The sequence below is a fragment of the Pseudophryne corroboree genome, chromosome 4 (genome assembly GCF_028390025.1).
Source record: "Pseudophryne corroboree isolate aPseCor3 chromosome 4, aPseCor3.hap2, whole genome shotgun sequence".
NCBI classification, from domain to species: domain Eukaryota; kingdom Metazoa; phylum Chordata; class Amphibia; order Anura; family Myobatrachidae; genus Pseudophryne; species Pseudophryne corroboree.
This window is the reverse complement of record NC_086447.1, coordinates 175,148,348-175,220,436: the sequence shown is the minus strand read 5'-3', so window position 1 is coordinate 175,220,436 and position 72,089 is coordinate 175,148,348. Positions and strand designations below refer to the sequence as shown.

The following is a 72,089-nucleotide window of genomic DNA, read 5'->3' as shown; positions in this document are numbered from 1 at the left end:
TTAGTGGTCGTTATGTGCAGTATCCTGGGTCCCCAGTATACCATTATTGCCTTTAACATCATTGTACGGGCCATCATGGGTCAGTACACTGTGTGCCCTAATTTGCATATGCACCGCCCTCTGATGTAAGTTGACTCTGATAACCAAGACAACTATACAGAAATGAGAGCCGCACGACTTCCGCTCCTGACCGGAAGTGATATAGCGGCTTTAAGATGTTGCCATAGCAACCATATCGTCGCCACCTCCGTTGCCGCTACGTAATGAATTGCGGGACTCTGGGGCACATCTGAGCACTGGTGACTCAGATGAGGCACTAGTTAGCGGTCTGTATGCGCCTCTGTTGGATCTGGACATCGCGGCTCTGGGCGCAAAGTGACTTCCGGTCTAGACCGGAAGTGACGCGTCTGGCCGCAGCTGTACAGGATCCACTGATTGATTTGTATTCAGGTATATTAAGGGGACCTGGGAGGCTGTGTACAGGTTCCTGGTTCCTACTATGTGCTGCTGAAGATGTCATTGCTGTTTTTGACTGTATACTGACTGGCAAATACCTTGAGAAAGGTCCTAACATGGGACCGAAAAGATGGTAAGCCCTTTCTATGTTTTTTTGTGACATGAAGTTACGTGGAACCGATTCCTTGAATAAATGACTTTGGTGTTATACTAATTCCGCAAGTCTGGAGAGTGCTATCTTTTTCCACTTTATGTGGAGAAACACTGTATTATATATATATATATATATATATATATATAAACACTTCTTGTTTGTTCACCTTGACAAAGGGGTGTTAGCTCCCCGAAACGTTGGATGGTCTTTCTTTGCACCAAAATGGAATAAACACCGTTTGTTTTGAAGTTTCATGAGTTTGTCCCTGAGTGCCGCTGCATGCTAGGATTTGTTGCATATATATATATATATATATATATATATATATATACATATATAAGACGTGTTCGGCACTCCACTAGACTGTAAATGACAGCTTGCTCCGCTGCCCGACCTAGACACACTGTATATGCAGGGAAGCCAGCGGGACGGCACTCACGGAGACTTGGTACACTGAAGAAACTGACAGCTCACAAGCTGGTATGTAGTCAATGTTTCAGATTTTACTCTTTTTTCAAGATGACCAGAAACAAGTATAAAACAAACATATATACCTTACCTAACCTCGTGCTGGCTGTGCACTTCCACACCCGTCGTGGACCGATGACGTCATTGGCTCCCCTCGGCGCCTACGGACCGGCATCACTTGGGGGCGGGTCCGCAGAGTGCAAACCATCACCATGGTGATAAACTAAACAAAAACAGTGAAGTGCATGAAAAACTTGAAAAACCTATGTAGAGACAATCAGAACTACTGGCCCTGAGGTGAATAGCAAATAATCACGCTGTAAAACATGTAAAAAAAACAGGCATAATAATGTAATCCTGCATAATACAATGTATCTAGTACTACAATATAATCTACAGTACCTCATATATATAAATTATATCCATGCTTAGTGCTGGCAGAAAATACTTAATTATTTGCATACCACTATCTACCATGGTCTAAAGAACACCATATAAGTAGATTATATACATACTCAAGGCTAGCAAGGATTATATGCCTACTGCTACGGTAGGTCTAAGCCAATGCAAATAAACTAAATTCATCCTAAAAAGCTGGAGAATGACAAGATTTCATTAAGACCATATGGTTGGACAGTCTGCAGGCAATGTATCCATCTAGACTTTCGCTGAAGCAAGTGGCGTCCTCGGTTACCACCCCTAATGTTGGGTGGTAACCAGTCAATCATTTTATATTTAATGGTGGCTAGCCCATGTTGGCATTCCCTAAAATGTCTGGCCACCGGTTGCTCAGACCCTCTGCCGTCCAATGCTGCTCATATAGCTGAGCGATGGAGGGCTATTCTCTCCTTAAATTGCCTGGTAGTTTTGCCCACGTAGAATTTACCACATGGGCATCGGATGTAATAAACGACATAACGACTTGTGCAGGTTAAAGGGAACTTGATCTTAAACATTTTCCTTGATCGTGGATGTCTAAAGGTATCGCCAAACTCTAGCGCACTGCAGGTAGTACATACAAGGCACCTGAAGTTACCAGGTTTGCGGGAGAGAAAATGCGTTGGTTTATCTGGGGTGAAATTGGTGGTATCGTTATGCACCACTATGTCCTTTACATTCCTACCACTTCTGTAGGAGGGAAGAATAGATTGATTTCTCATCATGGGTAGGGCCTTATCTTCAGATATAATCGGCCAGATCGCTCTGGCTTTCTTCATAAGTTCGGAACTGCTGGTGGAAAAATCTTGAGTCCAAATGACTTTATTGTGCACAGAGTCTTTAGCATGTTTCAATAACATCTGTTGTCTGTCAAGAGCTAACACTTTGTTTTTTGCTTCTTTGAGTAATCTAAGTTGATAACCCCGTTGTAGAAATTTAATCAGCATCAAATCAATCTGAACTTCAGCATCCATTCTGCTGCTGCAGATGCGGAATATTCTGAGGAATTGCCCATAGGGCAAACCCCATTTCATCGACGGCGGGTGATGGCTATCAGCATGTAATGCTGTGTTACGATCGGTGTCCTTGAAATACACAGAAGTGTGGAGCCGATGATGATCGTCTTGATGGACTGCCACATCCAAAAAGTGTATGTCAGTGAAGCTCATCATGTAGGTAAATTTGATATCGGGATCCAACTGGTTGATGTAAGTTATGGCCTTTACAAACGACTCTTCTGACCCCGACCATAACATGAAATGTCATTGATGTAACGACAGAAAACGAGGATATCACTTGAGATCTCCTTATTACTGAAAAATAAAAAAATTTCAATATCATACATGAAAATGTTGGCAAAACTAAGGGCCACGCATGACCCCATGGCACAACCGGATGTCTGTGCCTAGAACTTTCCATCGAAAATAAAATAATTTCTAGACAGGGTAAGTTCCAATAGTGTTATGAAGAAATTGATATCTGGTCCTGTATAGTTAACATTATGCAACAAAAACCTTTGTACCGCCTCTATACCACGTCTTTGTGGGATGCTGGTATAGAGACTGGTGACATCAATGGTACACATCAATTGTTTGTCCGGCAGAGGAGAGATGGATTGTAACAATAAAAGAAATGCCGTGGTGTTTTTAAGGAATGTTTTCTCTTTTTGCACTAAAGGCTGTAAATAAAAATCCAAGTACTGGGAGACCCCATAGTACAGTGAATCGCGGGCCGCAATGATGGGGTGACCTGGTGGTGTGGATTAATTTTTGTGAAGTTTCGGAATTGTGTATAGTACTGGAGTTTTAGGCCAATCTTGAGTTAAACTGTCCTGAATGTATTTAGTGATGAAATTATTGGAAACCGCTTCATCCAGATGTCATCCAGTTCCTTTTTGAATTCAATAGTGGGATCGTGAGGCACTTTCTTATAAACTAGGGGTTCAGATAATTGCCTGTAAATTTCAGATTTGTATACTTCCAAGTCCTGTACTACTATCCCCCCGCCTTTATCAGCACAGCGGATAACAATATCGTGGTATCCTCCCAAATTCTGAAGTGCTTTTCTTTCTGCTGCAGAAAGATTGTGTGAAACTTCTTTTGCATTTTGGGGGATAGATTCCACAAAATTACTCATATGAGATGTAAAGGTTTTAATGGCAGGATTCGCAGATTGTGGATCAAAGGCCGATGGCTTGTGTACGGGTGTTGGTTCATAGATCTTTGTGGAGTCAGGACCAAATAATTCTTTAAGGCGCAGTCTCCAACTAAATTGATAAAGGTCCACTTGGCTATTGAATGTATCATTTAGATTAGTTGGCACATATGAGAGTCCTTTATTTAACACACGGGTTTCATCTGGGGTCAAGATCCACGTAGACAAATTGAAGACTATGACTTCTTGCTGTACGCCTTTTTTTGCCTGCCTCGCCCACTGGCCGCCGTGGCGGGTTGCTCTCTTTTTGGAGGGGCATTTTTTGCCCGGGTGGTTACCCCTAAAGGGGGTTTTCGTGATGAATGCGATGCTGTCTCGTTTGCACATTCCACCTCACTTGAAGAGTTTCCCTCACTGGAAATTTCGGAACTGGCGTCTGGGCGTTTGCGGCTTCTAAATTTAGGTCTGCGGTCTTGGGCTGTACCCCTGTGATAAGCCCAACTGTAGACTTTAAATTCCGCATAGTCACGATCAACAGTGGCTCTCTTTGCTTTTTTAAACTGAATTAAATCTGATCTATATTTCTCAACTTGTGAGGATAGATCAGCCAGATTCTAAATGCTGCTGTTAAAACTGCAGAATTTTCTCTTTGGTGAGATTAAGTTCTTTTCTAGACTCCTCTATAACCAACAAAATTAAATCATAAGAACACTTGTTGAGCACTGCCGCCCAGTGTCGGCAAAAGTCGTTATTATAACGTCCGATAGTCGGAATATTACGGACTCTGAACCCCCTAGGGATTTTTTTGTCTCTGAAATAATCAGATAAAGTCACTCCATGGAGGTGGAAATCCACCTCACGTTTTTTAAATTTGAGCAACTGGGCTGAAATCTGTTCAGTGGAATCAGTACTATTGATGGTATCAAGCAGTTTCTCAGCAAATAAAATGTTCTCAGCCTCAGAGTCAGTTAAGCATAATGATTCTCCCAAAGGTAAGACAATGTTGTTAAAACCAGAGGGATCCTCCATCAAGGGCATGCTGTAGCCAATAAGCAAGCTACCAACTTCTAAACTGCACAGCAGCAGTCACAGTCAGTCTGGAAAGAGGTGAACAATAGTGCAGGGTGCCTGAACTAAATGCAGACCAGGGGTGCTGGAAATCCCATGTGCATCCAATATATAGAGAAGACGTGTTCGGCACTCCACTAGACTGTAAATGACAGCTTGCTCCGGTGCCCGACCTAGACACACTGTATATGCAGGGAAGCCAGCGGGACGGCACTCACGGAGACTTGGTACACTGAAGAAACAGACAGCTCACAAGCTGGTATGTAGTCAACGTTTCAGATTGTTTTTTTTTTTCAAGACAACCAGAAACAAGTAAAAAACAAACATATATACCTTACCTAACCTCGTGCTGGCTGTGCACTCCCACACCCGTCGTGGACCGATGACGTCATTGGCTCCCCTCGGCGCCTACGGACCGGCATCACTTGGGGGCGGGGCCGCAGAGTGCAAACCATCACCATGGTGATAAACTAAACAAAAACAGTGAAGTGCATGAAAAACTTGAAAAACCTATGTAGAGACAATCAGAACTACTGGCCCCTGAGGTGAATAGCAAATAATCACGCTGTAAAACGTCAAAAAAACAGGCATAATAATAATAATAATAATAATAATAATAATACGTATGTGTTGGAACCTTACCAGGTCTTGTGTGTTTCACCAGTTATTGTAAAGGGTTTCTGAGCATCTCAATCGCTCAAACAGCTTTCATATAATCAAGGTCAATAAGCGTTACATTGTGGTAATATTACAGTATTAAGGTTTACAGTATAAGCATACCCTTACAGTGTGTTGTTAAACAAGGTTTTACAGTGTGTCATTCAGTGAGCGTCAGCGCCGCTCGTGTCTCACTCTCACGGCACAGCGTCCGCTACGCCAACAGCGTAGCAGTACGGTACTCGGACCGCCTATAGCGTGCTCGATACCAAGTGTCGCGCGTCGCGCCCACGGTTAAGCGTCTGCTACGCTAAGTGCGTACCCTTACGGTACTCCGTGCGCCGATTGCGTACTAGTCCATAATAAGTATATTGCTTATGTTCAAAGGTAAATATATGACTCTATCAATTGGGGGCATCGTCCGGGCCTCCTCATATCCGCAGTCAAGCGGAACCAGGCAGACTTTTATCCATCAGCAAAGGGCGGGAAGGTAGTATCCCCTGTATCCGTGTTTATGGTTGGGGATACGGTAGTGCTGATTAGATAAGCGTCTGCTCCGCTTGGTTTGTAGGGATGCTGGTGGGATCCGGAACCGAAAGGTAAGAACGTTAAGCTATTGTTTTGTTTTAAAACTGTTTTAATTTCTGTTTGGTGCAAATTGCATACGCAACACACACACACACACCTGTATTTTCATTTGTGTATTTTCACCTATCTAACTTTCCTGTTTGCCATTTGCATTGATAAACGTGCTGAGAAAATTTGTTGCTATTTTAGTTAAAAGTAAAGAGTAATACTTAAGGGAGTAATTGTAAAAACACGCACGCAGCATAGAAGACACTGTGTGGTGTTTGGTAAGCGTTTATAGTGAAAGATCGCTTACATTTATAGAAGCGTGTTATTTGTGTTACTGCGGACGTATCCGGCCTGTGTACACGTGTCTCTCACCGAGTGCGAGTCAAGCGTACGCGACGCAAAGGCCTACACACGTGGCGTAAATTACGCAACGTGCGTACGGATACGCCCACTAAATACAAATCACACGATAGCATTGTTTAGTAGTAGATACGGAAGACACAAGATAATAGCACAAATTTGTTCAGTTTCCAAAATTTAGTTTAAAGGAAAAAGGTCCTTCTCTCGTTGCATTACCTCTGGGATTAGCCTGTGTTACCTGAATGAAAGACATTTTCTGTACAGAAAAATCAAAGTATATTTGAAGTGAAAGAAGCGTGTGTATGCAAGTGAATTTTTCTTTGGGTGAACCTTGAGAAAAATCGAGATCTCGTAGAAGGATACCCGTGAAGTGAACACGTGGTGGCGTGGGAGAAGGCCATCTCATGTTAAAAGTCCATAAGGTAAGAGGAGCAATTAGTGTTACAGCAGACCAGGAGGTCCGCGAAAGTCAGAAATCCGTTAAAAGTACATATATGAAGTTCTGAAGACCCTGACTTAAGAAAGGTCAGAGGTAGTGAGCACAACCCAGAGGGGGGTTGGCGCAAAACCCATATAGGCCCGTGTTGAGAATACGCTCCGGCTGAAGGATTCGCAGCCTAAACAACCGATTCCGCTGGTCGTTGTGCAGATAAGTAATAGTTACTTATACGCATTGCGACTGTACCGCACATAATTGTGTGCATTAGTTTGTTACCTTGATACCCATTCTTGCGGGATCATAAACGCTATTTGTACATTCTAACGTGATTTGTGTAGGTTTTTTTTTATTTTAAGGGAGGTTCGCTGATCACTCAGGAATTCTCCAGCAACTGATATTTACTGGGGAGGGTAGCATACTCCCACACGCCCCAGTAAATAGAGGTTCAGGTTGCAGGGGCCCTGGGTTGAGTACGCCAGCGCTAAGGCAGTGTGTGGGCGTATTGGTCGACGTGGGCGAGAGTGAAGTGAAGGCACTCGTTGAACTTTCACCGTCGCCTTACCTCTGGGAACTTGTTTTTTTGTAGGAATTCGCAAAGAAGGCAATACCTGCAAATAATGGGGGCCAGTTGTTCAAGTAAGGGGCGATCAACCAGGGTTCAGGTTGATTCAGTACCGCAACCAGTTGGGTCGGCCAGGTATATAATGTGTGAGAAATATGGATCACACGCCGAGGTTTTATGCAATGAGTGGGAACGTATGACTGTGAACGATGGGGAGAAGTTTCCCAGGGTAGGCAGTTTTAGTCCTGAGGTTTTGCAAAATTTAAGGAGAAGGATATGTCTAATAAAGTCCGGCAAGCAACGGATTAGACATTATGATTATTTACAGTTATGGCAACAGGAAGGTGAGATACAAAGAGGATTAGCTCAAGCAGCTGGTTCCAATCCTATCAGGAAACTGATAGCTACCGCACCACCACCACCATACATAACAGGAGAGAAAATGGCTGCAGAGAATGGCACACTGGTATATGATAAAAATGCACTTAATAAATGTATTAGTGATTAGAGTAAAGTAGATAAGTGTATTGATGTTAATACTAACCCGTGCAAGTCGTATCCCGTCTTAAACTTCCCCCAGGATTGCGAGCAGGAAGATGAGCCTACCACAATATCGGCACTCTCTCTAGCAGCCACCATAGCAGAGACTACAGTGGGCACGGCCCAACCAGTAAGTGGAGTAGCAAAGGCCCCTAGTGGAGGGACAGGTGAGGTCGTGTCGGCAGGTAAGTACGGCACTGTATACTACGCAGAAACAATTACACCACATATTGTAGAATCAACCCAGAGTGATGTCATTGAACTTAATCCTGTCAGGGTAATTGCGGTCCCAAATGGGAAAACTGACACTTCGGGAGTCACTCCCGTCAGGAACATTGCAATGCATTGTCCCTTTTCCCAGATAGAATTAAGAGCAATTATGTCTGAATTCCCTGATCCTAGGAAAGATCTAGTTGCAAGTCAAAGGTTCGTTAGAGAACTAGGTAACTCCGCAGAACCCAATAACAAAGATTGGCGGACAGTGCTGAGGGCATGTTTGCCCCCCAATATCGACTCTGCGAAATTTATCACTGATTGTAGGTTAGATGAAGAGATGCCTCTCACAGATGCATACAATCAGGAAAATGTTAAGCAGATCAACATGCAATTAGGAGTATATTTCCCAGCTGTTGCCAAGTGGAACAAAATCTTTTCCATAAGACAAAAAGAGGGTGAAATAGCTTCTGATTATTTCCATCGGGCACTGCAGGAAATGGCTAAGTATACTGGAATACAAGACATTAAGACAAATGTGCATCATAGGGAAGTAGCAGTTTCTGTGTTAATGGATGGTTTAAAGGAAGTGTTAAGGACAAGGGGACAGACCACTCAACCAAGTTGGCGAGGTCTGTCGGTGGCTGCTTTGAGAGAGGCCGCTATTGAACATGATCGGAACATCATGAAACACAGGGAGTCACAGGGCGATAAGCTGATGGCAGTAAGTATACAAGCCCTTACAACAAAGCCACCTCAGCCAAAGCCCCAGACCCCTGTGGGTAAGTCAACTGTGATAAAATGTTATAACTGTAGCAGAGAAGGACATATTGCACGGAATTGTATGTTTAACGACCCATATAAGGTATACCAACCCCCTAGACAACGACATGACACACGTAATTGGGATCAGGGACCGCAGAGACGGAGTTATGAGCCACATGCAGGGGAAACAAAAAGGTACCCACCAAAAAGAGACTGGCAAGTCTCTGATAATTCCCAGTTACCCCCCTCACATGTAGTAGCTGCAAGCGCGCTGCGGGGAGGTCACCACACACAATAGGGGTGGGGCCACACCTGTAGTCTGCAGCCAGTGAAATTAATTGCGAGCCTTGGAAATGAACCCGAGGTCACAATTGATGTAGCTGGTAGATCTCTACCTTTCCTTGTAGATACGGGGGTGGCCAAGTCAGTGATAAATTCAACAGTGGGTATGAAGACCACTGGTAGAACAATTCCAGCCATGGGAGTAACAGGAGTAATACAACACTACCCTTAAAGCAAACCAGCAGAGATTACGATAGGGCCTTTACAGACTAAGCATTCCTTTTTGCTAGCTGCATCGGCTCCGACTAATCTACTTGGGAGAGATTTACTGTGCAAGATGGAGTGTGTCATATATTGTACTCCTGAAGGTGTGTTCTTAGATATACCCGAGAATCACGCTCAGGAAGTACAGGATATGCTAGACTCCCCACAAAGGTTAATGACGCATACTGCTGTTACAGATAGGTGTCCATCCAAGGTAGAGAAAATGATTTCCCAGATACCGGAGTCACTTTGGACCAAGGATGGACAAGACACTGGATTAATGGCAAATGTAGCTCCTGTAGTAGTCCAAGTAAAAGATGGTAGGATAGCTCCAAAAATCCCACAGTATCCTCTGAAGCCAGAGGTGGAGTTAGGAGTTTACCCAGTAATAGAGCGCTTGCTACAACAGGGCATTCTGGTTAGGACGTCCAGCACTGCCAATAGTCCCATCTTCCCTGTGAAAAAGAGCGGGGGGAGGGGTTACAGGCTAGTGCAGGATCTAAGGGGGATCAACAAAATAGTTGAGAGCCAATTCCCCGTAGTGCCAAATCCAGCTGTCATCCTTATGCAAATCCCTCACACTGCGAAATTTTTTGTAATTGACCTCTGCTCCGCCTTCTTCTCGGTACCTCTGCACCCTGACAGCCAATATTTGTTTGCATTCACATACAGAGGAGTACAGTACACCTGGACTCGCTTACCACAAGGTTTCATTGACAGCCCAAGTATTTTCTCGCAGGCTTTGCATGATTGTTTACAATCCTTTCAACCTGAGAGCGGATCAATATTAATACAGTATGTAGACGACTTACTACTGTGTTCTGATTCACTCGAATCATCCTTGAGAGACACGAAACAGCTTCTGTTTCATCTTTCTGATACGGGACACAAGGTTTCAAAGGATAAGTTGCAATTATGCCAGACCAAGGTAATATATTTGGGGCATTGTTTGACACAAGGACTGAGACACCTCACCACTGATAGAGTACAGGCAATTCGCAACATGACTCTGCCACAGACTCAGCAACAGATTCGCACGTTCCTAGGAATGTGTGGGTACTGTCATAACTGGATCCCAGGATTTTCCATATTGACCTTGCCTTTGCAAGAGATGGTCTCATCAAACAAACCAGATCGGATTTCACACACAGATGAGTCCGAACTGGCATTTGAGAGACTAAAACAGCATTAGGTATGCCAGATTATGGGAAACCCTTTGAACTGTATGGTACGGAAAGTGCTGGATGTGCGGCAGGTGTCTTAACCCAGAAGCATGGTGATGCCAGCAGGCCGGTAGCCTACTACAGCGCTCAGCTAGACACGGTAGCGCGATCCCTCCCCACATGCTTGCGAAGTGTTGCAGCGATAGCATTGCTAGTGAGTAAAAGCGAAGATGTAGTGCTAGGACACAACCTGACAATCCATACACCTCATGCAGTGTCAGCCTTACTGAATTCTGCCCAAACCAGACACGTCTCATCCGCACGGTTTACAAGGTGGGAATTAGCACTAATGGCCCCTGTAAACATCACCATAAGGAGATGAGGCGCACTAATCCTGCAACGTATCTCCCAGGTGTGCCTGGACAGGCACAAAGGGTGGGGGATGAGAGTAATGGTGAAGGAGGATTTAGTACAGACACTGACACGCATGATTGTATGGAATATTTGACCCAAAATTTCACTGCAAGGCCTGACATCAGTGACAACCCACTGGACGGTGTAGATTTTACTTTCTACACTGACGGTAGTTGCCACAGACAGACGGACTCGGGAGATTTGTGTACTGGATACGCAGTCGTAGATGACAAAGGCACCATAGAAGCGGAACCCCTGGGCCCACCTCACTCAGCACAAGTTGCTGAGCTGGTTGCCCTAACCAGAGCGTGTGAATTGGCTAAAGGTAAGTCAGCCAATATCTACACGGATTCTCGGTATGCCTTTGGAGTAGTGCATGATTTCGGGGCCCTATGGCACCTCAGAAATTTCATGACGGCAGCTGGCACACCTGTGGCACATGCAACCCACATCAAAAGACTTTTAGCAGCGATACAGGAACCTGACAGAGTGGCTGTTATCAAGTGTAAAGCCCACACGTACAGTCAAGACCCAGTGTCACTTGGTAACAGCCGAGCAGACGAAGCTGCTAAATCAGCAGCCAATACCCCCAGACAGACAGACAGACAGACATCACACAACTGATGGTATTCAATACCATCAACACACAGAAATTGAGTGAAATGCAAAATTTGTGTTTGCCACAGGAAAAGGCAGTCTGGAGGTCAAAAGGATATGGCCAGGAGTCCTCAGGACTCTGGACAGATGGACAGGGTAAGCCAGTGGCACCCAGAGCATACCTTCCGAGTTTAGCAGAGGCGGCACATGGGCTGACTCATCTAGGTAAAGAAGGTATGTGCAAATTGGTAAGAGCCTACTGGTGCGCACCAGGATTTTCTTCTCATGCGAGCAAGAGGGCAATGACATGCCTTACCTGCTTGAGGAAGAACATTGGAAAGGCAATACCAACAGAACCATCCCTTATTCCGCCAACGGACGGCCCTTTTCATATAATACAGATTGATTTCATACAATTGCCACCTTGTAGAAATTTGAAGTATGTATTGGTTTGTATTGATGTGTTTTCAAATTGGGTTGAAGCGTTCCCCGCTGCCACAAATACCGCTACGTTTACCGCAAAGAAAATTGTGCAGGAATTTGTGTGCAGGTATGGTATCCCTAGGATAATTGAAAGTGATAGGGGTACCCATTTTACAGGTGAAGTCTTTCAGGTAATGTGCAAATTAATGGGAATTAATAGTAAGCTGCATACTCCATACCACCCACAGGCGAGTGCGAAAGTGGAAAGAGTAAACAGCACTATTAAGAACAAGTTGAGCAAAGTAATGGCTGAAACTGGATTGTTGTGGCCAGAAGCTTTGCCACTTGTATTGTACAGCATCAGAACCACTCCCAGGTCCCCTCTTAATTTGTCCCCCTTTGAAATTCTTTTTGGTCGACAACCCCATGTTATGATTGACCCCCAGGATGATTTGAAATGTAACAATGAAGTAACCGTAAAGTATTTGGTTAAGATGAGCAAGCAGTTGAGGAATCAGAATAGCAATCTAAAGCTGGTGATTCCTGATCTGCCAGACAGTAATTGTCATGACATTGAACCTGGGGATTATGTAATGATTCAGAATTTTCTACGCTCAGGTTGCCTGATTGACCGTTGGGAAGGACCGTACCAAGTCTTACTGACCAGCACAACAGCATTGAACGTTGCCGAGAGAGAGACTTGGGTCCACTCGTCCCACTGTAAGAAGGTCGCTGACCCAGAGAAAGCCTGTGACATAGAACAGAGTGTGGAGGAAACCATATCATTGGAGTGTCTGTTCCGGGAAGGCTGAGAGGCAGGACTGTTGTCACGGCAGCTGAGCACAGAGAATTACGAGATCGGAGGCAGTTGTCGCGCCAAGTTTTCTTTCCCTCATAGTTGTTTTCTTTCCCCCATTACAACTTTCTCTTTCTCCTCCTGTAAGATGGACTCATCCCAAGAGACTGCAGTTCGTGTTTTCCCGTTGACCCTGTTGTTGACCAGAGCAGTCTGTTTCGGTGAGAGTACCAGTGAGGTCGAGAAAGGATCTGGAATGGGTTCTGATGATCAGGATGGAGTCGTAGAATTCCAAGAGCAACACAATCACCGAGTAAAGGCGAGTATCAGAAAACGATCTGGTAGCCATGACATTAATAGACATTGTGAAGGATTGTTAGCTGAAGAGAATTGTATATGTAGAAATTGTGATAACATAGTTGAGGACGGGTGCATCCAGAGATGTCAGTCCAGCATTAATATCAATATGGACCGTCATCCATTGAGTGACTATCACTCATTAGTGGGTAAGGTTTTAAACCAAACGGAATGCTGGGTGTGCTCACAAGTACCTCAAGGTCATAGAAAGTCAGGACTAGTGCCATACCCTTTAACGATAGATGAGGTACTTGAATTAAGGGGTGGGAGACCGGTGGACAAGAAATTTAATATTTCTTTTCCTCCTAGTTTGAAGCTTCACCAATACCATGTAGATAGGTCCCTAATATGTTTTAACATTTCCAATCCCCGAAAGCCGGGAAATTGGGAAGTGGCATGGAACAACCAAACCATGACATTTTCACACAGAGCCGATAGAATGCTCATCGACTCAGAGCTTATACGCCAAATAGCCAACAGTGGAAGATATTCCCAATATAGGTACACTCTAGGAAGTAGGCCCATGCGAGTTGGAGAAGTATCACCAGGATACTGTGCGCATATCATACAACCTGATACATGTACTAGTCAGATGAGAGAGTTAGGGATAGGAGTTTTCACCTGGAAGGTTTGTAACATGGTAATGTCATATTCTGTCCCATATGTCCTCCCCGATGATGCATATTTCATATGTGGGAGGAAGGTGTATAAGTGGCTTGCCCCAAACTCAGAGGGATTGTGTTACATTGGAAGAGTGTTACCGGAAGTAATGACCATTACCCATGAAAAGATGAAAGATGTTCACCGCAATGCTCAAGCTCCTTACACTCACACCCATTACGAACACATTGTAAAAAGACACCTTATAGATAGGACAGAGCATGCAGCCTCTGATTTGATTCACAAATCCACCGGGATTCAATTCCTACTCGCGTTAGATATCACCCGTACCGCCAGAGGAGTTATAAATTATAGGTATATTACCACGCTAGCGAACCTGATAGACAATATCACCGAGATGTATGATGACACCTTCAGGTATACTGGGAGAGAATTGCAAGCTTACAAAACGGAACTGATCCAGCACAGGATGGTTCTAAATTACCTCACAGCAGTGACAGGAGGGTATTGTGTCACCCTAGCAACTCAGTATGGAGTGAAGTGTTGTACGTATATCACAAACAGCACTGAGGACCCAACCGAGGTCAGAGATCAAAAGATGGACGATATCTTGCAATTGAAGTGGGAGTTCCGAAGGAGACACAACCTTACCCTTGCTTCTGTGGGTAATGAACTAACCGGCTGGGTATCATGGCTGAACCCACGAAATTGGTTTTCAGGTTTAGGAGAATGGGCTCAAGGCGTTATCATGGATGTAGGAAAATTCCTCTTGTGTATCCTGGGAGTTATCATACTGATTGGTCTGGTATTCAGATGTGTTCGGATTTTAATGAATTGCAAGCGTAGAACCAAATTGATGAGTTTGAGGAGCGAGGGCATTGTAACAACAACTAGTTTAATTTATGACCCGTCAATCGAGACAATGATGTGAGAAAATGTGATTCCACGGTCCGTTTCTTTCACCCGTTTCTCCTTTGATTTTCTCCGAGGTACCAAGAAATCCACCTGGAAGAAGAATTTGATGACCCTTTATACAGACCACTGATGAACTGTGTCACCGACACCTGATGGACCCTTAGAGACTGTAATTTTATGGACACTTGAAGAAGCTTTGTTTGTCAATTACCGCAAAGCTACAGTAAAGACACGACAATCCGGACAAGACATCAGACAAGACATCAACAAGACCCCAATCGGCGACCACATACATAATCATACGACTGCATTTATAACGCATGTTTCTTATCTTCATCTCTACTATCTTCAGGTAGTGACACACATAGTCGACAGGTAATATAGGCACATATATTAGCACTCACATATTTTCCCCATTCATGTATCATCAACTAATGTGCACCCCATTTGTTGTAACCAAAAGCCGAAAAGAGCTCGGTAGAGTTTGACAGCCCATCCACAGACCCTTGATATGGGATAAGAAGGATTCAATGTATACTTCGCAATACCTCGAAGCTTGATTTAGAACACGTACGGCACGATGATACATGACCCCTCAGACATGGATTTCATACACACATGCTATTACTATCTCACTAGGTCCTACATTTCCCACCTCCTCCTCTCCTCCCTACTCCCAATCATAATGAGGTATTTCATGACATATATATTTTTCTGTTTGAATTGTTTAGAAAGTGGCAGTTATTGTTGACTGCCAAAGGGTGGACTATCAAAGTCGAAAAATATCGTAATTCACAATGCCTTGTACTAACCCCAATGCACATGCCTGCTGCTCGTGCACCCACTCCCCCGTGCGTACGCATCCCCTCAGGTTGCGTAAGGGACGCTCCGACGTCTCCTGCGCATGGAGATGTGTATTTACGGCGGAGTTTGGGAGCGTCTAGCGAGCGACTCGATCGCAATATATTTAACCTAAATAGTGTGTTTTATAGATAGTATTTCCCTTAACAATGTCAGAAAGTATGTTTAGTGTAAACGGTTCTTGGACAGAGAAATTCCTCTTTGCATGATATGAAGGGTCAGACAAAGGTAGAACGGTGATGTCTAGTATCCAACTGTAGAGTATTTTAAATGTAACATTTCGGTGTTGGTTAGGAAGAGATTGTCCGCTCCTGCGTATAGTTATGTTTAAAAGTAGTTTCTAGACATTTACTGTATTTACTGTTCATTATCCATGTGGCGGGAATCCTGAGGATACCTCCCACCTGAGCAGTTGGAAATAGACACAGCCCACCTGTTCGAACCCACCTATGACCTTTTGTTATAATGCAGAGACACATTCCTGTGTCCAATGAACTATAAGATTGTAGGGCCCATTGTATTGTACTGTATGATGTGTATATAAAGGCCACCCTAGCCGGACCAGCTCTCACTCCCTCTCTCATCAACATTTATCTACCTGATAATTGGAGGACTGGATCCGGGTTGCGCAAGCGAATCATTCCCACGTGTGTAAGTTTCTCTGTAGCCATTTTGTTATTCTTTATGTACGCCATTCGTTCTCATTTTGTTATCCTTTAAGTGTTTGCCATTTTATTATCTTTGTGTTTATTCTGTTTGCTATCGTTCACATTTATTTCTTGTTATTCTGTTTAGGTATTGATGTTAGGTCTGTAGTGTATAAGCTGTAACTGTTTTTCCCCTTTTATACTAAAGTATCTTCTACGAAGGTGTTGGAACCTTACCAGGTCTTGTGTGTTTCACCAGTTATTGTAAAGGGTTTCTGAGCGTCTCAATCGCTCAAACAGCTTTCATATAATCAAGGTCAATAAGCGTTACATTGTGGTAATATTACAGTATTAAGGTTTACAGTATAAGCATACCCTTACAGTGTGTTGTTAAACAAGGTTTTACAGTGTGTCATTCAGTGAGCGTCAGCGCCGCTCGTGTCTCACTCTCACGGCACAGCGTCCGCTACGCCAACAGCGTAGCAGTACGGTACTCGGACCGCCTATAGCGTGCTCGATACCAAGTGTAAGCCCGACAGCGTACGTGCCACTCGTGCGTCGCGCCCACGGTTAAGCATCTGCTACACTAAGTGCGTACCCTTACGGTACTCCGTGCGCCGATTGCGTACTAGTCCATAATAAGTATATAGCTTATGTTCAAAGGTAAATATATGACTCTATCAGTAGATAGTGGTATGCAAATAATTAAGTATTTTCTGCCAGCACTAAGCATGGATATTATTTATATATATGAGGTACTGTAGAATATATTGTAGTACTAGATACATTGTATTATGCAGGATTACATTATTATGCCTGTTTTTTTACATGTTTTACAGCGTGATTATTTGCTATTCACCTCAGGGCTAGTAGTTCTGATGGTCTCTACATAGGTTTTTCAAGTTTTTCATGCACTTCACTGTTTTTGTTTAGTTTATTACCATGGTGATGGTTTGCACTCTGCGGCCCCGGTCCGTAGGCGGCGAGGGGAGCCAATTACATCATCGGTCCACGACGGGTGCGGGAGCGCACAGCCAGCACGAGGTTAGGTAAGGTATATATGTTTGTTTTATACTTGTTTCTGGTTGTCTTGAAAAAAAGAGTAAAATCTGAAACGTTGACTACATACCAGCTTGTGAGCTGTCTGTTTCTTCAGTGTACCAAGACTCCGTGAGTGCCGTCCCGCTGGCTTCCCTGCACACATATATATATATATATATATATATATATATATATTTATAAACAGTACAGACAAATATTAAAAAATGTGTATTGTAATAATTATGCCCCCAAAATTATAGTTGGAAGAGTGCTGTTCCTCCATTGGATGAATATGCATGAAGTTTTTCTGAACAGGACACCGGAGCAGTAATGTATGGTTAATGGGAGTGCCTACATACCTGGAATACACACACACACACACACACACACACACACACACACACACACACACACACATATATATATATATTCACACTGTATATGATATACTACTGTTAAATAATAGTATGAATAGATGTATAACACAAAAGCTCACCAGGAAGGTGTCAATAGCTACATATGGACTGATCCTGCCGCTCCACCTGACGGTCCAGTGACTGATCACTCTTACCAACTTCCAATCTAATTTCAGCCCACTCCTCAGGGGTTAGAGTCTCGCCCGCGCCTTCCTCCCAGGCTAGTTCATGGGCTTCTTTTTTAGGTTGTTTATGGGAGAGTGTCACGATCTGGAGGACCTATTCTCCAGGTACATCAATATGAAAATTAACTATGTCCTGGGGTAAGTTCTTCCCTGATAACAACTGGGCATCCTAGCCGGTGTTGCTTCTTTAAGCGAAGGACCCAGTCTGTAGCATTTGCCTGGTTAATATACCCACTCTGTACTGCTTTGTGCCAGGGGGGGCACCAAATTATTCCACATGGGGACTAACTAAGGATGGAAGGAGCAAAGGCGATACAATTTAGTACAAAAATCCCGTGTATAAATAGTAAAGCGGATGGTCGGCAACAAAGGAGTGGTGATAGGGTAGTTTGGGGCAAAGTGCCATAGAAGGCTGGAATGGGAGTAGGCAAATTAAATATCAGCCTCAATAGTTGTCTACACTCTCAGCACAGGGAGGGCGTGCCATTGTATACACAGAGTGAGGTGTACCGCATGATAAAATTTAATAAGATCAGGCACTCAAATCCCGCCTGAGGTGTGGTGTTTCTGGAGGAGGTACATACTAACTCTAGTTTCTCTTACGTCCTAGAGTATACTAGGGTCCATTTAGTACCATGGGGTATAGACGGGTCCACTAGGAGCCATGGGCACTTTAAGAATTTGATAGTGTGGGCTGGCTCCTCCCTCTATGCCCCTCCTACCAGACTCAGTTTAGAAAATGTGCCCGGAGGAGCCGGTCACGCTGAAGGAAGCTCTTGATGAGTTTTCGGCATTTATTTTCTATATTTGTTATTTACAGCCAGGGCTGGTTGGCACCAGCCTGCCTGCTTCGCAGGACTTGTGGGGGTCAGGCCAACCTCTTGAAGGGTTAATGGTCACGTTCCCCGCTGACAGGACACTGAGCTCCTGAGGGAACTTATTCGCAAGCCCCACCACACCGAGCGTACATTCCCGCAGCACGCCGCCACCCCTAACAGAGCCAGAAGAATGAAGAGTGGTGAGTACTGAGCCAGCGTACCGGTTAGCGGGGCGCCGGCCATTATGGCAGCATGAGGGTACAGAGACGCACGGCTTCTAAATGGGGTGGAATGCGTCTCAGTACACTATACACAGTACCCAAACTTGCAAACACAGCCTTAAAACGGTTCTGCTCCATTTTAAGCACAAAAATTACCTCAGCCAGTGTAAAAAAAAGCGGGAAGACCATGCGCCATTGAAGGTGCGGGTGCTTCACTATGAGAGGATCTGGCAGCTCACCAGCGCCATTTTCCTTCTGCAGTGGACACAGACGCTGACTGACAGGGACGCACAGCTCCTCCGGTGTGACTCCAAATTACCTCAGCAGTACCAGGGGGTCATAGCAGGGGGGAGCGACTATTAGTGTACTAAGTCCCCAATCAGGGTGCTTAGTCTGCGACCTGGCTAAGTTTGGCATTAGCGGTAAGGGCGCGGTGGGGGCTGGCTCCAAACAACTCTGTGTCTCCCTGAAGGGATCTTTGTGGGTTACTTGTGCTTAACCTTTTCCTGTGTGTATGTACTGTCACATTACATTATGTCAGGCAAAGAGTGTGTTTCTTGTACAGCGGAGTGTTCCTATTCACCAGGGGGCTCACTACTGGGTACTCAGGGTTCACAGAATAGCGGGGCTGAACCGGTGTGGGTTAATTCTCTTAAAGAAAATAAATAAAAAAATCACCTGGTGCCTATTAACCAGCACAAATACCTGCAGCTTAATCTATGGGCATACTCATCCCATAAGAGGCACAAAAATTGTAAAAAAAAAAAATTAGAAAAAGCGCTGGTATATGGCTAATATTTAGTTTTTATTATTAAAACCAAAAATAGGTATATCAGAGCAAGTTTATCGTAATAAACAATGGTCGCCGGCTACAAGTACAGAGCTCAATCCATTTAAAATTTAACACAATTAAGATAAAAAAACCTTAATAAGCATAACCAAAATGCAGTTAGCAATTTGAATCCACTAAAACGTGTATACTATCTATAAGAAGTATCCAGCAGGAAATAACTATTGCCAGAGATCATGCATGAGATAAAGTCTTTTTCCAGTTGTATGCTAATTTTTATGGCACTGCAAGGCTCAGCATACTGATATGAGGAAGCCGCTGATGAACGGAAGGCGGAGAAACGCGTCATCAACTAATCACGGATCCGGCCATTATATAGTGTAGCAGTGCTCCACATAGAGGAGCTGGGGGCTTTATCTCACAAAAGTCCCTATTTAATTTTCCATGAGGATAGAGTGGAACTCAGAATTAGGCAGCAATTTCTTCCTAAAGTGGTGTCCGCATTTCACATCAACCAACCTATTGTGGTTCCGGTTGTCCCCGACACCTCTGCTACTTCAAAGTCTTTGGATGTTGTGAGGCTTTGAAGGTGTATGTGAAAAGAACAGCTCGTCACAGAAAGACAGACTTGCTGTTTGTTCTTTATGATCCCAATAAGAATGGGTGTCCTGCTTCAAAGCAGACAATCGCATGCTGGATCAGACGTACTGGATCCAGCAAGCTTATTCCACGGCAAGTTTGCCGTGTCCAAAATCTGTACAGGCACACTCTTCTAGTTTGGTGGGTTCTTCCTGGGTGGCTGCCTGGGGAGTGTCTTGGCTTTACAGTTCTGCTGAACAGCTACTTGGTCAGGTTCAAACACGTTTGCTAAGTTCTACAAGTTCGATACTTTGGCCTCTGAGGACCTTCAGTTTGGTCAATCAGTTCTGCAGGAACCTCAGCACTCTCCCACCCAGTTTGGGAGCTTTGGTACATCCCCATGGTACTAAATGGAACCCCAGTATCCTCTAGGACATAAGAGAATATAGGGTTTAAATTACCAACCAGTAAATCCTTTTCTCATAGGCCATAGAGGATACTGGGCGCCCGCCCAGTGCTTCGTTCTTCATGCACTGTTACTTGGTTAAGTAATGTTGATTCAGTCATTGCTGTTCCTGTTTCAAGTTTGGTTAGCTTGGCTTTCCTCTTGTTGTGTGTGTTGGTTCAGAATCTCACCACTAATCCTTATTTATCCTTCTCTCAAAGTATGTCCGTCTCATCGGGCACAGTTTCCTAGACTGAGGCTGGTAGGAGGGGCATAGAGGGAGGTGCCAGCCCATACTATCAAATTCTTAAAGTGCCCATGGCTCTTAGTGGACCCGTCTATACCCCATGGTACTAAATGGACCCCAGTATCCTCTACGGAGAAAAGGATTTACCGGTAGGTAATTAAAATCCTATTTTTTCTTCCTGACCAAATAAATTGGTGAGATCATCTTGGAGGAGTTTCAATGTTTTTGCAGGGATATGTATCAGGAGTGTCTGCAGAGATAGCATAGATGGGGTAGAATGGTCATCTTAACCACCACAATATGAAATTCCAAGTGGAGAGATTTGACCTGATAGAAGTGACCAACCAAGGAAAGTTGACACTTGGCAGCGTATAAGTCTGAATATGATCTGGTGAGGTAAGTATTTAAGTTTATGAGGTTACCACCAGAACGTTTAGGAAGTTCGGAGAAATGTTAAGATCTGCTAGAGGGATATTACAATACAGTATTTCAGATTTGTTGGCATTGATTTTGTAGTTGTAGAATTGGCCATAGCAGTCTATTTCATCAAACAGGCTTGTAAGTGAACTTCAGTTATTAGTCAAGTTCAGTATCACAACATCCGCAGATAGTGCTATCTTGTGATCTAAACTACCAATGGTGATACTGGAGATATTGCTGTTTAGCCTGATTCTGACAGCCAACAATTCCATCATCAAAGCAAATAGGAGGTGGAAAATGGACAGCCTTGATGATAGGCCATTCACCAGTATAGAAGTGGAAGAGTTACGATATAGTGAAGAGATAGCATTAAAAATGAGCCCTCAAAACCCATACAGCGAAGGGTTTGGTGTATAAAAGGCCAAGCCAGCCTATCGAAGGATTTTTCTGTGTGGGGAATCAACCCCCAGGGCCGAGAGTGTTCCTGCATAAGATGTGTAAGGTTAGGGAGGCGAGGGTATTTTCAAGTTCCAAGACACATGCAGTTTCAGTTTTCTGTTGAACAGCTGATAGTTGACCATGGATAGTAGCTTTATGGGCCTCCCAGAGAGTAGGGGGCGTAATGTGTGGCGTAGCATTGGATGTATATTATATTCATCAATACATAATTTTTAAAACAGCCCCACAGAGTATATTGTTGAATGCTGCAAGAGTTCCTAGCCCACCCATCTCTCTCCAGCTGTTGTGGAACTACAACACTGTGTATGATCTGACTAATGTAACACATTTCCTAGGTACAGTAGTCTGTCCTCCCTGCCTAATAATCACATTGCATACTGTATACACAGACCCAACTTCATTTACACCACAGGAGGCCTAGGAATTAAGAACTTAGTTTAGAGTTTAAATAAGGTTTTAGCTTGGCAACTGTCCCAAGGGTTCGCTTCAACAAGCTTACGCAGAGCCAGAGAAGGCTGGCACATAATGCAGAACAGGTGTGCAAACTGCTGCTAAACCATGTCCCAGGGAAAACGAGAGGAAACCCCATCCGCAGGGGGTCTCATTTATCAGAGTAACTGAGTACAGAATCCTCAGGTTCCCCTTTCTCCAGGGTGCTAATGGAAAGCTGGAAGCTGCAACCAGAATTTTGTTAGCATTGGCTCTGCAGGGTGGGGGTAGGAGAGAGGACTGGAAAGTAAAAGCTGGCATCTGCTGCTTGTTGCCCTGCAGAAAGACTACACAAGCAGTGCAGCAGCTCCCTGCTCATCTGAACGCCGCTACAGTGTCTGCTACCAGTAATGGAGATAAGACAGGAGTGTAACTCTTTACGCATAGATCTGATGCTTGTAGTTCAGTCTCAGGACAAGCACATAGCAGTGGACAAAGATGAGGATTCTGGTCATCAAAAACAAGGTACAAACCAATCAATGCAGCTATGCTAACACCTCTGCTTGTAGATGTGCATGGTGTGTGCAAAAGCACTAAATAAATACTGCTAAGAGCAAAGCATAACAAAACAACTGCAGATGAGCAATTCCTTAGACTATGGTGCTGGAGAAGCCATCTTTGATGTGGGCATTATAAGGAACTTGCTGTGAAAGTGAAAAAAAAAAAAAAGTACTCCATATTAATCTTGGCTGCATTATTAGGAGGTGTTATTAGGTTGCTACTGTATACTCAGACAATATATCAGGACTAGTTTTTAGAAATCTGTTTGGAGTGTAATTTGTATATGATATTAGTATATGATGGAATAATGTCAAAAGGATTACAAGCAATTACATGTCACCCCACTGACACTTTGCTGCACTGGCATAGAGTTAGCTGCAATTTTGGTGCAAGATTAAGATATCATTTAGTTAGAGGAAAACATCAGCAACATAAAGGTTTTTAACATTTGTAATATTAAATGAAAATTATTTGAATTTGCAAATAAATCCATAAAGACCTCACTTACGAATTCACTTGAGTGGTGGCATCGGTGCATCTGTATAATTCTTGCAGTACACTTCCATTTACATGGCTACTTATTAGTCTTTGGTGAGTCACATGTAGCTCTGACAAAATTCCATACATCGGCCATGAACGGAACTCCAGAGTGAGTATACACCCGTTTTCTGAGTTGGGCGCATTTCTGCAACTGCACGGCACCCAGCCCTCTGTCCGCTACAGTAGTCATCACAAATCGACACTTACATCTACCTCATGCTAGGTAAAAGAGATGCAACTGAAAGTGACATCCACCAGCCATACACACCCCTTAGAGTAAGACATAACTCTGGCTACACACTCAAAAGATGGTTCTCTTCCTTACGTACGATTAATTGGCATCTAGTAGCACCCATTTGATGGACAGAGAGAAATTACTGTGATGCGTCAGAATTGCCTGGAGGTACACAAAGATGCATATTTTCCCAGCGGCGCAGATAGTTTACTAAACCTCACAAGATGGGTCCTGAAGAGGCACAAAGGTGCAAAAGTGTACACACTGCATGAAAAGTCCAAATTCCTACCCCGTTCATTAACTGAGACATTTCCTATTTTTCACTCTGTTCAGCCTCATGTATGGATTAAATTAAAAATAGAGAGAGAATAACCGAATCACTTTTACTTTTTGTTTCATGGCTCGACCTACACTGTGAAATGCAATTCTCTGCTGAAGTGATCTGGAATTTACATGAATATTTATATGAATAAATTGTGTGACTGTCTTAGAAGCTTTTTTCACTAATTACTGCTTATTGGGCCTAATTCAAGGTTGATTGCAAAATAAAAATTTCCCCTAATGGCCAAAACCATGTGCACTGCAGGTGGGGCAGGTATAACATGTGCAGAGAGAGTTATATGTGGGTGGGTTATATTGTTTCTGTGCAGGGTAAATACTGGCTGCTTTATTTTTATACTGCAATTTATATTTCAGTTTAAACACACCCCACCCAAATCTAACTCTCTCTGCACATAGTTTTGCCCATTAGAGAAAATTGTTATTTTGCAATCAACCTTGAATTAGGCCCATTGCTGCCAGCCCTTTAAGTGACATGGATATTATGTACAGTGGCACAATTTTCAGTCAAAGGTCTCATTAATGTGTTTTTAGCTTCAGAACTTAATTTAAAAGATATAAAATGCCATTTTAACACCAACTCCTTCTGTCATTTATTTTTTGCTAATATTTTTACTATGATCATATGAAGACTTTTCATCACAACCAGAGTTTTGTTTTTGGTTGTATATTTGACCGTTCAGGTGACCTAAGTTACTGGCACAGCTGATAAATGAATGAAATGATAATGATTGTTTATGTCTATTGTTACTGGTCAGTGATTGCTCATTATATGCATAGTCCAATGACATCTGATTAACATCCCCTCACACAGTGACTCCACCGCTGAGGATGCCTCTTGCTGCCAGACACTTGATTAGTAGCTATGAGAGCCAAGGTAAGTCTTGCTCAACTTTCTTCTGCATCTTGTATCCAGATTGTAGGTGGCATATATACAGTATGTGACATTAGGTATATTCATACAAACAGGGCCGGTTCTAGCCCTTTTTGCGCCCCGGGCAGGAAATAGGGGTGTGGCTTCATACAGGGGGCGTGGTCAGTTACGCCCCCTGTACAGTAGAGTAGCGCCGCTGAAATGCTGTGCGGTGCACGATGACATCATCGCGCACCGCACAGCAAAGATCCTCTCCACGAAGGGAAACTAGACACGTAGCGTCTAGTTCCCTTCACAGCGGGACCAGTGGAGGACTCAGCGGGCAGCGGGGGGCACAGCAGTAGCGGATCTTGCCATGGTGCGGCGCCCTCCGGATGGCGCCGGCGCCCTCTGGAAGGTGGCGCCCCGGGCAAAAGTCCTGCTTGCCCGTGGCAAGATCCGCTACTACATACAAAGTACAACACACAAAAACCAAGTGTACAGCGCGCATAAAGATAGCAGCTAGAAATACCAAATTCCAAAGAGGTATTCCTCACCCCTCCACCAAAACACATAATGCACACAAAAAATGAGGATGATTTCACTAACGCTTTCAGTACAAAGAAATGTTGTTACATCCCTGATTGCAGTAAGGGGGTCATTCCGAGTTGATCGCACGCTGCCGATTTTCGCAGCTCAGCGATCAGGTTACTACTGCGCATGTGTATGCACCGCAATGTGCACGTGCGTCGTACGGGTACAAACAGCATCGTTGCTGTGCATTGCTTCTAGCGACGAATCCATTCGCACAACCGATCGCAAGGAGATTGACAGAAAGAGGGCGTTTATGGGTGTCCGTTTTCTGGGAGTGGTAGGGAAAATGCAGGCGTGTCCAAGCGTTTGCAGGGCGGGCGTCTGACATCAATTCCGGGACCGGACCGGCTGAAGTGATCGCAAGGGCTGGGTAAGTTCAGACCTAATCAGAAACTGCAAAAAACGTTTTTGTCCCGCTCGGCTGCACATGCGATCGCACACTTGCTAACCGAAAATACACTCCCCCGTGGGCGGCGAATATATGTTTGCACGGCTGCAAAAAGTAGCTAGCGAGCGATCAACTCGGATATGCGGTATCCTCCACATCTCTATAGATGGTAAACCGCTCCACTTTGCTGCAGGCTTGGTATCCTCTCTCCTTGGTATGGTCTTTCGGAATCCTGACAGCGAGGCAGCGAGTCCCCTTGTGGGCTCGGTGGCTTGCTTCACTCGACACAGGTTGGTGGCGTGGACCCATCAATCGAGTGGGAATAGCCGGAGGTGGTCGGGATTGCGGGCGTCTGTATTTCACCGGCTGTAGGGATTCCGGCCTCGGTCTCCTGAACACTGGGATCCCGACAGCTGGTATTTTAACTGCATCCCATCTAATGGACTTGTGCACAACTATAGCAAGAGTGAAAAAATTACAAGACATTTATTAAGTAGATAAAGCTGCTAACTATGTATGACTACAAGAGACTTTTAATGTTTATGTTGCATTTCCCATCAAAGGCTATGTGCCACTTCTCAGTATGGCCCCCACATTCTCCTACCCACCCATACTAAGATCTGATCAAAATGTTATCCCAATCCTACTTCTGCCACTAGTTACCTGCTATTGTGTCTTTTTTTCCCCTCTTCATTGCTCGCTTCCACCCCACCATGTGTTTTTCCTATAATATTTACCTCCACTGATTGCACACATTTCCATTGTGCCCTACATGCAGGGTACATTATACTACTACATAAGCATCAGTCTTCCCATATATGAACTTGGCCCTTTTATGGCTCACCTCCCACAGTGTAACCTTCAAAGTGCGCCCAACATGGCTGCCCCATATGGTACACTTGTGGATGGGATGAAAAATACATAGGCCTGATGGTTTTGATGGAACCCTACTCTAAACTGTAGGACTCTGAAATCACCCCCATTTTGGGTCATCTCTTCTAGGGGTGGACTATTCCACCCTGGGTAATCCTACGCTGAGCGCCCAAGATGGCTGCCGCACTTGGTACCTTGTGAGGGTGGAATACACAACCCTTGGAAGTTATTACCCAAAATGCCTACACCAATCCTGCATTATGCTTTCTGTGTGCTTAAGGTTTTCTTTTATGTCTGTGTTGCTTGTCTATTGTTGTATTACTCAAATCCTCTGTATCATATGCATTGTTTTTGATATCTGTAAAGCGCCTTGAGTCCTGTTGGAGAAAAAGCGCTATATAAATAAAATTATTATTATTATTATTATTATTACTATTGGTGCTTCAGGACCAAACTAAGGTTAGGTACACACCGGTTAGAGGAACGATCCAATATTTTTTTTCCTGACAACTGAAATGATCCAGAGAACACCTTACTCCCTGTATACACATTACACAATTCTTGTTGTTCTATAAACGATAAATTTGAATTTCCCTAAGATCGTATTAAATGCAGTTTGTCAGAACGATCCTGTACACTGCGTTTTCTGCACAATATTGGCTCATCAGGACCAACCGATGTCATGCAGCACTCCTGATGTTGGAAACCAACCTGTGGGCCTGAATCTGATGTGGTTGGAGGAGGCATCACTGCTGCGTACTTGTAAGCAACAGCGACGTAGTAATACAGCAGGAGGCGTCTGGTATAAGCAGATGCCTCCAGCATGCATTTGTGATCCGGTGCTGCGCCTGAGGATGCAGCATCGGATCACCTACGACACAATCGGCCGGCTGCATAACCCACGGGGACGTGCAAGCCGGCTGCCGCAGCTCTGTCCTAGAGGCCAGGAAATCTCTGTCTTCCTGATGGAGAACTTTGCCTCGACACTCTACCAAAACGTAGGTAACAAGCTTCCATTTTGGAGAGCGGAGGCCATTGTCACCCCCTCCCCGTGGCTTCAGTTGGGGTAATGCATGAACCTATGTGTCTGTGAATATTCCATAGGTAGGCCTGTCTACATTACTCTCTTCAAAACTGTACTAGAAATATACTCAATTGGGGTCATTTAGAAAACACCAAAGTGCAGAACTTCAGCAAACATTCTCATTTACAGCGTCAAATGCCTACATAGGCACATATGCATCCTTTATTACTGGTAAGGTCTTGGTGTCTCTATGGGGTCAATTTAGTTAGGGATGAATGTGTGAAATACGGTTGGAACGGCATATACACACCGGCAACGGCAGCAGCACTTGCCCCCCTGCAGCCTGATCTCACGCCTGACTCACTGATTTTTTTACACAGCCCTATGAGGGGCCCTGTACACTTCCCCTGGCAGTGGTTTTAATGTTATGGCTGAGGAGTTTATATATGTATATATATCTTATTGTGTATGGAGCTGCTCAGCAGTAGATGGGTGTGGTAAAGAAGATCTACTCTGTCTAGATAGGCAGTCATTAGGTCGACCCCATATGGTCAACATGTATTAGGTCGACAGGGTCAAAAGGTCTACAGGTAAAAGGTAGAAAGTGAATAAGGTTGACAGGGTCAAAAGGTCAACATGACAATGGCTGACACAAAAAAAGGTTGACCCAGAAATGTTTTTTTGCATTATTTAACCATATCTAAGCCCAATCAGCAAAAACGTGTACCCTTGCAGGCTCGCTTAGCTCACCACGGATTGGACAAGGTGGCTCGCTGCACTACCGCTACACTTGCCACAGGTTACTATCCCCATGTAGATCGTAAAATAAGCAAAAGTTCCAAAAACTTGAAAACTCCCTAAACAACTTGTACCGACCATTTGTGTGTCGACCAATGTCATGTTGACCCTTTGTACCTGTTGACCTAATGCATGACAACCATATGGGATTGACCTATTGACTGTCGACCTAGACACTGTCATCCTATACATTGGAACCCGCCATAGACTTGTTAGACCCCTGTCCACCACAAATTGGGCATATAAGCGTCAAAACTGGACCATGGGGCAGTGGAAGACAGTGACCTAGTCTGATGAATCACATTTTCCATGTGCAAGGCCAAGTGCATGTGCTTCGTTTACCTGTGGAACTGAAGACACAACGATACACTATGGGCAAAAGGCAAGCTGGCAGAGGCTGTGCGATGCTCTGGGCAATGTTCTGCTGGGAAACCTTGTGTCCTGGTATTCATGTGGATGTTACTGTGACACAGTCCACCTACCACCTACACATTGTTGCAGACCAAGTACACTCCTTCATGGCAACGGTATTCACTGTTGATCATGGCCTCTTTACGCAGAAAAGTGCGCACTGCCACACTGCAGGCATTGTTCAGAAATGATCTGAGGGACATGACCACGAGTTCAAGGTGTTGACTTGGCCCCAAATTCCCCAGATCTCAATCTGATCGAGCATCTGTGGGATGTGCTGGAAAGACATGTCCGAGCCACAGATGCGCCACCCTGCAGCTTACAGGACTTAGAGGAGCTACTGCTAATCTTGGTATCGTATACCACGAGACACCTTCAGAGTTCTTGTGGAGTCCATGCCTCGATGGGTTAGAACCGTTTTGGCAGCACGTTCTTTTTTAAGGGGGACCTACACAAGGCAGGTGGTTTTAATGTTATGGCTGTTGGGTGCATATACATAGGGTTACCTGCATTGTGGAAGGGTGCACAACTTTTTCCTTCTCCATGTTTTTGCATGACCTCTGAGGTTGCAGTGATTCGAGCTTGTCCTATACTACAAATATTACGTATTGTGCGCTTCTGATGTAAAGCGCTATTCTAGCCAGACGTTTACCAATGTAAATGAAAACAAAATCTTCAGATACTGTAAAATGACATGTGTAGAGTCCCCTTATTTTTATGATTAATTTCACACTAAAAGCTAAACAATATTTTCAAAGTATTTACCTGTATCTCTCACAATTCAGCTGCATATCTTCATCTATTGCATCCACAACCAACTCACCACAACATCTCACCTTCTAGACACTACGACAACTGCAAAACATAATAGTTTCTTTTAGTTCACTGGCTAGAGCCGTTTTATACTTTAAGCCCCTCATACTGTATAATAAACTTATTTATTTTAGCATTACAAAAACAAGCTAAAATAACTACAATGCTAGAAATATACTTCAAAATTAGAGCAGTCATTTTCCCAGTTTTTTTTCTTCTCCATGATTTTGCATCATCTCTAAAGGCCCGTACACACTGGCCGATATATCGGCCGTTCTCATGAATGGCCGATATATCGCGGGTCCGTCGGCCAGTGTGTACGGCCGATACGTCTGTGAACTCCGTCGTTCACAGACGTATCGCGTCGGCCCCGCAGCACAGCCAACGGCCAATATATCTACCGATATATTGGCGCGTCGCTGTGTGTGTACGGCGGTCGGCCGACCGCCCGTACACATGCTGCGGCAGCCAGCGGTGATTGACAGCTGAACTGGGCGGGCGTGTGTACACGCCCGCCCAGTTCATGACGTCAGTCCCCCGACAGATCGGGCAGTGTGTATGCACAGCACACTGCCCGATCCGTCCATAGATATATCTGCAGATCAATTGATCTGCAGATATATCTTTCTAGTGTGTACCCACCTTAAGGTAACAGTGATCTGGGCTTGTCCTATACTAGAAATGTTACGCATTTCCCACATCTATTGGAAAGCACAATTCTTGTAGTACTTTTAACAATATATGAAAAATTCTTCAGATATATTAAAGTAATGTCCCGTTAATCAGAGTTGCTGCCTTAAATTTGGCAACGGTGTGACAATGGAAATCAATTCAATTATTTTCATGATCAGAGGTATTGCTAAAGCTGGGTATACACTATACAGTTATCTGGCAGATCATCTGCCAGGTCTGGCTAGTTGGAATGAAAATCTGATAACAAATGAGAGGAAATGACAATTGCTCCCAAACACAAAACCTGTTCTCCAGACAAATGGATTATACCATTTCTCTGACGTCCTAAGTGGATGCTGGGGCCTCTGTCAGGACCATGGGGAATAGCGGCTCCGCAGGAGACAGGGCACAAAAGTAAAAGCTTTAGGATCAGGTGGTGTGCACTGGCTCCTCCCCCTATGACCCTCCTCCAAGCCTCAGTTAGATTTTTGTGCCCGGCCGAGAAGGGTGCAATCTAGGTGGCTCTCCTAAAGAGCTGCTTAGAGTAAAAGTTTTGTTAGGTTTTTTTTATTTTCAGTGAGTCCTGCTGGCAACAGGCTCACTGCATCGAGGGACTTAGGGGAGAGAAGTGAACTCACCTGCGTGCAGGATGGATTGGCTTCTTAGGCTACTGGACACCATTAGCTCCAGAGGGAGTCGGAACACAGGTCTCACCCTGGGGTTCGTCCCGGAGCCGCGCCGCCGACCCCCTTGCAGATGCCGAAAAGTGAAGAGGTCCAGAAACCGGCGGCAGAAGACTTTTCAGTCTTCATAAGGTAGCGCACAGCACTGCAGCTGTGCGCCATTGTTGTCAGCACACTTCATAGCAGCGGTCACTGACCCTGGGGGGGGCGCCCTGGGCAGCAATGATAGTACCTTATTCTGGCTAAAAATACATCACATATAGCCCCTGGGGGCTATATGGATGTATTTAACCCCTGCCAGGTCTCAGAAAAACGGGAGAAGAAGCCCGCCGAAAAGGGGGCGGGGCCTATTCTCCTCAGCACACAGCGCCATTTTCCCTCACAGAAATGCTGGTGGGAAGGCTCCCAGGCTCTCCCCTGCACTGCACTACAGAAACAGGGTTAAAACAGAGAGGGGGGGCACTTATTTGGCGATATGTATATATATAATAAAATGCTATAAGGGAAAAACACTTATATAAAGGTTGTCCCTGTATAATTATAGCGTTTTTGGTGTGTGCTGGCAAACTCTCCCTCTGTCTCCCCAAAGGGCTAGTGGGGTCCTGTCCTCTATCAGAGCATTCCCTGTGTGTGTGCTGTGTGTCGGTACGTGTGTGTCGACATGTATGAGGACGATGTTGGTGAGGAGGCGGAGCAATTGCCTGTAATGGTGATGTCACTCTCTAGGGAGTCGACACCGGAATGGATGGCTTATTTAAGGAATTACGTGATAATGTCAACACGCTGCAAGGTCGGTTGACGACATGAGACGGCCGGCAAACCAATTAGTACCTGTCCAGGCGTCTAAAACACCGTCAGGGGCGTTAAAACGTCCTTTTACCTCAGTCGGTCGACACAGACACGGACACTGACTCCAGTGTCGACGGTGAAGAAACAAACGTATTTTCCTTTAGGGCCACACGTTACTTGTTAAGGGCAATGAAGGAGATGTTACATATTTCTGATACTACAAGTACCACAAAAAAGGGTGTTATGTGGAGTGTGAAAAAACTACATGTGGTTTTTCCTGAATCAGATAAATTAAATGAAGTGTGTGATGATGCGTGGGTTTCCCCCGATAGAAAATTATTGGCGGTATACCCTTTCCCGCCAGAAGTTATGGCGCGTTGGGAAACACCCCTTAGGGTGGATAAGGCGCTCACACGCTTATCAAAACAAGTGGCGTTACCGTCTCCAGATACGGCCGCCCTCAAGGAGCCAACTGATAGGAGGCTGGAAAATATCCTAAAAAGTATATACACACATACTGGTGTTATACTGCGACCAGCGATCGCCTCAGCCTGGATGGGCAGCGCTGGGGTGGCTTGGTCGGATTCCCTGACTGGAAATATTGATACCCTTGACAGGGACAGTATTTTATTGACTATAGAGCATTTAAAGGATGCATTTCTATATATGCGAGATGCACAGAGGGATATTTGCACTCTGGCATCAAGAGTAAGTGCGATGTCCATATCTGCCAGAAGATGTTTATGGACACGACAGTGGTCAGGTGATGCAGATTCCAAACGGCACATGGAAGTATTGCCGTATAAAGGGGAGGAGTTATTTGGGGTCGGTCCATCGGATCTGGTGGCCACGGCAACAGCTGGAAAATCCACCTTTTTACCCCAAGTCACATCTCAGCAGAAAAAGACATCGTCTTTTCAGCCTCAGTCCTTTCGTCCCCAAAGGGAAGAAGACTGCAGCAGGCAGCCCATTCCCAGGAACAGAAGCCTTCCACCGCTTCTGCCAAGTCCTCAGCATGACGCTGGGGCCGTACAAACAGGTGCGGTGGGGGGTCGTCTCAAGAGTTTCAGCACGCAGTGGGCTTACTCGCAAGTGGACCCCTGGATCCTACAAGTAGTATCCCAGGGGTACAGATTGGAAATTCGAGACGTCTCCCCCTCGCAGGTTCCTGAAGTTTGCTTTACCAACGTCTCCCTCCGACAGGGAGGCAGTATTGGAAACAATTCACAAGCTGTATTCCCAGCAGGTGATAATCAAAGTACCCCTCCTACAACAAGGAAAGGGGTATTATTCCACACTATATTGTGGTACTGAAGCCAGACGGCTCGGTGAGACCTATTCTAAATCTGAAATATTTGAACACTTACATACAAAGGTTCAAATCAAGATGGAGTCACTCAGAGCAGTGATAGCGAACCAGAAAGAAGGGGACTATATGTGTCCCTGGACATCAAGGATGCTTACCTCCATGTCCCAATTTGCCCTTCTCACCAAGGGTACCTCAGGTTCGTGGTACAAAACTGTCACTATCAGTTTCAGACGCTGCCGTTTGGATTGTCCACGGCACCCCGGGTCTTTACCAAGGTAATGGCCGAAATGATGATTCTTCTTCAAAGAAAAGGCGTCTTAATTATCCTTTACTTGGACGATCTCCTGATAAGGGCAAGGTCCAGAGAACAGTTGGAGGTCGGAGTAGCACTATCTCAAGTAGTTCTACGACAGCACGGGTGGATTCTAAATATTCCAAAATCGCAGCTGTCTCCGACGACACGTCTGCTGTTCCTAGGGATGATTCTGGACACAGTCCAGAAAAAGGTGTTTCTCCCGGAGGAGAAAGCCAGGGAGTTATCCGAGCTAGTCAGGAACCTCCTAAAACCAGGCCAAGTGTCAGTGCATCAATGCACAAGGGTCCTGGGAAAAATGGTGGCTTCTTACGAAGCGATTCCATTCGGCAGATTCCACGCAAGAACTTTTCAGTGGGATCTGCTGGGAAAATGGTCCGGATCGCATCTTCAGATGCATCAGCGGATAACCCTGTCTCCAAGGACAAGGGTGTCTCTTCTGTGGTGGCTGCAGAGTGCTCATCTACTAAAGGGCCACAGATTCGGCATTCAGGACTGGGTCCTGGTGACCACGGATGCCAGCCTGAAAGGCTGGGGAGCAGTCACACAAGGAAAAAATTTCCAGGGAGTGTGATCAAGTCTGGAGACTTCTCTCCACATAAATATACTGGAGCTAAGAACAATTTACAATGCTCTAAGCTTAGCAAGACCTCTGCTTCAAGGTCAGCCGGTATTGATCCAGTGGGACAACATCACGGCAGTCGCCCACGTAAACAGACAGGGCGGCACAAGAAGCAGGAGGGCAATGGCAGAAACTGCAAGGATTCTTCGCTGGGCGGAAAATCATGTGATAGCACTGTCAGCAGTGTTCATTCCGGGAGTGGACAACTGGGAAGCAGACTTCCTCAGCACGACCTCCACCCGGGAGAGTGGGGACTTCATCGGGAAGTCTTCCACATGATTGTGAACCGTTGGGAAAGACCAAAGGTGGACATGATGGCGTCCCGCCTGAACAAAAAACTGGACAGGTATTGCGCCAGGTCAAGAGACCCTCAGGCAATAGCTGTGGACGTTCTGGTAACACCGTGGGTGTACCAGTCGGTGTATGTGTTCCCTCCTCTGCTTCTCATACCTAAGGTACTGAGAATTATAAGACGTAGAGGAGTAAGAACTATACTCGTGGCTCCGGATTGGCCAAGAAGGACTTGGTACCCGGAACTTCAAGAGATGCTCACAGAGGACTCATGGCCTCTGCCGCTAAGAAGGGACTTGCTTCAGCAAGTACCATGTCTGTTCCAAGACTTACCGCGGCTGCGTTTGACGGCATGGCGGTTGAACGCCGGATCCTAAGTGAAAAAGGCATTCCGGAAGAGGTCATTCCTACCCTGGTCAAAGCCAGGAAGGAGGTGACCGCACAACATTATCACCACATGTGGCAAAAATATGTTGCGTGGTGTGAGGCCAGGAAGGCCCCACGAAGAAATTTCAACTCGGTCGATTCCTGCATTTCCTGCAAACAGGAGTGTCTATGGGCCTCAAATTGGGGTCCATTAAGGTTCAAATTTCGGCCCTGTCGATTTTCTTCCAGAAAGAATTGGCTTCAGTTCCTGAAGTCCAGAAGTTTGTCAAGGGAGTACTGCATATACAACCCCCTTTTGTGCCTCCAGTGGCACTGTGGGATCTCAACGTAGTTCTGGGATTCCTCAAATCACATTGGTTTAAACCGCTCAAATCTGTGGATTTGAAATATCTCACATGGAAAGTGACCATGATGTTGGCCTTGGCCTCGGCCAGGCGAGTGTCAGAATTGGCGGCTTTGTCTCACAAAAGCCCATATCTGATTGTCCATTCGGACAGTGCAGAGCTGCGGACTCGTCCCCAGTTTCTCCCTAAGGTGGTGTCAGCGTTTCACCTGAACCAGCTTATTGTGGTACCTGCGGCTACTAGGGACTTGGAGGACTCCAAGTTGCTAGATGTTGTCAGGGCCCTGAAAATATAGGTTTCCAGGAGGGCTGGAGTCAGGAAAACTGACTTGCTGTTATCCTGTATGCACCCAACAAACTGGGTGCTCTTGCTTCTAAGCAGACGATTGCTAGTTGGATGTGTAGTACAATTCAGCTTGCACATTCTGTGGCAGGTCTGCCACAGCCAAAATATGTAAATGCCCATTCCACAAGGAAGGTGGGCTCATCTTGGGCGGCTGCCCGAGGGGTCTCGGCTTTACAACTTTGCCGAGCTGCTACTTGGTCAGGGACACACCCTGGCTGAGGAGGACCTGGAGTTCTCTCACTCGGTGCTGCAGAGTCATCCGCACTCTCCCGCCCGTTTGGGAGCTTTGGTATAATCCCCATGGTCCTGACGGAGTCCCCAGCATCCACTTAGGACGTCAGAGAAAATAAGAATTTACTTACCGATAATTCTATTTCTCGTAGTCCGTAGTGGATGCTGGGCGCCCATCCCAAGTGCGGATTGTCTGCAATACTTGTACATAGTTATTGTTACAAAAATCGGGTTATTATTGTTGTGAGCCATCTTTTCAGAGGCTCCGCTGTTATCATGCTGTTAACTGGGTTCAGATCACAGGTTGTACAGTGTGATTGGTGTGGCTGGTATGAGTCTTACCCGGGATTCAAAATCCTTCCTTATTGTGTACGCTCGTCCGGGCACAGTATCCTAACTGAGGCTTGGAGGAGGGTCATAGGGGGAGGAGCCAGTGCACACCACCTGATCCTAAAGCTTTTACTTTTGTGCCCTGTCTCCTGCGGAGCCGCTATTCCCCATGGTCCTGACGGAGTCCCCAGCATCCACTACGGACTACGAGAAATAGAATTATCGGTAAGTAAATTCTTATTTTAACCAGTTTGTGTGAATTACAATTTTTGTCCATTTTCCAGTGTTTGGGAGCAAATGGTCGATTGTCATTTGCTCTCATCCATTACCAGATTTTGATTCCAACCAGCCAGATCTGGCAGATGATCTGCCAGATAATTGTATAGTGTATGCCCAGCTTTAGAACATCAGTCTGATTTCAAGTATAAGTTTCTAGATATAGTACCTAGCATATTGACCTTAATTAGGCAAAATTATATTTTGAGTGGATTACGGTAACTTTAACTGGCTGAAGTGATGTTGACATTGTGTAATGTGTTGAGTGATGCAGCTGTAGGTTGAATTTTGGTCTAGGCTGAGATCTACCACAACTGGTTTAATGTACATTTTATAAAGTAATTGTGATGAAATAGTTCTAGTTAGTTATGTTTTGTTTTTGCAGACACCGGTTCTCTACTGAACAGTTTATTTTTATTTTTTTACAACTTTTTATTGAAATACAAGCATCAATCACAGACATTACAAAGGGTGGGTACAGTGTAACATTTGTAACATTTTGACATAAGTATATGAAGCTCAGAGACAATATTGTTACTGTTACAAGCTGATCAGAAGGATGGTGAGAAAAAAAAAGCAGGACAACGAAAAACAAAATCTACTTGAGAGAAGGGGTAAAAAAAAATAATAATAATCAGATACCCAATATATTGGCATTGCCTGATGCTCAGCTTCACCACTACTATTTCTATATGTTCCAAACCAAACAAACTGGGAAGCAGCTGCCGGTCAGCAGTCTACGTCCCTGAAAAACAAAAAGGAACTTAACCCAAAGCAAAACATGAAATTAGGAAGTAAGGGAGAAGGTGTGGGTGTAGGTGTATATATATATGTGTGTGTGTGTGTGTGTGTGTGTGTGTGTGTGTGTGTGTGTGTGTGTGTGTGTGTGTGTGTGTGTAAAGCAGTATGTGTGACTCACAAAACCTAGTGGATGCTCAAATGACTATAACAAAGATAGTTTGTATATGAAAGAATAACACCGTAATCAAGACACTAATGTTTTGTAGAGAAATACGAGCAAACGTGTCAATTGCATAACAGTGTCCAGAGGTAATCATATCCAGAAGAACATACGTATTTATATAAAAGTAGCATAGTGTTCATGTTACAGAACCCACAAGGCCCTAGTATAGTAATAAGACATATAACGTAACACGGAACTGAGGCAGGAATATAGAAATCTGATGTAAGTAAACAATGTGGTAAGTATGAAAAAAAAAATACAGCGTGAACTGTGTCACTAACAATCCTAGATGTCTAGTGTAATCCAAATAAAGTAACTGCTGATGACGGTCAAGAGTCACGTCTTAGGTACAAAGTATCATGGTCTATATCATATAAATGTGTCCGACTTTGGTAAAACAAAAGAGCAGAGAAAAATTAAGTGATCAATCATGTAACTGCCCCTGAGAGATCCCGAAGGAGAGGTAGAACATACACAACGGGGGGGGGAGATAAGGAAAAGCAATGACTGTGTTCCATAAACTGGGGTACCTAACCAAAAGCTACAGGGAACAAAATGATACTTGCAGATGGCAATCAGTAATCTCGGCAGGAGATCAACATCATGGGCTGATGAGGAATTTGCAACGTGCACTGGGAAAGCCTCTAGCTCACTATGTATACCCTGTGCTGCAAAAGGGAAAGTAGCAGGACTGACCTGCAATACAGAAGCAGCCAGGTGGCTGGAGGGTGTCGTTGAGAAACTAACACTAGCCTCTCCAAAGGGGGGTATGGGCACGATGGGAACTGACAAAGAACTAGGATCAGACATGGCTGGCTCAGTATTCTCAAAGTTGTTCTTTAGTTGGGCTAGTGCGGCTGGAGAAGGGGCTTGGGTGTGTACAGAAACAGGATCTGTATCAAAAAGGGACAGTAGGCGGTTAAACCTGCTGTCTAGGTATGGCATAAAAATCTTCAAAAGCTCTGCTGTCAAATAAGCGGCCATATCTGTGGCAATGGGTTTTAAAGTAAGAGCTTCCACAGTCGTCGTAGCATGGAGAGTAAGGGGTGAGGAGAAACACTCTTCCGATGAGTAGGTCTCGTGGGCAGTCATGGCAGGAGAGTCATAGCAGCTTGAGTGAAATAAAATTAAAATAAAAACACAAAATAAAACGAATTTCAATAAACCCCAGTGGATCTTAGCTGAATAGCAAGGTTATAAACAACCAGGGGCTGCCAAACACTATATTGTACAAAATGCTCCCTAGGTGATAGTATTAGACTATAGTTGAGTGGTTAGTGTCAGTATATAACAAATGGAATCAATAGAATCAGAAGCACATTAAGTAATATACAGCAATCTTAGGCATAGAGATAATGCAGTACTGGGGGCCACTAAACTGTAAATACCCCAACCACAAAACTAATATTGCAATCCGATGTAGCAAACAGAAAGGGGGGCAACACTCCGAGAGCCAGGTTCTCCGGTCAGTTACCTCACCACCAACATTATATTGCTGGTATCAACTTTGTAAGCAAAGTTCCGAAGGTAAGGGCTAGTTAGAAAGCAGAGTCACCAGATAGGGGAAACCCACAGCGTCCAAACAGCGGCTGTTCCATGATGGTTATAAGTGATCGTCTCACGCGCCGTCCAGGCCGGGTCCACCAACCACCCTCGCGCACCCCGCAAGAGCCGGAGCAACAGGGGCCGGCGGCCGCAGAGTCCACCGCGGCACGGCAGTCAAAGGAGACCTTGGCACAATACACAGCGGCGGAAGCCCGACAGCAGCCGCGGGCAAGCAACAACTCTGCATCCAACAGGGACTTCACACCAGCGGCCCCGACCACGATCCCAGCAGGCGCAGGAGACAACGAAGTTCGGTCCGCCCATGCAGCCCCAGATGTCCGCGAAGCTGCAACAACCACCCCACACCAGCTCCAATCCCAGGGCCCACACAGGAATGCGATGAAGCGGTCCCCGTCCAAGAGACCACACTCCGAAGGGTAGGTGCCGCAGTGGCCAGAAGGGGGGTATGCGGGGCTGGGTCCCGGAGCGCAGCCGAATCCTCCGTCACCCCAGCAGGGTTAGTCCCCAGTTGTATGCCCGCAGTCGGGTAAGTCCCGGTGACGGCGATCAAAGACAAGTCGTCCGACAGTCCACAGCCAGGGAATAATCGGACACAGCAGGGAACCGCAGGTATAATAAAGAGAGTCCCAGGGTAGGTAGAGAAAGTACCCTGCCTTGTCTCACACCGATCTTCGCGCCTAAGCTAGGCGGTCATGCACGCCATCCATATCGATGGCTCGACTCCGGTGATAAAAAGGTCCTCAGGGGCAAATTAGATATCAATCAATTCCTCAAGGTTCGGGGAACACACCAACATCAAGCATGTATCCCCAAAACGCCAGGATGAGGAGGATTGCTGTAGATTTTTGCAGCCCCTGTCTGGACATGGATTAAAAAGCGGCCATGCTGGATGCCCCGCCCACCGGAAGTCTACTGAACAGTTTATGGTATAAGTCAGGGGTGGCCAACCAGTCAGAGGCAAAGAGCCAGAAAAGATCTGTAGTCAAGGGCAAGAGCCAGTATCATGCGCGCGCCTTTGGCGTGCGTGCAAAAATGGGGCGTGGCCTAGTTTTCACAAAGCCACACCCCATTTTGTGCGCACACCTTTCGGTATGACGTTTGTAGGAGTATGACCTTGTGTCATAACTCCGTTTTTAGTCATGTTGTACAGTGCCACATACATATAATGCCCCAGTACAGTGCCACATACATATAAAAATGCCAATAAATGGGTGCCTCCACACTGCCAGAAACATATGTCCCCACAGTGCCAGATACATATATGCCCCCAGTACCAGATACACGTTTCCACAGTGCCAGATACATACATGCCCACAGTACCAGATACACATATGCCCCACAGTGCCAAGTACACAGATGCCTCCAGTGCCAGATACACAGATGCCCCCAGTGCCAGATACACATATGCCTCACAGTGCCAGACATATATATGCTCACAGTGCCAGATACACATGTCCCTACAGTGCCAGATATGCCCCCAGTGCCAGATATACATGTCCCCACAGTGCCAGCTATGCCCCTAGTGCCAGATATATATGTCCCCACAGTGCCAGCTATGCCCCCCGTGCCAGCTATGCCCCTAGTGCCAGATATACATGTCCCCACACAGTGCCAGCTCTGCCCCCAGTGCCAGCTATACATGTCCCCCCAGTGCCAGATATACATGTCCCACCAGTGCCAGATATACATGTCCCCTCAGTGCCAGCTATGCCCCCAGTGCCAGATATACTTGTCCCCACAGTGCCAGATATGCAACCAGTGCCAGATATACATGTCCCCACAGTGCCAGATATATATGTCCTCACAGTACCAGCTATGCCCATAGTGCCAGATATATATGTCCCCAAAGTGCCAGCTATGCCCCCAATGCCAGTGTCCCTAAAGTGCCAGATATGTCCCGAGTGCCAGATATACATGTCCCCACAGTGCCAGCTATGCCCCTTGTGTCAGATATATATGCCCCCACAGTGCCAGCTATGCCCCCGTGCCAGCTCTGCCCCCAGTGCTAGATATACATGTCCCCACAGTGCCAGCTCTGCCCCCAGTGCCAGATATACATTTCCCCCCCAGTGCCAGCTATGCCCCAGTGCCAGATATATATGTCCCCACAGTGCCAGATATATATGTCCACACAGTGCCAGCTATGCCCCCTGTGCCAGTGTCCCCACAGTGCCAGCTATGCCCCTAGTGCCAGATATATATGTCTCCACAGTGCCAGCTATGCCCCCAATGCCAGTACCCCACAGTGCTAGATATGCCCCCCAGTGCCAGATATACATGTCCCCCCAGTGCCAGGTATACATGTCCCCACAGTGCCAGCAATGCCCCCAGTGCCAGATATACATGACCCCCCCTTCCCCCATACTGCTCACCGCGCTGCTGCTGTCTGTGAGGGGAGGAGAGCGCAGCGTGCGCCTCTCCTGCCCCTCACTCTCCGGTGGCAGTATCTTTCTTCAATTAGGCGCCGGTCCGTGAGCCAATCAAAGCTCGCGGTCCGGCAGCCTTACAGTAGCTGCTGGTTCGCGAGCTCTGATTGGCTCATGGACCGGCGCTGAATTGAAGGGTGACACCGCCGCCGGAGACAACTGTATGTGCCGGGCAGTGGTGGCCAGGAGCCGGCCGAGCCGCATGCGGCGGATGAAAGAGCCGCAGGTTGGCCACCGCTGTTCTAGAAGATAATAGCTTGAATCTGATTGGTTGCTATGGGCAACATCTCCAAATCTAAAAACCTGCTCTTTAGCAATATACTAAAGTACGACAGTTAGACAGTTTTAAAGAATTAGAAGGATGCTTCTTCAGTGTCATATGGTACCTGTCCAGGCATCTCTTACAGGCAGATCCTGCAAAAAGGACAATTAACCATATAATATTTTCCTAGAAAGTGCGTATCCCCAGAATGGGTTCTACTTTTCCACTCTGTGCACACTATAAGATGGAATTCTTGCTACTGTTATTCTCTAAACATTATGGGCCTGATTCAGAGCTGGATGTATCTGTAATAATGGAAGCATCGCCTGTTTTCAAGGGGCCCATGTGCACCGCAACACCTTGCACCCATTATAGAAACGCCACTAGTCTTCCACCCTCCTGTGTCTCTCCAGCCTCCTTCCCCATATTTCATCTCCAGCCACCTGCCCTCTGTCACCTCCAGCCCTCGGCTCTCTGTGTCACCTCTTACTCCCTGTATCACCACTAGCCTCCTGCTCCTTGTGTTACCTTCAGCCTCCTGCTCCGTATCACCTCATGCCTACTGATCCCTGTGTCACCTCCTAGGGTGTGAGCAGGATGCGGGAGACCTGCCTACTCTTCCGTGGGTGTGGGGGGGCTACCCCAAAAAACGGGAGCCTCCCGTAGCTTCCGGGAGAGTAGGCAAGTAGAATCCAGTAAGGAACACATACATATCTCAGCAATAGATGTGTCTGACCTCGTGAGCCCCACAAAACCACCATAGAGAGCAGGTTAGAGCCATGGAACAAGAAAAATTACCTAATTATATAATCAAAAAGACAGTTGAGAAGATCCGCAACAAGAAAAAAACCCTTTGTTACCATAAATATAGTTGAAGAGTAGGAAAATATAATAAGGGTCTATGAACCAAATACCTATACTTGCTGTGGAAATCCGTCACAGGCAAAGGTTGGTGTTGCTCCCCAGAGTCAGGAAGTCAAAATAGAAGAAGAAAGAAAAGAAGACTCTATTTTGGGGGCACTCTTAGAAATACAGGACAGGGCTATAGTTATCCTGGTTGTCATAAAATATAACCTTTATTTATCCATTAAAATGTGACAATGTAACAAACATAACATAAAGAACTACACATTGATCTATATATTAGTACTACAACACAACTATTCATGTGTTGATTAAACAAACAATATTGTTTCTTAATATAAATAAATCAATCAATACCCCCTGTAGGTATGCCACTTCCATATAACTTGTTGTGAACTTCACAAATGTGGCTGCACCCAGGATTAATGATAGTGATAAGAGTTTATCCCTCACTATAACTGAAAAATTGTTGTATTAGGGAATTACCGTCTCAGCATACACAGACAATACAAATCTGCTATCAGTGTCTCATTGTAAGTTTTCACACCTTCATTGTCATGATGATGTCAGACGGTGCAGTGATGTGAACAAGCCCCACGGGTGAAACGCGTTATCATGGCAATCCCGCCGCGAGAAACTGTCTAACTACTGGTTCAATCGATACCCTCAGCTCCACCCGGGACCGTCCGTCTCAATTGCATACACGGTAACACCTCGGCCAGCTCTCATCCACGATTGCGGTGCAGCGTCCTTGCAATGGGGGTATTGATTGATTTATTTATATTAAGAAACAATATTGTTTGTTTAATCAACACATGAATAGTTGTTTTGTAGTACTAATATATAGATCAATGTGTAGTTCTTTATGTTATGTTTGTTACATTGTCACATTTTAATGGATAAATAAAGGTTATATTTTATGACAACCAGGATAACTATAGCCCTGTCCTGTATTTCTAAGAGTGCCCCCAAAATAGAGTCTTCTTTTCTTTCTTCTTCTAATTATATAATCCCAAACCAAAAACAACTGCCCTAGGATGAAGATAAGGGGAGTCTGATAGCAGAGTCCCCGGCAATATTACACAGCACGTGCCAAGTTGTATTATGAAGACAACTCATGAATGTGGGCTCTTTATTATCCTACATAGACATAACATATCATAGGAGATTTTGTAAATTAAAGCTCCTGCCTATTGTTTTTCTATTAGACACACTTATCCAGCATATCTAGCGTCAGATGTCAACACATAGCGATGGAAGCTGTCCCCAACATCCTCACTACATACAATGGTGTGCTATAATTATGGCTGGTGTCCATTCCACATCATGATGTCCACACTGGGTGACATCATTGGTGGAGCCAACCTGCAGGCCCCCGTTACGGTTCATCCACATAGTGTAAAAACCCCCCAAAACAAACGCACAAGTGAACCCAATATTGATGTGTGCCATTAATAGATCAAACCTCTATGAAAGTACATAGAATTGGTCAACAAACTGGGCATGGTGAACATATAGGGATTAGTAGATGAAACCATCCCAAAGTATGTTCCTATGATGTATTAGTGTAAATTATACATGTAATTGTTTCTGCATGTCATTGAAATAGCTAAAAGTTTTCCTCTCTGTATCAGGTAGTCATGTTCGAGTAGAAATTCATCCCAAACATAGTAGGCCCCAGATCTTCAACAGGCCGCCAACCCCAAAAGGTAAGGACCTCTTTTAGGGATTTCTGAAAATAACTTTTTTTCTATAAATGCCAAGTAAGTGTACAGGGACTTTGCATCCCCTGGTTGGGATTTACCTAGGGGTAACTTTACTAAGCAAGCCGATTGTTTCTCGGTATATTTAAGTAGGAAGTGTAAAACGTAAAACAACAACACTTTACTTAGCAAAACACACGTATTTTGCTTTGAATAGTATTGATATCTACGTTCTTTCTTAAACACGCCGTGAAGCAGCAACGTGCTTAGTAAATTTACCCCCAACCTCCTTTTCTTTACTTCCATTATTTGCTGCGTTTTAAGAAGGTCTAGTTAGTATATATATATCTATCCAGGAGACGGCTGGCTCAAGGGATACAGAGGGATATGGCCAGTGGCAGTAAGCTCAGGCTCCATGTTTACATTAATAGACTATTATGGGAAGGAATGCAGAGATAGCTAGACATGACGATTTGACAGCTGTGACCTCCTGCAGAACAGGCATCTGCTATATGACTGTTCATATAGACCACAATATCCAGTTAGCCACATGCAGGGCTGCATAGAATAACTATGCGCTGTGCTGCTATCTATGGGCCTGATATGGATGAGGACGCACAGCAGCGATCCTTTTCAGTGACAGAACTGCGAGCCAACGCCTACAAGTGAACAGAGATGCCCACCAAAGCCATTGCAACATTCTCAGCAACTGCATACTCCATTGCAACTGTGACACAGATGCGAGGAATCGCGTAAAATAGCCACGGGAGCTGCAAGCTGAGACACCTGCGTTTCTGCTGCAACTCCCCGTTATTTACCCTAAACGACCTCTTCCTGTCAATAACTGCAACAGATTCCTCAATGCGAGCGGCATCACAAAGGTACCTTGTCGCGACCGCACTGCGGCCATCTACCAATAGTCGCTAGTTGCAACACCATCGAAGTTGAAACCACATCTGAATCAGGCCCTATGTGCAGCAATGGGGAAGCACAGTTATCAGTAGAGGTTACTCTTAGTCCCATCCCACATAATGGTAATGCCTACCGCATTTATGAAACATTCTTTTACAGCGCGTTATCACAGTAATATAAATTCATTACTGAAAATCTGTTATTGATCCCTAATTGATATACACAGCAAGCTTCATACTTCAAGTAATTGCAATAAACCACAAACAAAGCTTCATCTTATCTTTCAAGGTCATTCATTCATCCACCACTGAGCTTAAACAGGGAAGGACATGGCCCCATTACTGCTTGCAGCTCCATAGTATTTGCCAAAATAATCCACCAGGGTCCACCAATATTACATCCAAATTTGCAATCCAGAAGGCAAAACATAAAGAAGTTCATTTAATGAGGACCCCACAGTCCTACGAAGTTTCAGCATTAGCATTTCCAGATCAATCAGTCTATGGTTGAACTGTCTCTACCTCTGACTATCGAACACTCAGTGCCAGCCCTATAGCTATCTATCTATCTATCTATCTATCTATCTATCTATCTATCTATCTATCTACCTACCTACCTACCTACATACAGGTTGAGTATCCCTTATCCAAAATGCTTGAGACCAGAAGTATTTTGGATATCGTATTTTTCCGTATTTTGGAATAATTTCATACCATAATGAGATATCATGGTGATTGTACACAAGTCTAAGCACAGAATGCATTTATGTTACATATACACCTTATACACACAGCCTGAAGGTCATTTTAGACAATATTTTTAATAACTGTGCATTAAACAAAGTGTGTGTACATTCATACAATTCATTTATGTTTCATATACACCTTATACACAGCCTGAAGGTCATTCAATATAATATTTTAGTAACTGTGCGTATTAAACAGAGTTTGTGTACATAGAGCCATCAGAAAACAAGGGTTTAACTGTTTCACTCTCACTCAAAAAAAGCAGAATTTCAGAATATTTGGATATGAGATACTCAACCTGTGTGTGTGCGTGTGTATAAATATATATATATGTGATTGCAAGAGAATGCCGCGCCACTTGTGGTACCACCAATTCCCAAATAATTAAAAAAACACTCCCAGTTATTTGGGCGTCAGCTGCCCCCTAAAAAAACGGCAATGGTAGGTTGCCGCAAAAGAGAATAGGGATACCGGATAGGGGTTCTAAGCGACCTGAGGTGTTTATATGTGGCCGAGTGTAATAAATATATAAAAGATATGTATAGTAAGATATAAATTTATTTCACAACACTAAGAGTAGGTTAAAATACAATGCCAAAGAGATATTTAAACGAATATAAAAAAATTCTTTACATAAAATGCAGTTCTCTAAAAATGACTATTTTTTAGAAAAAAATGGATACATAAAATTCTCAATAAAGTGCGGATTGCTTGTGCAAATAAGCTACATAAATGTAGGAAAAATAGTAATGAGAGTCTTAACTGATATAGCAGGAGGTCTCTGGGTGAAGGCCCAACGCGTTTCATCTCTAAGACACCTTCATGGGGTCCCATGAAGAAGTCTTAGAGACGAAACGCCAGTGTTACCTATACAGTGAGTGAAGTGTATTACCTGGGGTGTGCAATACATTTCCACATTTCCGGATGTGCAGTGCATAGGTAGAGAAGACACAATCTGGCTGTCTGGTTGTGAACTGTAATCTCTGACTAAAGTTCTTGTGAAATGTCACAGCACAGACCCGTATATAAGCAGCACTGCACACTAAAGAAGTCAGCATGTTCCCTTCCTTCACAAACTCGTTATGGAGCTCAACAGAGGCCACCGGAGAGCCATGATCTTCTACGACTGCAAGAGTGGTCTGCGACAGCAGGAGAGTTTTGACCAATTGTGAGCTGCTATTGGGGAGGAAGCACCACCTTGAATCACTGTGTTGGAGTGGTCTGCAGACTTTCGGTATGGTAGACAGTCCTTGGAAGACGGGGAGTGCTGTGGTCAACCTGTGTCCGCCACAACCAAGGACAACGTTGCTGCTTTGCAGGCCATAGTTGAGGTGGACGCCAGGGTGACCATGGCCCAGTTAGAGAAGGAAATAGACATCTCATCGGGATACTCCACTTCAAGCTTGGCCTGAGCAAGGTTTCTGCACGCTGGTGCCCCATCAGTTGACTTGAGAGCAGAAGGAGGCTCAGGTGACTTGGTGCGGCAACAAGCTGGTCAGGTATGTGGGCGGTCGCACAAACTATGTCTGGGTAATCATCAGTAGCAATAAATAATGGATCTACAGTTTTGACCCCGAGACCAAACAACAGTCAGCCCAGTGGACCCCAGTTGGAGGTGCAGCACCACAGAAGTTCTGATGTGAGCACAGCGTGGCCAAGCAGATGGTGGCTATTTTATGGCCAAGACTGGTCATGTAGCTACCATACCACTCATGCAGCAGCACACCGTCACTGGGGACTGGTACACCAATCAATGCCTGCCGGAAGTGCTGGAAGCAATTTCCAGATGCCATCCATGAACTCTCGCTCGCAGTGCCAGTCTCCTATCACAACAATTTACCTGCCCAAAAGTCCAGGAAAGTGGTTGATTTTCTGGCCCATGAACGAATCCAGGAGCTTGGTCTTCTGCCATACAGTCCATACCTGGCCCCCTGCGACTTCTTTGTGATCCCTCATATCAAGCTTCATCCAGTATGTAGAAGACATATCTGCTTTGGACTGGTCCAGCTGCTTCACCAAGTGGTTTGATAGCATGCAACTTTGAGTAGACTTCTCTGGTGAATACTTTGAAAAAATTTAATTAATGGTCACTTTGTAGATCGAAATCTTTTTGTGCATACGGAAACTTATTGCACAACCCTTGTATGTGCTCTTAACCAGCAGAAAGACATCTGTGATTTTAGCTTTGTGAGGAAGAGCAATGATCTGGGTCTCATGTCAATGTTGGGCAATGTTTGAAAGGTGTGACTTTAGCCTTTGTCAGAGTAGCCACTGGTGTAATTAAGAGAGTATGGTATGGTTTATTGGGGTCCATTGCCAAAGTAAAAGGTACAATGTTTTCCCCTCAAATTGCAGAGTTACTGAGCTCATCTGGGGCAGCACACGTGGTAGAAGTAGGATATTACCCAACGTGATCCAATCAGGGAGATGTCACGTATCTAATACCACCAAAAGCTGGACCTCAAGTTCCGTGATATGGATACTACAGGCCTCGTACACTGTCATCTAGCGCACATACATAGTTCTCTTCACTTGGGCTGAATATCTCCCTACTGGACAACTCCACTCTGTCCAAGATCCATACGTAGTACTTGCTCCTATTCCCATTTACAGGACTTTTATCAGGGTACACCCACCCTGCACATTCCCTCCATTGCACAATAAGATTTGCAAACCTTATTATCAAGCCCTTAAACCTTCAAGCTTTCTTTCATGCATCAATCCCTGAACCACATAGAAACATAGAATTTGACAGATTAGAACCACTTGGCCCATCTAGTCTGCCCTTGTACACAAACACTCTTCACACTATGGTTATTTTTTGTTGGGAGCCAATTAACCTACCAGTATATTTTTGGAATGTGGGACGAAACTGGAGCACCCTGAGGAAACCCATGCAGGTACAGGGAGAATATACAAACTCCACACAGTTAGGTCCATTGTGGGAACTGAACCAATGACCTCAGTGCTGAGGCAGTAATACTAACCATTACACCATCCGTACTGACCCCTTCTTAATCTTCCTAATATATCCTCTCTTATTGCCACCCCACAACACCAATTACACAAAACACACGTGTACTTTTCTATGTTCAAAAACCTACAGACCTCCAAACAAACATTGCTGTGTGACTGGATCATAAAGCCAACCTAAGGGGCAGACTCTTAGCTGTGAGCAGTCACTAGCAGCTTGAGTTTTGCATTTTTCTGTGCATTCTGTACCAAAAAAAGCACACTAAGGGGCAAAACCATGTTGCACTGCGGGTGGGGCAGATGTAATATGTGCAGAGAGATTTAGATTTGGGTGGGGTGTGTTCAAACTGAAATCTAAATTGCAGTGTAAGACTAAAGCAGCCAGTATTTACTATGCACAGAAACAATATATCCCACCCAAATCTAAATCTCTCTGCACATGTTACTTCTACCACACCTGCAGTGCAACATGGTTTGCACATTAGAGTGCTTGTTTGGTTTGCTAACAAACCTAAATAATCCCCTATGTTAGGCAGATTATTTTCGCAGCTCCGTAGGTTGCAGTCAGAACATGCCTTCTTTAGTTAACACGTGTAATTGAATCTGCCCCTAAGTAGTTTTTCCCATTGCATTGTAGCTGGACTAACATATCAAACTATTTTCCTGTACATGGCAAGATTTCCAGCAACGCCTTGTTACCTCTTCATATGTTCAGAATTATCCTGTTTTGTGTTAACATGTATATTCTGTGCTTGTTACCAAATGTAAAGTGTTTCAGAATATAATGCCACTATATAAATAAATGTTATTTATAATATTAATAATAATAATAATAATAATAACAACCAGACTTTTCCTGTTTAATGATACTGTAGTGACATTGTGATATTCCTGCATTTTTATACTTCCATTTAATTTGAAATGTATCAACATAAACATATACAAACCATGAATTGCTCAGGCTATGCCTATTCTTACATAACGTCTCATAAATAAACCACTCATCTCTAAGTATCAGCATTGCTGCGTCTGTACTAGAACAAATAGGGTAACACCTACAGTACTGTATAAAGGGTCACTGTGAAACATTCTGCGGGAGGCTCTGTACCTTAATATCATCGCAGAGCTCCGGGAAGGGGGCTTGTAATACGCCGACAATGCATAAAACTGCCCTGGGTTAGATGCCAAGGCACTTTACAGTCTTCCTAAGTGATGCTGGACTGGAATGTCAGCGAGTACTAGGACATGTTGTCTATTTCTTGCAGATATGGCAGTTCCCACCAGAAATGGCCTCAGATGGGAGCAGATGCCACAGCCCAGTGCCAAAGACTTTTATGGTAAGGTGCCTCTGCATTACATCTACAATTCCCCAGTGTGTGTATAGCCTGTCACTTCCTCATGTATCTGTATGAGATTTTATTTAACACACTGGGAAGGAAAAAGTGGAATTGTTTGAAAATTCTTTAGAGAAAATTGTACATTTTCAAATAAGTAATTTAAACTTCTCCACTTTTTGTATATGTCCCAAACTCATGAGCAAATCATCCTCTACACATATTTGTGCTGCTGCAGGCAGGAAGATGCTGCAGACTGGATAAAAGTGTTAATCCTTGTGGCTTTACAGCTGTGATGGACAACGGCAGGCCGTCCTGTAAGGGGACAATGTGCCACTTTAGTCCTCTTCCTAGCGGCTGAATGTCACACTGCATTCACTGATTCTATGGTCTGATCTCTTAAGGTGTCCATACACTAGTGCAATTTTGTCCGATTTCATCCGATTCTGACGTTTCGGGACGATAAATCGGATGAAAACGGGAAAATCGCATGTGCTTTACCTCCGATCCGATGCACAGTCCCATGAGCATCGGATCTACGTCCCTAGATTGGAAGTACTGCACTATAGATATATCGGATCCCGCAGGCATGGCTGGGATCGCATATGATACATCATGGGGGTCATTCCGAGTTGTTCGCTCGCAAGCTGCTTTTAGCAGCTTTGCACACGCTAAGCCGCCGCCTACTGGGAGTGAATCTTAGCTTATCAAAATTGCGAACGAAAGATTAGCAGAATTGCGAATAGACACTTCTTAGCAGTTTCTGAGTAGCTCCAGACTTTTTCGGCATCTGCGATCAGTTCAGTCAGTTTCGTACCTGGTTTGACGTCACAAACACACCCAGCGTTCGCCCAGACACTCCCCCGTTTCTCCAGCTACTCCCGGGTTTTTCTCAGAAACGGTAGCGTTTTTTCGCACACACCCATAAAACGGCCAGTTTCCGCCCAGAAACACCCACTTCCTGTCAATCACACTCCGATCACCAGAACGAAGGAAAAACCTTGTAATGCCGTGAGTAAAATACCTAACTGCATAGCAAATTTACTTGGCGCAGTCGCACTGCGGACATTTCGCATGCGCATTAGCGACTAATCGCTCCGTTGCGAGAAAAAAATAACGAGCTAACAACTCGGAATGACCCCCCATATGCAAAAGCACCGCTTCCAATGTATCGTATGGTTCAAGGGAAATCTTATGCGACTTCTCCCTCGGAAAAGTCACATAAGTGTATGGGTGGGTCAAAGGCCAGATGAGGCCCTTGAAAAAGAAACTACTAGCCACCAATGTTATACACACTGGCTGTACTGTAGCTAATTATTACTAATTTCTTAAAATTAGTTACAGGTAAAACAACCCGTGCTCAAAAAAGGCATTAGCGTATTGCAATATATTTTATTTGAATCATTACAAATTGTTACCGGTCAAATGTGTAGGATATCTAAGTCAGGCCTGATGGGCAAAAAGTAAAATGTAGAATTTTCCGAATGACAGGAAAGAGCTTCAGCAGCAAATTTTTTATTTGTTTGACTATCTGAAGCTAATATTCACAAAGGCTGTCTGCTGTGGTTTGTAATATAAGCGTTTGCCTGGTACACGTCTGTTTATTCATCTGCTCAAACAATGTATATTTTATTAGCTTACCCTTGGGACAAATCCAGCCTCAAAACAATGCCAGTCAACTTAAAGAACTTTGAGAAACTGGATGCTTATGCTGCGCAGGTAAGTTGGATGAGGCATCTTCATTGTGTTATTGAATCGGCTATTAATGTCTGTTATTACACTAGCTATAAATGTCTGTTATTGAATTGGCTACTAATGACTTATTGAATCGGTTACTAACATCCATACATGCCGACCTTCTGGCTGCTCTCTCCGGGAGAGAGCAGCTAGGTCGGCTCAGCAGGGGGGCAGTGGAGGGCTGTGACATGAGGAGGGGTGGACCGGAGGTGGGATGGAGTTACATCGGCACCTCCTTTAAGCCACGCCCCCACGATCACCGGCATTATACTGCAGGGGGCGTGGCTATGATGACGCAATTCAGCAAGAATCGAGTCATCAACTGCCCGGACTGCCCACTTTACACACTAAGTGAGCGGACAGGCAGGGGCAACCTGAAGAATCGGGAGACTTGCTTGCTCTTCCGGGGGCCGGGAGGGTCACCCGATTTTCGGGAGCCTCCTGGCCATTCCGGGAGAGTAGGCAAGTATGATAACATCTGCTATTGAAATGAAGCACAGAGTGAAGTGCATCTTAGGGGTATATTTACTAAAGTGCAGGTTTTTAGCAGTGGAGATGTTTACCATAGCAACCAACCAGATTCTACTTATCATTTATCTAGCATCTTCTAGAAGATAATAGCTAGACTCTGATCGGTTGCTATGGGCAACATCTGCCCTCCTAAAAATCTGCACTTTAGTAAATATACCCCTTAGTGTCTTTGATCTTTGGCGTCTGCAAGTTAGTAAGGTCTAGAATTAGGTGAAGAGAGCTAAGGAAAGTTGATATGGCAAAACAGATGTACTGTAGCAAGCTGCAGGCCTCACCTCCATCTCACACTGCTGGGGCTCAGTAACTATGTAGCTTAGTCTTTCTTTACGCAGATCGCCAATAAAGGTCGTGCTCGATGAATCCACACCGTTACTGCTGTGTTACAAGGAATGGTGTAAAATAATGCAATCTAAAGATTATTCACAAATATGACTGTCCAATTAGCAAATAGCATGACCCATTCCATTACAGAGATATCACTGCTGCTAAGTACAACGTGGAAAGGTAAGACAAAGGTAAGGAGTCATGGGGTAAATTTACTAAGATGGGAGCTCTACATGAGATGGGATGTTGCCCATAGCAACCATTCAGAGTCCAGGTATTATCTTGTAGAAAGTTCTAGATAAATGAGAAGTAGAATCTGATTGGTTGCTATGGGCAACATCCCATCTTAGTAAATTTACCCCTGTGTGTTAGACAAGTATTTGAAAAGTGGTGTAATAACACTCTTTCTCCTTGTGTGGTATAGAAGATCTACACTGAATAGGTAGACAGTTATTAGATAAACACCATATGGTTGACATGCATTAGGTCGACACAAAAATGGTCAACACAAGTTTTTTTTAATTTTTGGGTGTCATTTTGTATGTTGACCCCATCTGTGACCCCAATTAGTAGAAACGTGTACCCTTGCAGGCTCGCTTCGCTTGTCACACTTCACACAGGCTACTATTCCCAAGCGTAGTCTGATTGGACAGAAAATCAAGCCAAAGTTTTATTTAAAAAAAAACAACTTTTGAACCTGTCAACCTTTAGCTCTGTCTGCCTTTTAGCTGTCAACCTTTTTCTGTCATCCTCATGCATGTCAACCATGTTACTGTCGACCTCTACATAGGAACTCCTTTCTCCCAGGGGTATGTTAAGACAGGAGGGGGCTATGTACGGATTTCCGTGGGTCCCCTCCAGTTTTGAAAGAATGGCACATGCGCATAATTCAATAAATACTCTTCTCCTCCTACACCATATCTCTGGCACTATCCTTCAGAAATATGGGGCCGGCACCATACAGTATTTCCGGAGAAATCACTGGAGTAATTGCTCAGGTGGCTGGCAGGCAATGCAATGTCTGCACCATACACCTTGTACCCATTATAGATATACCCCTGCTTTCCTTCACATGTTCTTCTTCTCACACAATTTGGGAGGTAATCCGCTGTCAGTGTGTTCCGAGGAGTATTCATGGCAGATCTAGTTGTAATACAGAGCAACGCACTGCTCCCTTCCCTCATCTGTGCACCAAAATGCTCTGCTTTTCGGCAGAGCTGCAGAAATATTACATAAGTACCAACCAATCCAATCCTGTCATTTTCCAAACACAGCCTGTAAAATGAGAAGCTGATTGGCTGGTACTTTAGCTCTCTCCAAAGCTTGATACATATCCCCCATAGTCCTATTATTGGCTCGGTTGTGTGAACTTCTTAGCATCAACAAAAGTGACAATGAAATAATAAATGTGTCCAGTTACTGTTATCATGTGTCCCTATCTCAGCATGGCAAGGTGTCTCTGTTTTCAGGTGGGCAAACCAAGTACAATAGAAGAACTAGTGAGATCCCTGGTAAAGATGGCACGTACCGATCTGGAGAAAGTCCGGGCCATATGGGTGTGGATCTGTCACCACATAGGTGAGAACACTGGCAAATGCAACATTCCAGCATACTCTTGTATGATAACAGTAACAATGCTCATGGATCACAGAATAATGCGGAAGATCAGTGTCTTAGAATAAATGGAATTGGAATCTAAGGCCCAGATTTATCATGCCTTGGAGAATGATAAATAACATGGGGATAAAGTACCACGCAACCAGCTCCTAACTGTCATTTTTTAAACACAGCCTGTAATATGGAAGTTAGGAGCTGATTGGTATGTACTTCATCACTGTGCTACAATATTTATCACTCTCCAAGGCTTGATAAATGGGGGCCTAAGTATGTATCATGTCTTTTGCCACATATGTTTCTGTTGAGATATATCTGATGCTAAATTTTGTTCTGATAATTCTAGATACTCAGACACAATTATATAGTATCAGAAAAAAAAAAAAAAAGACTGAATGTTCACACTGGAGATCAGTGGCAAAAACAAATGATAATGAGATTGGGCCAACACTTCATTACATGAGCTCTAAATCCATCTAGATTCTAGAACAAAGACAACATATGCAAGGAATTATAATGCAGGTGATTGCAGGACATGCTGGAATTTGTAGTTCCTCCAGCAGCTACAGACCCACAGTTTATTTCACAATGTTTTAGCCATTACTTAAATGTATGCTAAACAGAGGTTGCTTGATTGTGTTGGCTTAAGCAACAAGTATCATTGTCGCATTACATCCAATTTCTCTTCCCATCTAGAGTATGACTTAGAGGGACTGGAAGACAAGTCAAAGTGGTCTAGTGACCCCAGCCAGATCCTCCTCACTGGGAAGGGAGCCTGTGAGGGATATGCAGGTCTGTTTGAGAACATGTGCAGGTAAGAGGCAACATAGACGGGAGGACTTCAATGGAGTCTGATTGTGAAACAGCTAATACTAGTCTATATCAGCTAAATACAGGAAGAATATGTTATTAGTAGTGAGAAAGTCCATACAATCACATAATGAGCAATAGTTAATGACCTGTGCAAGAAGATATGCCAGAAGGCTTCATAATCAATGACACAAGTTGCAGTAAAATATTTGTTGTATCCACTGTGTTATTAAAGTATCTTTCTGAGATGAAAGTAAATTCAGTATTGGGTCATACTTGGGGGAAAATATCAAATTAAAGCAATTGTTAGACCTCTTCTTAAAAAAACCTAATTTAGATCCTGGCTGCATGACCAACTACAGACTGGTATCAAACCTTCCTTTTCTAGGAAAGGTTATTGAGAAAGTGGTTGCAAATCAATTGGAAACCCGCCTGACAACCCATGATATTTATGATCCATTCCAAGCAGGGTTCAGGAGAAGACATAGCACTGAAACAGGACTGGTGTGCATTTAAAATGATCTTCTGATGGCAAGAGACAGAGGTGACTTTTCAATCTTAATCCTCTCGGATCTCTTTCCATGGACTGGATGGCACAGTCCTGAACGGATTCCAATAATTTCTCACCGGCAGGTCACAGAGAGTTTCATCAGGAGCATACTCATCACAATCAGTGCCACTGCCATGTGGTGTCCTACATGGGGGGTAAATCAGATCTGATCGCTGGGCTGCGTTTTTTGCTGTCCAGCGATCAGATAGTCGCCGCCTACAGGGGGAGTGTATTTTTGCTGTGCAAGTGTGCGTTCCTATGTGTTGCAGAGCTGCTAAAAATCAGTTTGTGCAGTCTCTGCGCAGCCCAGGACTTACTCTTCCAGTGCGATTGAATCCTGCTGATCAGGGCCGGAGCGGACGTCAGACACCCTCCCTCAAAATGCTTGGACACGCCTGTGTTTTCCCAGACACTCCCAGTAAATGGTCAGTTGCCAATCACAATTGGACTCTTCATGTTAATCACCTTGTGTAAGCCTGTGCAAATGGAGCCTTCGCACCATCCTGTCGCTGACTGGCGATGCCCATGGTAGCTGTCCGGCGCGCCTGCGCATTGCGGTACATAAACATGCTCAGTTTGGACCTGATCGCATGCTGTGCAAAAATTCACAGCAGTGATCAGATCTGAATTACCCCCAAGGTTCTATACTATCCCCAATGCTTTTTGAAGTATATATGCTACAGTACCACCGGGTGAAATAATCAGGCGCCATAGCCTGGTCTACCACTGCTATGCAAATTATACACAACTGTACCTGTCCTTTGCCCCAGACACAGAACCCAATAACAACTCTAAATGGCTGTTTAGCTGAGCTCCAGGAATGGATGAGTGCCAGCTGGCTGAGACTGAATCCTTATGATAGGACCTTAAGATGAAAGGATAAGACTGCAGCATAATCAACCAACTTGACTGAAACTTGGGGGTACAGATTACAAAACATTGATCATGTGCGGAATCTTGGCGTTGTCCTGGATGGTGGCTTGACACTCAAACATCAGATATCAGCCACAATCAAATGCTCATTCTTTCTTCTGAAGAACATAGCCAGAATCAAACACTTACTTCCCTTTGATGATCTGGCAAAAGTCATACAGGCATTTGTATCATCTCGATTAGACTACTGAAATGCCCTCTAACTTGGTCTCCCAGCAAAAGAATTGCACCGCTTACAGCTGCTGCAAAAGCAGTTGCCAGGCTGTTAACCAACCAGCCCCATAACACCCATTGGGGCAGATGTATTAACCTGGAGAAGGCATAAGGAAGTGATAAACTAGTGATATGTGCAAGGTGATAAAGCCACTAGCCAATCAGCTCCAATATGTAAATTAACAGTTAGGATCTGATTGGCTGGTGCCTTTATCACATTGCACATATCACTGGTTTATCACTTACTTATGCCTTCTCCAGGTTAATACATCTGCCCCATTGTCTGCTCCCTCCACTGGTTGCGTGTAAGATGGCGAATCATCTTCAAGATTGGCTTACTGAGTTTCAAAGCACTACATGACCAGGGCCCAAGGTACCTGAAGCAGCTTCTTATTCCATACTGTCCTACTCAATTCTACCTAGAATCTCCCGTAGTTCCTCTGGGGGTCGAGCTTTTAGCCATGTGGCCCCAGCTACATGGAACTCACTTACACGCACAGTGCGAGGACTCCACTCTAGAATCCTTCAAAAACAGACTCAAGACTTTCCTGTTTACACAAGCATTTCCGTAATGTGCCTTTTTTTATATCTCCATGCTCTCTGTATTTATGAAAAGCTTTTCTGTACTTCATTGTTTCTGTACTGTATTATGTTCATTCTATCTGTTAAGCGCCTTGAGTCCTATTGGAAGAACAGTGCTATAGAAAATAAAAATAAGATTTTAAACCTACCGGTAAATCTATTTCTCCTAGTCCGTAGAGGATGCTGGGGACTCCGTAAGGACCATGGGGTATAGACGGGCTCCGCAGGAGATAGGGCACCTAAAAAGAACTTTGACTATGGGTGTGCACTGGCTCCTCCCTCTATGCCCCTCCTCCAGACCTCAGTTAGAGAACTGTGCCCAGAGGAGATGGACAATACAAGGCAGGATTTAGCAATCCAAAGGCAAGATTCATACCAGCCCACACCAATCATACCATGTAACCTGGAACATACATAACCAGTTAACAGTATGAACAAACTACAGTAACGGTCCAAGACCGATGTCAACTGTAACATAACCCTTATGTAAGCAACAACTATATACAAGTCTTGCAGAGTTTCCGCACTGGGACGGGCGCCCAGCATCCTCTACGGACTAGGAGAAATAGATTTACCGGTAGGTTTAAAATCTTATTTTCTCTAACGTCCTAGAGGATGCTGGGGACTCCGTAAGGACCATGGGGTTTATACCAAAGCATCCAATCGGGCGGGAGAGTGCGTATGACTCTGCAGCACCGACTGAGCAAACGCTAGGTCCTCATCAGCCAGGGTATCAAACTTGTCAAATTTAGCAAAAGTGTTTGACCCCGACCAAGTCGCCGCTCGGCAAAGTTGTAATGCCGAGACGCCTCGGGCAGCCGCCCAAGAAGAGCCCACCTTCCTAGTGGAATGAGCCTTAACCGAATTTGGTACCAGCAGTCCAGCCGTAGAGTGAGCCTGCTGAATCGTATTACAGATCCAGCGAGCAATAGTCTGCTTCGAAGCAGGAGCGCCAATCTTATTGGCCGCATACAGGACAAACAGAGCCTCTGTTTTCCTAATTCTAGCCGTCCTGGCTACATAAATCTTTAAGGCCCTGACTACGTCCAGGGATCTGGAATCCTTCAGGTCACTTGTAGCCACAGGCACCACAATAGGTTGATTCACATGGAATGAAGAAACCACCTTAGGCAAAAATTGCGGACGTGTCCTCAATTCAGCTCGATCCACATGAAAAATCAAGTAGGGGCTCTTGTGTGACAAAGCCGCCAATTCTGACACTCGCCTTGCTGATACTAAGGCCAACAACATGACCACCTTCCAGGTAAGAAATTTCAACTCAACCTTGTTAAGCGGTTCAGACCAGTGTGATTTTAGGAACTGCAACACCACGTTCAGGTCCCATGGTGCCACTGGAGGCACAAAAGGGGGCTGGATGTGCAGCACTCCCTTGACAAACGTCTGGACTTCTGAAAGAGAAGCCAATTCCTTCTGAAAGAAAATCGAGAGGGACGAAATTTGTACCTTAACAGAGCCTAATTTCAGGCCCATATCCACTCCTGTCTGTAGGAAGTGGAGAAGACGACCCAGATGAAAATCTTCCGTAGGTGCATTCTTGGTCTCACACCAAGACACATACTTTCGCCAGATACGGTGATAATGTTTTACCGTCACCTCCTTCCTAGCCTTTATTAAAGTAGGGATGACCTCTTCCGGAATCCCCTTTTTTGCTAGGATTCGGCGTTCAACCGCCATGCCGTCAAACGTAACCGCGGTAAGTCTTGAAATACACAGGGCCCCTGCTGCAACAGGTCTTCCCTCAGAGGAAGAGGCCAGGGATCTCCTGTGAGCATCTCTTGTAGATCCGAGTACCAGGCCCTTCGAGGCCAGTCTGGGACAACGAGTATCGTCTGTACTCTTCTTCGTCTTATGATCCTCAACACTTTTGTGATGAGAGGAAGAGGAGGAAACACGTAGACTGATTTGAACACCCACGGTGTTACCAGAGCGTCTACTGCTACTGCCTGAGGGTCCGAGGACCTGGCGCAATACCTCCGAAGTTTTTTGTTGAGGCGTGACGCCATCATGTCTATTTGAGGAGTTCCCCAAAGACGTGTTACGTCTGCAAAGACTTCTTGGTGAAGTCCCCACTCTCCTGGATGGAGATCGTGTCTGCTGAGGAAGTCTGCTTCCCAGTTGTCCACTCCCGGAATGAAGACAGCTGACAGAGCGCTTACATGATTTTCCGCCCAGCGAAGGATCCTTGTGGCTTCCGCCATTGCGACTCTGCTTCTTGTCCCGCCTTGGCGGTTCACATGAGCCACTGCTGTGACATTGTCTGATTGAATCAGAACCGGTAGGTTTCGAAGAAAACTCTCCGCTTGTCGAAGGCCGTTGTAAATGGCCCTGAGTTCCAACACATTGATGTGTAGACAGGACTCCTGGTTTGACCAAAGACCCTGAAATTTTTTTCCCTGTGTGACCGCTCCCCATCCTCGGAGGCTCGCGTCCGTGGTATCCAGGATCCAATCCTGAATTCCGAACCTGCGACCCCCCAGGAGGTGAGCACTTTGCAACCACCACAGGAGGGACACTCTGGTCCCTGGGGACAGAGTTATCTACCGATGTAAGTGCAGATGGGACCCGGACCACTTGTCCAGAAGGTCCCATTGAAAAGTCCTTGCATGGAACCTTCCGAAGGGAATGGCCTCGTAGGCCGCCACCATTTTCCCCAGAACTCGAGTGCATTGGTGAACTGACACCCTTTTCGGTTTTAGCAGGTCTCTGACCATGTTCTGGATGTCTTGGGCTTTCTCTATCGGGAGGAAGACCTTCATTTGTTCCGTATCCAGTATCATACCTAGGAACGGTAGTCGAGTTGTCAGAATCAACTGTGACTTCGGTAGATTTAGAATCCAACCGTGTTGCTGGAGCACTCTCAGAGAGAGCGCCACACTGCTCAGCAATTTCTCCCTTGATCTCGCTTTTATCAGGAGATCGTCCAAGTATGGGATAATTGTGACTCCATGCTTGCGCAGGACCACCATAATTTCCGCCATTATCTTGGTGAAAATCCTCGGGGCCGTGGAGAGTCCAAACGGCAACGTCTGAAATTGGTAATGACAATCCTGTACAGCGAATCTCAGGTATTCCTGATGGGGGGCATATATGGGGACATGAAGGTACGCATCCTTTATGTCCAGAGACACCATAAACTCCCCCTCCTCCATGTTGGCTATTATCGCTCTGAGAGATTCCATTTTGAATTTTAATCTTTTTATGTACATGTTTAGGGATTTCAGATTCAAAATAGGTCTGACCGAACCGTCCGGTTTCGGGACCACAAATAGGGTTGAGTAGTACACAGCTTTTGAATTGCAGCTAACACTATATCCCTTTCCGATGTGGAAGCTGGTAGGGCCGATTTGAAAAATCGGCGCGGGGGCACCTCCTCGAATTCCAATTTGTAACCCTGGGAAACTATTTCCAACACCCAGGGATTCAGGTCCGAACTGACCCAGGCCTGACTGAAAAGTCGAAGACGTGCCCCCACCGGTGCGGACTCCCTTAGGGGAGCCCCAGCGTCATGCTGTGGGTTTTGGAGCAGCCGGGGAGGACTTTTGTTCCTGGGCACCTGCCGAAGCAGTTGCTCTCTTGCCTCTGCACTTACCTCTGGCGAGGAAAGAGGATCCCCGACCTCTTTTGGACTTGTGCGACCGAAAGGACTGCATCCGATAGGGTGTAACTTTCTTTTGCTGTTGGGGAATATATGGTAAAAAATTAGATTTACCTGCTGTAGCTGTGGAAACCAGGTCCGTCAGCCCATCCCCAAACAATACATCACCCTTATAGGGTAGTACTTCCATATGTTTTTTGGAATCCGCATCACCCGTCCATTGGCGAGTCCATAAGCATCTTCTCGCTGAGATAGACAGGGCAGAAGCTAGCAATCCAATGTCCCTTTGAGCATCCCTCATAAATAAGACTGCGTCTTTAATATGGGCTAGAGTTAGGAATATAGTATCCTTATCCATATTATCAAATTGATCTGTCAGCTCATCTGTCCAAGCTGCAATTGCGCTACACACCCATGCCGACGCAATTGTCGGTCTTAGCACAGCACCCGTATGAGAATAAATACACTTTAAGGTAGTTTCTTGCCTGCGATCTGCAGGGTCCTTAAGGGCTGCTGTGTCAGGAGATGGTAGCGCCACTTTCTTGGACAAGCGCGTCAGGGCCTTGTCCACAGTGGGGGGTGATTCCCAAATCTCCCTGTCCTGCTTAGGGAAAGGGTATGCCATATAAATTCTTTTGGGGATCTGCGGTCTCTTATCCGGAGTCTCCCAAGCTTTTCCAAAGAAATCATTCAATTCATGAGATGTGGGAAAGTTAATAATCTGTTTCTTTTCCTTAAACATGTGTACCCTTGTGTCGGGGACCGAGGGTTCATCCACAATATGCAACACATCCCTTATTGCCACAATCATACACTGAATGGTTTTAGTCACCCTAGGGTGCAATTTTACTTAGTCATAGTCGACACTGGAATCAGAATCCGTGTCGGTAGCAGTGTCTTGTGTCAAGGGACGCTTTTGAGACCCCGACGGGCCCGGAGTCGGTCCAATCCGAGGATTGACCCCCTGATGTCCCCCCTAAATCAGCCTTATCAAGCCTTTTATGTAAAGATGCCACACTTGCATTCAACATATGCCACATGTCCATCCAATCTGGAGTCGGCACAACCGACGGGGACACACCACTCATTTGCTCCACCTCCTCCTTGGAGAAGCCTTCCGCCTCAGACATGTCGACACACACGTACCGACACCCCACACACACAGGGATTAACCTATAAGGGGACAAAACCCCCAACCAGGCCCTAAGGAGAGACAGAGAGGGAGTATGCCAGCACACACCAGTGCTTAAAACCACTGGAAAAAATATGTCCAGATAGCGCTTTTCTATATATAATATGCCAATTCCCACTCACTGCGTCGCTAATGTGCCCCCCTCCTCTTTTTTCCTGCCTGTGAAGTTCAGCAGGGGAGAGACCAGGGAGCCAGCGTTTTCCTCATGCAGCTTCTGTGGAGAAAATGGCGCTGGTTAGTGCTGAGGATCAAGCCCCGCCCACCCGACGGCGGGCTTCGGTCCCAGTGATTTTTCAATAAAAATGGCGGGGGATCATAGATTTACTGCCTCCGCAGCCTAATCAATCTGTATTTGCCCAAATGTGAGGTTTATTGCTGCCCAGGGCGCCCCCCCCCCCCGCACCCTTCAGTGTTGCTCTGTGTGTGTGTGACTGGGAGCAATGGCGCGCAGCTTGCCGCTGCACGCCTTACCTCATGAAGATCTGATGTCTTCTGCCGCCTAAGACGTCTTCTGCCTTCTCTATCCGGCTTTTATCTTCGGCATCTGTGAGGAGGACGGCGGCGCGGCTCCGGGACGAACCCCAGGTGAGACCTGTGTTCCGACTCCCTCTGGAGCTAATGGTGTCCAGTAGCCTTGGAAGCAGTGCCCAACTTGACAAGCCAGCTCTGTTTCTCTCTCCTCGGTCCCACGATGCAGGGAGCCTGTTGCCAACAGGACTCCCTGAAAATAAAAAACCTAACAAAATTCTTCTTCAACAGAAAACTCTGGAGAGCTCTCTGCAGTGCACCCATTCTCCTCTGGGCACAAGATCTAACGGAGGTCTGGAGGAGGGGCATAGAGGGAGGAGCCAGTGCACACCCATAGTCAAAGTTCTTTTTAGGTGCCCTATCTCCTGCGGAGCCCGTCTATACCCCCCATGGTCCTTACGGAGTACCCAGCATCCTCTAGGACGTAAGAGAAATTATTATTATAAATGTAATAGCCTGCGTACTGCAGGTATTGGCGGCTTCCGTGCGAGTTTGCTCTATGCCCGATATTTTAAAGTAGCAATCGTTGAAAAAGCAAAACCAGGCTCGGAAGACTGACACGGAACCTGCCGATTCCTGCAGTTTGCAGGCTATTACATTTACCCCCGGACCCCTTGGACTTCTAACCATATATACTAGGGTGACTATATTAGGCTAATGGAGGTTGAAGCAGAGCTACAGCACATCGACTGCTTAAGTAAGTCCATAGTTGTGCCGTCATCTTCACATGTACAGAAAAATGGCTTCCGGGGCTGTGTTTTTGAGTGAGCGAATGCAGCCAGCAGCATTAACACATACATGATGCTCCCAAAACACGCCCCTGGTGCTCAAACAACAAGCCCATGACATTCCCATAAGACTCCCACGACACAGCCTCTTTTTGTGTTCACTTTTGGCCTCCACCCAGGAACGTCCAGAAATTGCGGTGGTTTTCTCAGACCATTGTGATGCCATACAAGTTGTATATGCCATCGCAGAGCTCGGTTCACATGCGTGCAGTAAGGACTGGATTGGCTTTTTAGGCATGCGCAGTAGCAAATAGTCACTTAGATGCGTAAATATTGGCATAGCGTACAGCTCTGACCTGAAACCTATATGCAGTGCGACTTACAAATATTTCACTGATTTCCAAACTGCGCTTTATTCACTACAAACATTATTATCATTGTCCCCATTGCTATATGCATGTGCACACAACTGACAGAGGTATACATTCAACAATTGGGTCAATTATACAGGAACATGTGATGTTAATAACTACATGCATTCAGCAGAAAGATCAATGGACTTGCTCTTGTGTGTATGGACACTATGGAAACCTCCTTAAAACTTAGAACAGCTGCATGAGTAAGAGCTAAAGGATTGTCCATAAGCTCTCATATACTCCTGATGGGTGTAGTATGTTATGCCGGTGGTCGGGCTCCCGGCAGCCCGACTGCCGGCATACCGACAGCTGGGCGAGCGCAAATGGGCCCCTTGCCGGCTCGCCACGCTGCGGGCTCCGTGGCGCACTACGCTATCTATTCTCCCTCCAGGGGGGTCATGGACCCCCAAGAGGGAGAAAAGCTGACGGTATGCCTGCGGTCGGGATTCCGGCGCCGGTATGCTGGCCGTCGGGAGCCCAGCCGCCGGCAAACTGAAGACCACCCCTCCTGATGACAGATGGAAGAGAAGCAGGAATCTCACCCCTCTCCTTTTACAGGAGGGTGATCCAGCTCAGAAATGATTACTGGTGGGTAATTCAGACTGCATCGCTGCACCGGCAGCGATAGCAATTGCAGTCTGAATTACTTTGTGTAGTGAGCACACGCAGCAGGCGCACCCAGGGAGCCCAGTGAAATTCTGTCAGCATCTCAGGGCTGCGATCGCCTCTGCCTGATTGACAGGCAGAGGTGGCCGCGGGGCAGGAGGGGGCGTTAGAACACCGTTGGTGGGGCGTGGTCCGCTCAACGGAGGCGTGTACGGACCGTTGGGGGGGGGGGCACGGCGGGTACGTGACATCACAAGCAGCTCCTGTGACCCGGGACGCGGCGAGTAGTGGCCTGACAGCGCGCAGGAGCTGCAATGGCAGGAAGCTACTCATCAGGTACAAAAGCATCGCCGCCGTCCGATGCTTTGGTACGTGGCGGGGGGCTAGGGGCTGTGTGGCTGATTGCAGATGTGCTAAATTTAGCACATCTAAAATCAGATCTGAATTAGGCCCTGATCACTTCTATGTCACTGGGGAGGAGTGTTCCCTGCACTAGCAACAGAGTGCTTGTGTAAGCTTTGCCTTTCTAGGTTTAAAAAAAGCAGCAAGCATTTAAAGTGCCCGTGTGACACCACTTCAGTGGGGGGAGATTTATCAAAGCTTGGAGAGAGAAAAAAGTGGGGAGACAAAACACTAACCAACCAGCTTCTATTAGTTTATAGGCAGTGTGTGGAAAAATAACATGAGCTGATTGGTTGGTACTTTATCTTTCTCCAGGTTTGATATATCTCCCCCAGGGCCTTTGTAATCAGCAGTTATCACATGCTTTGTTTGAATTAGTAAGAACCATGTATGACAAGAGAAGAGAGAATGTTGTGCGTTGATTCTTAAACTATCAGCAAATAAGAATCTCTGCCTTTCCTCTTAGGGTGCATTAGGGATTACTGATATGTTAAGTACGCATAGATGTTGGATGATAGAACCTCTTTTTCATTTTATGGCTAAAGGTGTCAGTGTAGATGGCTTGCTCCAAAGGTTCATCTTCTATATCAGTGGCTTCCTGGCTATTTTTATTCATATGTGTTTCTTAATACTTTTCCCTTTTTTCGATAACAGGCTGGCTGGTATACAGTGCCTGAAAATTGGTGGCTATTCTAAAGGCCACTGCTATGTCCTGGGTCAGACGTTCTCTGGGGAGACGAACCATGCCTGGAACGCTGTGTACCTAAACAAGAAATGGCATCTTGTAGACACTACATGGGGAGCAGGATTATCAGACAGAAGCAGTAAGAAATTTAACTTTCGGTAAGCAGATATATGTAACGGCAAAGGTCATATACAGACCAAACTTCTGACCTGTGGTTATCCCATCTTCACATAAACCCAGCTTCATAGTTTTACTGCTTTACCTATCCCAAAACTTTAGTTTTTAATATGTATAGGTGCACGACGCCTCTGTAGTTAAATTTAGTTTGGAACGCATTCATGGACTCCTATTAGTACCACCAATCATGGGCTCCTAAATAGTATCCCCAATCATGGGCTGCTAACTAGTACCACCAATCATGGGCTCCTAATTAGTACCACCAATCATGGGCTCCTAATTAGTACCACCAATCATGGGCTCCTAACTAGTACCACCAATCATGGGCTCCTAATTAGTACCACCAATCATGGGCTCCTAACTAGTACCACCAATCATGGGGTCCTAACTAGTACAAACAAGAAGGTGCAGGCCAGAAAACAATTAGTGCTGGAAGAGAATATTTAGACTCTTCTAAGCTGCAAAACTTCCTATTGTAGGGGAATGTTTAATATATAACATACAATAGCATTAAGTCATTAATGACATTGCTTGTGGTTTTATTGACTGGTCATGTACAGAGGTTGGCAATGGCCGCATTGCTCTTGATGTGCATAGAATGTCAGGACACTTAGCATTCCGCTCCAATTCCTGTGGTAGGAAATAAAATGGTCATGGAGATATATACTTTACCCTCAAGTCATTTACAGAACATTTAGGAACACAATTTTGAAGGCTGAGATGAAAACAATTAACATGCCAAGTACACTATAAAATAATGTTATTTGGGGATTTATTTACAAAACAGCGGCTTTAAATTTAAAAACGGCACTTGCAGTCAGTGTTATGCACAACAGGCTTTACACTGACTGAATGTCGCCTTAAATTTTCATCTCCAACTCGCCAGGATGCAGCAAGCTTACAAAAGCCATTGCTTTGTTAATATAACCTGTTGTCTTGAACGTATGCAAGTGAAATGACCACAATGAATGCCTTGAAAAGTCTTTTATTTTGTAGGTACAATGAGTTTTACTTCCTGACTCATCCAGCTCTGTTCATAGAGGAGCATTTCCCTGACAACCAGAACTGGCAGCTCCTGCAGGTTCCGCTCTCTCTTAAACAGTTTGAAGGAAACTTGTGTCGAAAGAGCAGCTTCTACAATGCTGGACTAATTGCATCATATCCGGAGACGCTCCAGGTGGAAACAGGTACAGCAATGCATTTCATTTACTGAAAAAAGATAGCATGCTGGAGTTAATATCCAGCTGTCAGGATCCCAGCGTTCAGGAAACCGACGCTGGAATCCTGACAGCCGGTGAAATGCTGCCGGTCGAAATCCCGACAAACGCGGGTCATTCCAACTCGGTTGGTGGGTCCACGCCACCAACAGAGTGGGAATATAAACTGTAGCGAGAAAAGTGAGTCACCGGACCCAAAGCGTGGCGAGCATAGCGATCCCATGTGGGGGACTCTCTGCCAGGATTCCGACAGACGGGATGCCACTGTCTGTATCCCAACAGCTGACATCCCATCTGCCAGCATATCATATGTATTCCATTTTAACTTAATAACTTCTAGAACTATAAAAGGGAGAAACATCATAGAACTATAAAAGGGAAAAACATCATGGGCTAATTTCAGTTGGGTTTACAAAGCTGCCCATGGTTGACAGCTTTAACCAGTGGATATCAAAGGGCAATAGTAATTAATGCCAAATTGGTCTTCTTTACCATTAATTACTATTGCCCTGAAATCCATTGGTCAAAGCTGCCAGTCATTGGTGGCTTAAAAGAAATCATGGCATAGTGCATCTGCAGCCACATTGCAATCTTGAAAATAGATGTAGATCTCTCCTACAAAATTGGCCACATCTATGGGACCTCACCTCCCCTATACATCCACTAGTGAGAGCAGCTACTCTCATTATCAACATACTACCCTTGGTGCAACAGATCTGTCTGACACCAGCCAGATCTCTCCATGTGCTCACCTGTGACTAGCACCCAATTCTGCCAACAAGCCCACGACTCATGTATCATGTGTGAGCACCCCATTTCTCCCAGTTACACCTATTTAGGCACAAGTGGAGATCAGGCTCACTGTCCTGCTGATCTGCAGAGATGTCTAGGTAGACCACGGATGACCTAGAATGAATGTGCAGATTGAAAAGTCCCAGATGAGGCTGATTTTACGTGACTCTAAATCAGGCCCCCTATTTTAAAGAGACATGCACATTAGTGTTAGTGTAGCTAAACAACAAAGGAAAGCATGATGCCGGCAATATTTCCATTGAATAAACATGAACTACGAATTGCGGAATGGTTAATGACCCCATTTTCTCTTTCAGTAAATGGAAAGGCCACGTTTTCCATTGAGGGACATTCTCCTGCACTCTTTTCTTTCACCCTAAATAAAAAGGAGAAGCCTGGAATAATGACCTTAACTAAAAATGGGATGCAGCTGGAAGTGTACCCACAAGAACCCGGAAGACATAGGTTGGAGCTGTACACAAAACCTTATGACAGCACAAAGCAAACTTATGAAAATGTTGTAGAGTATGTCCTTGACTGTAGCTCTGTAGATCCCGTGTTCAAGATTCCTAAGGAACTTGATGTTGTAGTTGGCCCAAGCTGGTTGACAGACCAGAAAGGCTTTCTACAGTTTACATGCCGGGAACCAGTGATCAATACTCAGGATGGTCGCTGTACAGTTGGGTTCACTCTTGCCAAAAGAAATGCTGTAATAGCAACCTTACATAGCGATCACATGAAACCTGGTGATGAGAGACTGTATGTCCTTCAAACCCTACGGGGAAACAGGGTGGAGTTCAAAGTCCATCTTCCACAACAAGGCTACTATGCCTTAAAAATACACAGTTCCACTGGCCCGGGAAAGTTTGAGTGCTTCTGTAATTACCTTATCATATGTACAAATGTAGAGGTGGCGTGGCCACCCTTCCCGAAAATGTTGCAGAACCCTGTTGGGCCAACTGCGCTAATGGAAAAGAAAGGTCTTCTGCAACCTTCTTGTCGAGATCCTATTATTTATACATCAAATGGACATTCATCTATATTGTTCACATTAAAGGATGATATCAAAATTCTGACAGCACTTCTGTGCGACGATGAGTCTCTGAACGACTGTGGGGAGAAACGCTATGTGACACAGATGCAAAGAGGGCAGCACTTAGAACTGCAGGTGCGGCTGCCTCAGACAGGCTCATACGTTCTACAGATATTTGCCAACAGCAAAACCTCACCATCCAACTTTGAATATATCTGCAATTACTTGATGTGTTGTTCTAGTGTAGAGACATCCCGCATAGAGGCACCTGCCATACCACAGATACCAGTAGGCTCTGGCAACACTGTAGACAAAAAAGGTTTCATCCAACCATCACAGTTAGGACATGTGATTAACAGCCCAGATGGGCGCTGCTCTTTAAGCTTTTCCCTTGATAGAGATATGAGCTGCTTGGCCACCTTACACTCTGAGGATAACAAGTGGAATAGTCAAATGGAAAGAAGATACATTTTGCAGGTCCAGAAACAGCGTCAGGTGGAGTTCTACATTCAGCTTCCCAGAAATGGTTCCTATGACTTCAGAATCTATGCAGATAACAAATTTCAACCTGGGAACTATGAGTTTGTGTGCAGCTATGTTATATCCTGTTCAAACCTGAAGACAGGATGGCCCCCGTTTCCCAATCTTCTGCAGAACCCTGTTGGGCCTACATCTCTGTCTGAGAAAAAGGGCCTCCTGCAGCCCTCCCAAACGGAGGCAATCCTCCACTCAACTGATGGACGGTGCTCACTGTTTTTCACACTCAAAAAAGAGATGGGTATATTTGCCAGGCTACAATCCGAAGACGTGCTGCTCACAGAAGAGGGAGAACGGAGACATGTGCTGCAAGTCCAGAGACAGAACAGAGTGGAATTTCACATACAGCTTCCACAAGCAGGGATGTACGTCCTGAAGATTTATACTGAATCTGAGCAGGGCAATTTCAAGTTCGCCTGTAACTTTCTAATTTCTTGTCTTAATTCTCAAGTGAAGTGGCCCTTGCTTCCATCGGACCTATGCAATCCTGTTGGACCTAGCTATCTCTCAGACAAAAAAGGTCTTCTTCGCCCATCCCACCTTGAGCCAACAATTCGCACAGATGATGGTCGTTGTTGTGTCAGTTTTGCTATGGATGAAACAATTGATATTATAGCTACTCTCCACTCTGAGGACATCACATCTGAGGAAGCCAGGAGAAGGTACATTTTCCAAATGGAAAAAGAAGGTAGGGTCGAGTTTCAGATCCAACTACCCAAAGCTGGTAACTATGTGCTGAAGGTGTGCACCAAGAACAAGTCAGACCTAAGCAAAGTGTATGACTATGCCTGCAATTACCTAATTTGCTGCTCAAACACAAAAATAAGGTGGCCGTTCTTCCCTATGAGATATAACGCTTGGAATGAGAGTTACGAGCTGCTGGAGCCACGGACTGGTATTCTGCCAGCCAACAGCGAAGTACGGTTCAGAATCAAGGCCAGAGGACTGGCAGCAGTGTCGGTCAAAGGCAAGAACTTTTGGCCTCTGATGTTAGGTCGAGACGGATGTTGGGAGGGGGTGTGCAGCACAGCTGGAAGCAAAGACATTCAGGTGCTAATGACAAATAATCTGAACAAGAATTATTCTCTGGTGCTTAGTTATCAGGTCAAGGGAGCGGTTCATCAACGTTTAATAGAAACCTCATATTCCTCCTAGCTTGGCAAATTGGAAACATCCTTTACAAGCCATCAGCTCCCTTACAATATGAATCATCTTAATGAGTACACTTGTCAGAGGTGCTAAAAGTAGATATGGACGATCCACCACAGGGAAAGCATTTTATACTGTAGGTCCTAGTCCTGTAATCTAAGCCGGTTTCAAAGAACAATTAATAGTTCTGCTGCTCTTATTTTAGAAGTCATTATTTCAAACACAGACATATCATTTGCTATCATCAGGACAATGTGACAAGTACAGTATATATACATATTAATTACCTGTCAATGCTGTACGGGTGGCAGTGCCGGCCATTCTACTGGAAAATGGACAGTTATGAAGTACTGCTGTGGACGGAATTGTGCAATCACAAACATAGAAAGATGGATCTTAAAAATGTTTAAAACTATTACATGTAAGTTTGTGATATGACCAGTTTCAGTTAAGTATGTGATTTGCATGTAAGGCAATTCCTCACTGACAACTTATGGTACCCTTTCATCCTTTACTGCCTCCCAGTAAAAGCCTAACCTCCTCGTGTCTCCTTCCCAGACAGAACATATATACATTCAGTTTGCAGTGACAACTCCACAAAACATTTAACTAAAACATATAAGAAAAGAAATATCCCTACAGTATATTTTGCAATGTATGTGTTTACTTTCTGTGTTACTTTACCTTTGATCAGATGCTGTAACGTGAAGATTATTACGTTACCCTCCCAATGAGCACTAGTACCAACAACACTCAGCAGCTGCTGCATACAGAGAACCAGTGTTCTACCTTTGGTATTGTTCACTATGAGCAACCAGTTGTGTTGAACAGAGCAGGGTTTGGGAGGGTGTATGCACTAGAGCTGGCTGCCAAAATACTGGATTATGAAAAGGGAACAGTACAGGTTAAATGCATATTCGTATAGGAATAAATTGGCAATGTAATATATACTATATCTCGAAATCAAATATAAAATTGCTAACAGAAAAGGTCTAGCTCTGGGTTAGGCAACCCTATGGCTCAGCTGTCATAAAACTACAATTCCCAGCATCCCCGGCCAATCACAACAGCTGAACATCAAGACGTTGATTACTTCTGGTCTGACCTCTTAAAATAACTTAAAAAGGTAATTTTTTAATTACAGAAGTTCATGTCCAATAAACTTTTCTTTATAAGTGATAAAATATTACATTTGCCATCTGTGAAAGCAGGAACATTCAGTTGGTAACATGTCTCTCGTCAAATGCTGCACAGTGTAAAAGGATAACACACAGCTAGGCAAGATAACAAATACAAACTTGTACCAGTGACCTTGTAACTTTAACATGGTCTAATACATAACATTTTGCTGTCCCTTTAAGAATTAGAGATGTGCCTCTTTTTTATTATTATTTTATAACTAAAAATGCATTTGGACGTTTTATGTAATAAATATGAAAAAATTAAAACGATTATTTTTGCAAGATTACTTTATTACAGCGAAGAGAACACATTATATAATGCAAAAAATGAGGCAGCACTTGGAGACTTTCAGTAAATGGAGAAGTAGTATTTACTCAAACATTAATGTATCCCCATCGATACTGTCCCCAAAATGTTGATGCTTGAGTAAACACTTCTTCTCCAAGTGCCGCCTGATTTTCTGCATTATATATTGAGGGTATATTACCCGAGGAGGGCACCAGCACAAAGCTACAGGCTGTACA

The 72,089-nt window shown here is 44.9% G+C and overlaps 1 protein-coding gene across 2 annotated transcripts; it reads left to right on the top strand.

Moving 5' to 3' along the window:
- The first annotated feature begins 22,452 nt into the window (after positions 1-22,452).
- KY (kyphoscoliosis peptidase) lies at positions 22,453-71,835 on the top strand. Of its 2 annotated transcripts, XM_063915560.1 has the most exons (10): positions 22,453-22,765; positions 24,730-24,792; positions 43,978-44,052; positions 49,943-50,014; positions 51,648-51,730; positions 54,073-54,181; positions 54,914-55,031; positions 65,448-65,636; positions 66,652-66,842; positions 67,982-71,835. In XM_063915560.1, the coding sequence occupies exons 1-10, from the start codon at positions 22,651-22,653 to the stop codon at positions 70,387-70,389; spliced, it is 3,423 nt and encodes a 1,140-aa protein (XP_063771630.1). In that variant the 5' UTR covers positions 22,453-22,650; the 3' UTR covers positions 70,390-71,835. The 2 variants fall into 2 exon arrangements, with proteins under 2 accessions (XP_063771630.1, XP_063771631.1); XM_063915561.1 differs by lacking the exon at positions 43,978-44,052.
- The last annotated feature ends 254 nt before the right edge of the window (positions 71,836-72,089 follow it).

Excerpts from the sequence above, each read along its gene's own strand:
- KY (XM_063915560.1), top strand. The coding sequence starts at position 22,651 with ATGGAGATAAGACAGGAGTGTAACTCTTTACGCATAGATCTGATGCTT. Across the intron at positions 22,766-24,729 it reads TTCTGGTCATCAAAAACAAG|TGACTCCACCGCTGAGGATG; the intron begins GTACAAACCAAT and ends CCCCTCACACAG. Across the intron at positions 65,637-66,651 it reads AGTAAGAAATTTAACTTTCG|GTACAATGAGTTTTACTTCC; the intron begins GTAAGCAGATAT and ends TTTATTTTGTAG.